The sequence below is a fragment of the Engystomops pustulosus genome, unplaced genomic scaffold (genome assembly GCF_040894005.1).
Source record: "Engystomops pustulosus unplaced genomic scaffold, aEngPut4.maternal MAT_SCAFFOLD_26, whole genome shotgun sequence".
In the NCBI taxonomy this organism is placed as follows: domain Eukaryota; kingdom Metazoa; phylum Chordata; class Amphibia; order Anura; family Leptodactylidae; genus Engystomops; species Engystomops pustulosus.
In genome coordinates, this window is record NW_027284962.1 from 741,163 (window position 1) to 813,251 (window position 72,089).

The window sequence follows — 72,089 nt, forward strand, 5'->3', positions numbered from 1 at the left end:
AGTATATTTAATAATGGGGGGCAGTATATTTAATAATTTATTATGGGGACAGTATATTTAATAATGTATTATGGGGACAGTATATTTAATAATTTATTATGGGGACATTATATTCAATAATTTATTATGGGGGCAGTATATTTAATAATTTATTATGGGGGCAGTATATTTAATAATTTATTATGGGGGACAGTATATTTAATAATGGGGGGCAGTATATTTAATAATGTATTATGGGGGGCAGTATATTTAATAATGGGGGGCAGTATATTTAATAATGTTTTATGGGGGGCAGTATATTTAATAATGTATTATGGGGACAGTATATTTAATAATTTATTATGGGGACAGTATATTCAATAATTTATTATGGGGGCAGTATATTTAATAATGTATTATGGGGGCAGTATATTTAATAATTAATTATGGGGACAGTATATTTAATAATGTATTATGGGGGCAGTATATTTAATAATGTATTATGGGGGACAGTATATTTAATAATGTATTTTGGGGGCAATATATTTAATAATATATTATTGGGGGCAGTATATTTGATAATGTATTATGGGGGGCAGTATATTTAATAATTTATTATGGGGGACAGTATATTTAATAATGTATTATGGGGGCAGTATATTTAATAATTTATTATGGGGGCAGTATATTTAATAATTTATTATGGGGGACAGTATATTTAATAATGGGGGGCAGTATATTTAATAATGTATTATGGGGGGCAGTATATTTAATAATGGGGGGCAGTATATTTAATAATGTTTTATGGGGGGCAGTATATTTAATAATGTATTATGGGGACAGTATATTTAATAATTTATTATGGGGACAGTATATTCAATAATTTATTATGGGGGCAGTATATTTAATAATGTATTATGGGGGCAGTATATTTAATAATTAATTATGGGGGCAGTATATTTAATAATGTATTATGGGGGCAGTATATTTAATAATTAATTATGGGGGCAGTATATTTAATAATGTATTATGGGGGGCAGTATATTTAATAATTTATTATGGGGGCAGTATATTTAATAATTTATTATGGGGGACAGTATATTTAATAATGGGGGGCAGTATATTTAATAATGTATTATGGGGGGCAGTATATTTAATAATGGGGGGCAGTATATTTAATAATGTTTTATGGGGGGCAGTATATTTAATAATGTATTATGGGGACAGTATATTTAATAATTTATTATGGGGACAGTATATTCAATAATTTATTATGGGGGCAGTATATTTAATAATGTATTATGGGGGCAGTATATTTAATAATTAATTATGGGGGCAGTATATTTAATAATGTATTATGGGGGCAGTATATTTAATAATTAATTATGGGGACAGTATATTTAATAATGTATTATGGGGGCAGTATATTTAATAATGTATTATGGGGGGCAGTATATTTAATAATGGGGGGCAGTATATTTAATAATTTATTATGGGGACAGTATATTTAATAATGTATTATGGGGACAGTATATTTAATAATTTATTATGGGGACATTATATTCAATAATTTATTATGGGGGCAGTATATTTAATAATTTATTATGGGGGAAGTATATTTAATAATTTATTATGGGGGACAGTATATTTAATAATGGGGGGCAGTATATTTAATAATGTATTATGGGGGGCAGTATATTTAATAATGGGGGGCAGTATATTTAATAATGTTTTATGGGGGGCAGTATATTTAATAATGTATTATGGGGACAGTATATTTAATAATTTATTATGGGGACAGTATATTCAATAATTTATTATGGGGGCAGTATATTTAATAATGTATTATGGGGGCAGTATATTTAATAATTAATTATGGGGGCAGTATATTTAATAATGTATTATGGGGGCAGTATATTTAATAATTAATTATGGGGGCAGTATATTTAATAATGTATTATGGGGGGCAGTATATTTAATAATGTACTATGGGGACAGTATATTTAATAATTTATTATGGGGACAGTATATTCAATAATTTATTATGGGGGCAGTATATTTAATAATGTATTATGGGGGCAGTATATTTAATAATTAATTATGGGGGCAGTATATTTAATAATGTATTATGGGGGCAGAATATTTAATAATTAATTATGGGGGCAGTATATTTAATAATTTATTATGGGGGCAGTATATTTAATAATGTATTATGGGGGACAGTATATTTAATAATGTATTTTGGGGGCAATATATTTAATAATATATTATTGGGGGCAGTATATTTAATAATGTTTTATGGGGGGCAGTATATTTAATAATGTATTATGGGGACAGTATATTTAATAATTTATTATGGGGACAGTATATTCAATAATTTATTATGGGGGCAGTATATTTAATAATGTATTATGGGGACAGTATATTTAATAATTTATTATGGGGACAGTATATTCAATAATTTATTATGGGGGCAGTATATTTAATAATGTATTATGGGGGCAGTATATTTAATAATTAATTATGGGGGCAGTATATTTAATAATGTATTATGGGGGGCAGTATATTTAATAATTTATTATGGGGGGCAGTATATTTAATAATGGGGGGCAGTATATTTAATAATTTATTATGGGGACAGTATATTTAATAATGTATTATGGGGACAGTATATTTAATAATTTATTATGGGGACATTATATTCAATAATTTATTATGGGGGCAGTATATTTAATAATTTATTATGGGGGCAGTATATTTAATAATTTATTATGGGGGACAGTATATTTAATAATGGGGGGCAGTATATTTAATAATGTATTATGGGGGGCAGTATATTTAATAATGGGGGGCAGTATATTTAATAATGTTTTATGGGGGGCAGTATATTTAATAATGTATTATGGGGACAGTATATTTAATAATTTATTATGGGGACAGTATATTCAATAATTTATTATGGGGGCAGTATATTTAATAATGTATTATGGGGGGCAGTATATTTAATAATGGGGGGCAGTATATTTAATAATGTTTTATGGGGGGCAGTATATTTAATAATGTATTATGGGGACAGTATATTTAATAATTTATTATGGGGACAGTATATTCAATAATTTATTATGGGGGCAGTATATTTAATAATGTATTATGGGGGCAGTATATTTAATAATTAATTATGGGGGCAGTATATTTAATAATGTATTATGGGGGCAGTATATTTAATAATTAATTATGGGGGCAGTATATTTAATAATGTATTATGGGGGGCAGTATATTTAATAATTTATTATGGGGGGCAGTATATTTAATAATGGGGGGCAGTATATTTAATAATTTATTATGGGGACAGTATATTTAATAATGTATTATGGGGACAGTATATTTAATAATTTATTATGGGGACATTATATTCAATAATTTATTATGGGGGCAGTATATTTAATAATTTATTATGGGGGCAGTATATTTAATAATTTATTATGGGGGACAGTATATTTAATAATGGGGGGCAGTATATTTAATAATGTATTATGGGGGGCAGTATATTTAATAATGGGGGGCAGTATATTTAATAATGTTTTATGGGGGGCAGTATATTTAATAATGTATTATGGGGACAGTATATTTAATAATTTATTATGGGGACAGTATATTCAATAATTTATTATGGGGGCAGTATATTTAATAATGTATTATGGGGGCAGTATATTTAATAATTAATTATGGGGACAGTATATTTAATAATGTATTATGGGGGCAGTATATTTAATAATGTATTATGGGGGACAGTATATTTAATAATGTATTTCGGGGGCAATATATTTAATAATATATTATTGGGGGCAGTATATTTGATAATGTATTATGGGGGGCAGTATATTTAATAATTTATTATGGGGGACAGTATATTTAATAATGTATTATGGGGGCAGTATATTTAATAATTTATTATGGGGGCAGTATATTTAATAATTTATTATGGGGGACAGTATATTTAATAATGGGGGGCAGTATATTTAATAATGTATTATGGGGGGCAGTATATTTAATAATGGGGGGCAGTATATTTAATAATGTTTTATGGGGGGGCAGTATATTTAATAATGTATTATGGGGACAGTATATTTAATAATTTATTATGGGGACAGTATATTCAATAATTTATTATGGGGGCAGTATATTTAATAATGTATTATGGGGGCAGTATATTTAATAATTAATTATGGGGGCAGTATATTTAATAATGTATTATGGGGGCAGTATATTTAATAATTAATTATGGGGACAGTATATTTAATAATGTATTATGGGGGCAGTATATTTAATAATGTATTATGGGGGGCAGTATATTTAATAATGGGGGGCAGTATATTTAATAATTTATTATGGGGACAGTATATTTAATAATGTATTATGGGGACAGTATATTTAATAATTTATTATGGGGACATTATATTCAATAATTTATTATGGGGGCAGTATATTTAATAATTTATTATGGGGGCAGTATATTTAATAATTTATTATGGGGGACAGTATATTTAATAATGGGGGGCAGTATATTTAATAATGTATTATGGGGGGCAGTATATTTAATAATGGGGGGCAGTATATTTAATAATGTTTTATGGGGGGCAGTATATTTAATAATGTATTATGGGGACAGTATATTTAATAATTTATTATGGGGACAGTATATTCAATAATTTATTATGGGGGCAGTATATTTAATAATGTATTATGGGGGCAGTATATTTAATAATTAATTATGGGGGCAGTATATTTAATAATGTATTATGGGGACAGTATATTTAATAATTTATTATGGGGGGCAGTATATTTAATAATGTATTATGGGGACAGTATATTTAATAATTTATTATGGGGACAGTATATTCAATAATTTATTATGGGGGCAGTATATTTAATAATGTATTATGGGGACAGTATATTCAATAATTTATTAATGGGGGCAGTATATTTAATAATTTATTATGGGGGCAGTATATTTAATAATGGGGGGCAGTATATTTAATAATGTATTATGGGGGGCAGTATATTTAATAATGGGGGGCAGTATATTTAATAATTTATTATGGGGGACATTATATTTAATAATGTATTATGGGGGCAGTATATTTAATAATTTATTATGGGGGGCAGTATATTTAAAAATTTATTATGGGGGGCAGTATATTTAATAATTTATTATGGGGGGCAGTATATTTAATAATGTACTATGGGGACAGTATATTTAATAATTTATTATGGGGACAGTATATTCAATAATTTATTATGGGGGCAGTATATTTAATAATGTATTATGGGGGCAGTATATTTAATAATTAATTATGGGGGCAGTATATTTAATAATGTATTATGGGGGGCAGTATATTTAATAATGGGGGGCAGTATATTTAATAATGTTTTATGGGGGGCAGTATATTTAATAATGTACTATGGGGACAGTATATTTAATAATTTATTATGGGGACAGTATATTCAATAATTTATTATGGGGGCAGTATATTTAATAATGTATTATGGGGGCAGTATATTTAATAATTAATTATGGGGGCAGTATATTTAATAATGTATTATGGGGGGCAGTATATTTAATAATGGGGGGCAGTATATTTAATAATTTATTATGGGGACAGTATATTTAATAATGTATTATGGGGACAGTATATTTAATAATTTATTATGGGGACATTATATTCAATAATTTATTATGGGGGCAGTATATTTAATAATTTATTATGGGGGCAGTATATTTAATAATTTATTATGGGGGACAGTATATTTAATAATGGGGGGCAGTATATTTAATAATGTATTATGGGGGGCAGTATATTTAATAATGGGGGGCAGTATATTTAATAATGTTTTATGGGGGGCAGTATATTTAATAATGTATTATGGGGACAGTATATTTAATAATTTATTATGGGGACAGTATATTCAATAATTTATTATGGGGGCAGTATATTTAATAATGTATTATGGGGGCAGTATATTTAATAATTAATTATGGGGGCAGTATATTTAATAATGTATTATGGGGGCAGTATATTTAATAATTAATTATGGGGGCAGTATATTTAATAATGTATTATGGGGGGCAGTATATTTAATAATTTATTATGGGGGCAGTATATTTAATAATTTATTATGGGGGACAGTATATTTAATAATGGGGGGCAGTATATTTAATAATGTATTATGGGGGGCAGTATATTTAATAATGGGGGGCAGTATATTTAATAATGTTTTATGGGGGGCAGTATATTTAATAATGTATTATGGGGACAGTATATTTAATAATTTATTATGGGGACAGTATATTCAATAATTTATTATGGGGGCAGTATATTTAATAATGTATTATGGGGGCAGTATATTTAATAATTAATTATGGGGGCAGTATATTTAATAATGTATTATGGGGGCAGTATATTTAATAATTAATTATGGGGACAGTATATTTAATAATGTATTATGGGGGGCAGTATATTTAATAATGGGGGGCAGTATATTTAATAATTTATTATGGGGACAGTATATTTAATAATGTATTATGGGGACAGTATATTTAATAATTTATTATGGGGACATTATATTCAATAATTTATTATGGGGGCAGTATATTTAATAATTTATTATGGGGGCAGTATATTTAATAATTTATTATGGGGGACAGTATATTTAATAATGGGGGGCAGTATATTTAATAATGTATTATGGGGGGCAGTATATTTAATAATGGGGGGCAGTATATTTAATAATGTTTTATGGGGGGCAGTATATTTAATAATGTATTATGGGGACAGTATATTTAATAATTTATTATGGGGACAGTATATTCAATAATTTATTATGGGGGCAGTATATTTAATAATGTATTATGGGGGCAGTATATTTAATAATTAATTATGGGGGCAGTATATTTAATAATGTATTATGGGGACAGTATATTTAATAATTTATTATGGGGGGCAGTATATTTAATAATGTATTATGGGGACAGTATATTTAATAATTTATTATGGGGACAGTATATTCAATAATTTATTATGGGGGCAGTATATTTAATAATGTATTATGGGGACAGTATATTCAATAATTTATTAATGGGGGCAGTATATTTAATAATGGGGGGCAGTATATTTAATAATTTATTATGGGGGACAGTATATTTAATAATGGGGGGCAGTATATTTAATAATGTATTATGGGGGGCAGTATATTTAATAATGGGGGGCAGTATATTTAATAATTTATTATGGGGGACATTATATTTAATAATGTATTATGGGGGCAGTATATTTAATAATTTATTATGGGGGGCAGTATATTTAAAAATTTATTATGGGGGGCAGTATATTTAATAATTTATTATGGGGGGCAGTATATTTAATAATGTACTATGGGGACAGTATATTTAATAATTTATTATGGGGACAGTATATTCAATAATTTATTATGGGGGCAGTATATTTAATAATGTATTATGGGGGCAGTATATTTAATAATTAATTATGGGGGCAGTATATTTAATAATGTATTATGGGGGCAGAATATTTAATAATTAATTATGGGGGCAGTATATTTAATAATTTATTATGGGGGCAGTATATTTAATAATGTATTATGGGGGACAGTATATTTAATAATGTATTTTGGGGGCAATATATTTAATAATATATTATTGGTGGCAGTATATTTGATAATGTATTATGGGGGGCAGTATATTTAATAATTTATTATGGGGGACAGTATATTTAATAATGTATTATGGGGGCAGTATATTTAATAATTTATTATGGGGGCAGTATATTTAATAATTTATTATGGGGGACAGTATATTTAATAATGGGGGGCAGTATATTTAATAATGTATTATGGGGGGCAGTATATTTAATAATGGGGGGCAGTATATTTAATAATGTTTTATGGGGGGCAGTATATTTAATAATGTATTATGGGGACAGTATATTTAATAATTTATTATGGGGACAGTATATTCAATAATTTATTATGGGGGCAGTATATTTAATAATGTATTATGGGGGGCAGTATATTTAATAATGGGGGGCAGTATATTTAATAATGTTTTATGGGGGGCAGTATATTTAATAATGTATTATGGGGACAGTATATTTAATAATTTATTATGGGGACAGTATATTCAATAATTTATTATGGGGGCAGTATATTTAATAATGTATTATGGGGGCAGTATATTTAATAATTAATTATGGGGGCAGTATATTTAATAATGTATTATGGGGGCAGTATATTTAATAATTAATTATGGGGGCAGTATATTTAATAATGTATTATGGGGGGCAGTATATTTAATAATTTATTATGGGGGGCAGTATATTTAATAATGGGGGGCAGTATATTTAATAATTTATTATGGGGACAGTATATTTAATAATGTATTATGGGGACAGTATATTTAATAATTTATTATGGGGACATTATATTCAATAATTTATTATGGGGGCAGTATATTTAATAATTTATTATGGGGGCAGTATATTTAATAATTTATTATGGGGGACAGTATATTTAATAATGGGGGGCAGTATATTTAATAATGTATTATGGGGGGCAGTATATTTAATAATGGGGGGCAGTATATTTAATAATGTATTATGGGGACAGTATATTTAATAATTTATTATGGGGACAGTATATTCAAGAATTTATTATGGGGGCAGTATATTTAATAATGTATTATGGGGGCAGTATATTTAATAATTAATTATGGGGACAGTATCTTTAATAATGTATTATGGGGGCAGTATATTTAATAATGTATTATGGGGGACAGTATATTTAATAATGTATTTTGGGGGCAATATATTTAATAATATATTATTGGGGGCAGTATATTTGATAATGTATTATGGGGGCAGTATATTTAATAATTTATTATGGGGGCAGTATATTTAATAATTTATTATGGGGGACAGTATATTTAATAATGGGGGGCAGTATATTTAATAATGTATTATGGGGGGCAGTATATTTAATAATGGGGGGCAGTATATTTAATAATGTTTTATGGGGGGCAGTATATTTAATAATGTATTATGGGGACAGTATATTTAATAATTTATTATGGGGACAGTATATTCAATAATTTATTATGGGGGCAGTATATTTAATAATGTATTATGGGGGCAGTATATTTAATAATTAATTATGGGGGCAGTATATTTAATAATGTATTATGGGGGCAGTATATTTAATAATTAATTATGGGGGCAGTATATTTAATAATGTATTATGGGGGGCAGTATATTTAATAATTTATTATGGGGGCAGTATATTTAATAATTTATTATGGGGGACAGTATATTTAATAATGGGGGGCAGTATATTTAATAATGTATTATGGGGGGCAGTATATTTAATAATGGGGGGCAGTATATTTAATAATGTTTTATGGGGGGCAGTATATTTAATAATGTATTATGGGGACAGTATATTTAATAATTTATTATGGGGACAGTATATTCAATAATTTATTATGGGGGCAGTATATTTAATAATGTATTATGGGGGCAGTATATTTAATAATTAATTATGGGGGCAGTATATTTAATAATGTATTATGGGGGCAGTATATTTAATAATTAATTATGGGGACAGTATATTTAATAATGTATTATGGGGGCAGTATATTTAATAATGTATTATGGGGGGCAGTATATTTAATAATGGGGGGCAGTATATTTAATAATTTATTATGGGGACAGTATATTTAATAATGTATTATGGGGACAGTATATTTAATAATTTATTATGGGGACATTATATTCAATAATTTATTATGGGGGCAGTATATTTAATAATTTATTATGGGGGCAGTATATTTAATAATTTATTATGGGGGACAGTATATTTAATAATGGGGGGCAGTATATTTAATAATGTATTATGGGGGGCAGTATATTTAATAATGGGGGGCAGTATATTTAATAATGTTTTATGGGGGGCAGTATATTTAATAATGTATTATGGGGACAGTATATTTAATAATTTATTATGGGGACAGTATATTCAAGAATTTATTATGGGGGCAGTATATTTAATAATGTATTATGGGGGCAGTATATTTAATAATTAATTATGGGGACAGTATCTTTAATAATGTATTATGGGGGCAGTATATTTAATAATGTATTATGGGGGACAGTATATTTAATAATGTATTTTGGGGGCAATATATTTAATAATATATTATTGGGGGCAGTATATTTGATAATGTATTATGGGGGGCAGTATATTTAATAATTTATTATGGGGGACAGTATATTTAATAATGTATTATGGGGGCAGTATATTTAATAATTTATTATGGGGGCAGTATATTTAATAATTTATTATGGGGGACAGTATATTTAATAATGGGGGGCAGTATATTTAATAATGTATTATGGGGGGCAGTATATTTAATAATGGGGGGCAGTATATTTAATAATGTTTTATGGGGGGCAGTATATTTAATAATGTATTATGGGGACAGTATATTTAATAATTTATTATGGGGACAGTATATTCAATAATTTATTATGGGGGCAGTATATTTAATAATGTATTATGGGGGCAGTATATTTAATAATTAATTATGGGGGCAGTATATTTAATAATGTATTATGGGGGCAGTATATTTAATAATTAATTATGGGGGCAGTATATTTAATAATGTATTATGGGGGGCAGTATATTTAATAATTTATTATGGGGGCAGTATATTTAATAATTTATTATGGGGGACAGTATATTTAATAATGGGGGGCAGTATATTTAATAATGTATTATGGGGGTCAGTATATTTAATAATGGGGGGCAGTATATTTAATAATGTTTTATGGGGGGCAGTATATTTAATAATGTATTATGGGGACAGTATATTTAATAATTTATTATGGGGACAGTATATTCAATAATTTATTATGGGGGCAGTATATTTAATAATGTATTATGGGGGCAGTATATTTAATAATTAATTATGGGGGCAGTATATTTAATAATGTATTATGGGGGCAGTATATTTAATAATTAATTATGGGGACAGTATATTTAATAATGTATTATGGGGGCAGTATATTTAATAATGTATTATGGGGGGCAGTATATTTAATAATGGGGGGCAGTATATTTAATAATGTTTTATGGGGGGCAGTATATTTAATAATGTATTATGGGGACAGTATATTTAATAATTTATTATGGGGACAGTATATTCAATAATTTATTATGGGGGCAGTATATTTAATAATGTATTATGGGGGCAGTATATTTAATAATTAATTATGGGGGCAGTATATTTAATAATGTATTATGGGGGCAGTATATTTAATAATTAATTATGGGGGCAGTATATTTAATAATGTATTATGGGGGGCAGTATATTTAATAATTTATTATGGGGGCAGTATATTTAATAATTTATTATGGGGGACAGTATATTTAATAATGGGGGGCAGTATATTTAATAATGTATTATGGGGGTCAGTATATTTAATAATGGGGGGCAGTATATTTAATAATGTTTTATGGGGGGCAGTATATTTAATAATGTATTATGGGGACAGTATATTTAATAATTTATTATGGGGACAGTATATTCAATAATTTATTATGGGGGCAGTATATTTAATAATGTATTATGGGGGCAGTATATTTAATAATTAATTATGGGGGCAGTATATTTAATAATGTATTATGGGGGCAGTATATTTAATAATTAATTATGGGGACAGTATATTTAATAATGTATTATGGGGGCAGTATATTTAATAATGTATTATGGGGGGCAGTATATTTAATAATGGGGGGCAGTATATTTAATAATTTATTATGGGGACAGTATATTTAATAATGTATTATGGGGACAGTATATTTAATAATTTATTATGGGGACATTATATTCAATAATTTATTATGGGGGCAGTATATTTAATAATTTATTATGGGGGCAGTATATTTAATAATTTATTATGGGGGACAGTATATTTAATAATGGGGGGCAGTATATTTAATAATGTATTATGGGGGGCAGTATATTTAATAATGGGGGGCAGTATATTTAATAATGTTTTATGGGGGGCAGTATATTTAATAATGTATTATGGGGACAGTATATTTAATAATTTATTATGGGGACAGTATATTCAATAATTTATTATGGGGGCAGTATATTTAATAATGTATTATGGGGGCAGTATATTTAATAATTAATTATGGGGACAGTATATTTAATAATGTATTATGGGGGCAGTATATTTAATAATGTATTATGGGGGACAGTATATTTAATAATGTATTTTGGGGGCAATATATTTAATAATATATTATTGGGGGCAGTATATTTGATAATGTATTATGGGGGGCAGTATATTTAATAATTTATTATGGGGGACAGTATATTTAATAATGTATTATGGGGGCAGTATATTTAATAATTTATTATGGGGGCAGTATATTTAATAATTTATTATGGGGGACAGTATATTTAATAATGGGGGGCAGTATATTTAATAATGTATTATGGGGGGCAGTATATTTAATAATGGGGGGCAGTATATTTAATAATGTTTTATGGGGGGCAGTATATTTAATAATGTATTATGGGGACAGTATATTTAATAATTTATTATGGGGACAGTATATTCAATAATTTATTATGGGGGCAGTATATTTAATAATGTATTATGGGGGCAGTATATTTAATAATTAATTATGGGGGCAGTATATTTAATAATGTATTATGGGGGCAGTATATTTAATAATTAATTATGGGGGCAGTATATTTAATAATGTATTATGGGGGGCAGTATATTTAATAATTTATTATGGGGGCAGTATATTTAATAATTTATTATGGGGGACAGTATATTTAATAATGGGGGGCAGTATATTTAATAATGTATTATGGGGGGCAGTATATTTAATAATGGGGGGCAGTATATTTAATAATGTTTTATGGGGGGCAGTATATTTAATAATGTATTATGGGGACAGTATATTTAATAATTTATTATGGGGACAGTATATTCAATAATTTATTATGGGGGCAGTATATTTAATAATGTATTATGGGGGCAGTATATTTAATAATTAATTATGGGGGCAGTATATTTAATAATGTATTATGGGGGCAGTATATTTAATAATTAATTATGGGGACAGTATATTTAATAATGTATTATGGGGGCAGTATATTTAATAATGTATTATGGGGGGCAGTATATTTAATAATGGGGGGCAGTATATTTAATAATTTATTATGGGGACAGTATATTTAATAATGTATTATGGGGACAGTATATTTAATAATTTATTATGGGGACATTATATTCAATAATTTATTATGGGGGCAGTATATTTAATAATTTATTATGGGGGCAGTATATTTAATAATTTATTATGGGGGACAGTATATTTAATAATGGGGGGCAGTATATTTAATAATGTATTATGGGGGGCAGTATATTTAATAATGGGGGGCAGTATATTTAATAATGTTTTATGGGGGGCAGTATATTTAATAATGTATTATGGGGACAGTATATTTAATAATTTATTATGGGGACAGTATATTCAATAATTTATTATGGGGGCAGTATATTTAATAATGTATTATGGGGGCAGTATATTTAATAATTAATTATGGGGACAGTATATTTAATAATGTATTATGGGGGCAGTATATTTAATAATGTATTATGGGGGACAGTATATTTAATAATGTATTTTGGGGGCAATATATTTAATAATATATTATTGGGGGCAGTATATTTGATAATGTATTATGGGGGGCAGTATATTTAATAATTTATTATGGGGGACAGTATATTTAATAATGTATTATGGGGGCAGTATATTTAATAATTTATTATGGGGGCAGTATATTTAATAATTTATTATGGGGGACAGTATATTTAATAATGGGGGGCAGTATATTTAATAATGTATTATGGGGGGCAGTATATTTAATAATGGGGGGCAGTATATTTAATAATGTTTTATGGGGGGCAGTATATTTAATAATGTATTATGGGGACAGTATATTTAATAATTTATTATGGGGACAGTATATTCAATAATTTATTATGGGGGCAGTATATTTAATAATGTATTATGGGGGCAGTATATTTAATAATTAATTATGGGGGCAGTATATTTAATAATGTATTATGGGGGCAGTATATTTAATAATTAATTATGGGGGCAGTATATTTAATAATGTATTATGGGGGGCAGTATATTTAATAATTTATTATGGGGGCAGTATATTTAATAATTTATTATGGGGGACAGTATATTTAATAATGGGGGGCAGTATATTTAATAATGTATTATGGGGGGCAGTATATTTAATAATGGGGGGCAGTATATTTAATAATGTTTTATGGGGGGCAGTATATTTAATAATGTATTATGGGGACAGTATATTTAATAATTTATTATGGGGACAGTATATTCAATAATTTATTATGGGGGCAGTATATTTAATAATGTATTATGGGGGCAGTATATTTAATAATTAATTATGGGGGCAGTATATTTAATAATGTATTATGGGGGCAGTATATTTAATAATTAATTATGGGGACAGTATATTTAATAATGTATTATGGGGGCAGTATATTTAATAATGTATTATGGGGGGCAGTATATTTAATAATGGGGGGCAGTATATTTAATAATTTATTATGGGGACAGTATATTTAATAATGTATTATGGGGACAGTATATTTAATAATTTATTATGGGGACATTATATTCAATAATTTATTATGGGGGCAGTATATTTAATAATTTATTATGGGGGAAGTATATTTAATAATTTATTATGGGGGACAGTATATTTAATAATGGGGGGCAGTATATTTAATAATGTATTATGGGGGGCAGTATATTTAATAATGGGGGGCAGTATATTTAATAATGTTTTATGGGGGGCAGTATATTTAATAATGTATTATGGGGACAGTATATTTAATAATTTATTATGGGGACAGTATATTCAATAATTTATTATGGGGGCAGTATATTTAATAATGTATTATGGGGGCAGTATATTTAATAATTAATTATGGGGGCAGTATATTTAATAATGTATTATGGGGGCAGTATATTTAATAATTAATTATGGGGGCAGTATATTTAATAATGTATTATGGGGGGCAGTATATTTAATAATGTACTATGGGGACAGTATATTTAATAATTTATTATGGGGACAGTATATTCAATAATTTATTATGGGGGCAGTATATTTAATAATGTATTATGGGGGCAGTATATTTAATAATTAATTATGGGGGCAGTATATTTAATAATGTATTATGGGGGCAGAATATTTAATAATTAATTATGGGGGCAGTATATTTAATAATTTATTATGGGGGCAGTATATTTAATAATGTATTATGGGGGACAGTATATTTAATAATGTATTTTGGGGGCAATATATTTAATAATATATTATTGGGGGCAGTATATTTAATAATGTTTTATGGGGGGCAGTATATTTAATAATGTATTATGGGGACAGTATATTTAATAATTTATTATGGGGACAGTATATTCAATAATTTATTATGGGGGCAGTATATTTAATAATGTATTATGGGGACAGTATATTTAATAATTTATTATGGGGACAGTATATTCAATAATTTATTATGGGGGCAGTATATTTAATAATGTATTATGGGGGCAGTATATTTAATAATTAATTATGGGGGCAGTATATTTAATAATGTATTATGGGGGGCAGTATATTTAATAATTTATTATGGGGGGCAGTATATTTAATAATGGGGGGCAGTATATTTAATAATTTATTATGGGGACAGTATATTTAATAATGTATTATGGGGACAGTATATTTAATAATTTATTATGGGGACATTATATTCAATAATTTATTATGGGGGCAGTATATTTAATAATTTATTATGGGGGCAGTATATTTAATAATTTATTATGGGGGACAGTATATTTAATAATGGGGGGCAGTATATTTAATAATGTATTATGGGGGGCAGTATATTTAATAATGGGGGGCAGTATATTTAATAATGTTTTATGGGGGGCAGTATATTTAATAATGTATTATGGGGACAGTATATTTAATAATTTATTATGGGGACAGTATATTCAATAATTTATTATGGGGGCAGTATATTTAATAATGTATTATGGGGGCAGTATATTTAATAATTAATTATGGGGACAGTATCTTTAATAATGTATTATGGGGGCAGTATATTTAATAATGTATTATGGGGGACAGTATATTTAATAATGTATTTTGGGGGCAATATATTTAATAATATATTATTGGGGGCAGTATATTTGATAATGTATTATGGGGGGCAGTATATTTAATAATTTATTATGGGGGACAGTATATTTAATAATGTATTATGGGGGCAGTATATTTAATAATTTATTATGGGGGCAGTATATTTAATAATTTATTATGGGGGACAGTATATTTAATAATGGGGGGCAGTATATTTAATAATGTATTATGGGGGGCAGTATATTTAATAATGGGGGGCAGTATATTTAATAATGTTTTATGGGGGGCAGTATATTTAATAATGTATTATGGGGGGCAGTATATTTAATAATGGGGGGCAGTATATTTAATAATGTTTTATGGGGGGCAGTATATTTAATAATGTATTATGGGGACAGTATATTTAATAATTTATTATGGGGACAGTATATTCAATAATTTATTATGGGGGCAGTATATTTAATAATGTATTATGGGGGCAGTATATTTAATAATTAATTATGGGGGCAGTATATTTAATAATGTATTATGGGGGCAGTATATTTAATAATTAATTATGGGGGCAGTATATTTAATAATGTATTATGGGGGGCAGTATATTTAATAATTTATTATGGGGGCAGTATATTTAATAATTTATTATGGGGGACAGTATATTTAATAATGGGGGGCAGTATATTTAATAATGTATTATGGGGGGCAGTATATTTAATAATGGGGGGCAGTATATTTAATAATGTTTTATGGGGGGCAGTATATTTAATAATGTATTATGGGGACAGTATATTTAATAATTTATTATGGGGACAGTATATTCAATAATTTATTATGGGGGCAGTATATTTAATAATGTATTATGGGGGCAGTATATTTAATAATTAATTATGGGGGCAGTATATTTAATAATGTATTATGGGGGCAGTATATTTAATAATTAATTATGGGGACAGTATATTTAATAATGTATTATGGGGGCAGTATATTTAATAATGTATTATGGGGGGCAGTATATTTAATAATGGGGGGCAGTATATTTAATAATTTATTATGGGGACAGTATATTTAATAATGTATTATGGGGACAGTATATTTAATAATTTATTATGGGGACATTATATTCAATAATTTATTATGGGGGCAGTATATTTAATAATTTATTATGGGGGCAGTATATTTAATAATTTATTATGGGGGACAGTATATTTAATAATGGGGGGCAGTATATTTAATAATGTTTTATGGGGGGCAGTATATTTAATAATGTATTATGGGGACAGTATATTTAATAATTTATTATGGGGACAGTATATTCAATAATTTATTATGGGGGCAGTATATTTAATAATGTATTATGGGGGCAGTATATTTAATAATTAATTATGGGGACAGTATATTTAATAATGTATTATGGGGGCAGTATATTTAATAATGTATTATGGGGGACAGTATATTTAATAATGTATTTTGGGGGCAATATATTTAATAATATATTATTGGGGGCAGTATATTTGATAATGTATTATGGGGGGCAGTATATTTAATAATTTATTATGGGGGACAGTATATTTAATATTGTATTATGGGGGCAGTATATTTAATAATTTATTATGGGGGCAGTATATTTAATAATTTATTATGGGGGACAGTATATTTAATAATGGGGGGCAGTATATTTAATAATGTATTATGGGGGGCAGTATATTTAATAATGGGGGGCAGTATATTTAATAATGTTTTATGGGGGGCAGTATATTTAATAATGTATTATGGGGACAGTATATTTAATAATTTATTATGGGGACAGTATATTCAATAATTTATTATGGGGGCAGTATATTTAATAATGTATTATGGGGGCAGTATATTTAATAATTAATTATGGGGGCAGTATATTTAATAATGTATTATGGGGGCAGTATATTTAATAATTAATTATGGGGGCAGTATATTTAATAATGTATTATGGGGGGCAGTATATTTAATAATTTATTATGGGGGCAGTATATTTAATAATTTATTATGGGGGACAGTATATTTAATAATGGGGGGCAGTATATTTAATAATGTATTATGGGGGGCAGTATATTTAATAATGGGGGGCAGTATATTTAATAATGTTTTATGGGGGGCAGTATATTTAATAATGTATTATGGGGACAGTATATTTAATAATTTATTATGGGGACAGTATATTCAATAATTTATTATGGGGGCAGTATATTTAATAATGTATTATGGGGGCAGTATATTTAATAATTAATTATGGGGGCAGTATATTTAATAATGTATTATGGGGGCAGTATATTTAATAATTAATTATGGGGACAGTATATTTAATAATGTATTATGGGGGCAGTATATTTAATAATGTATTATGGGGGGCAGTATATTTAATAATGGGGGGCAGTATATTTAATAATTTATTATGGGGACAGTATATTTAATAATGTATTATGGGGACAGTATATTTAATAATTTATTATGGGGACATTATATTCAATAATTTATTATGGGGGCAGTATATTTAATAATTTATTATGGGGGAAGTATATTTAATAATTTATTATGGGGGACAGTATATTTAATAATGGGGGGCAGTATATTTAATAATGTATTATGGGGGGCAGTATATTTAATAATGGGGGGCAGTATATTTAATAATGTTTTATGGGGGGCAGTATATTTAATAATGTATTATGGGGACAGTATATTTAATAATTTATTATGGGGACAGTATATTCAATAATTTATTATGGGGGCAGTATATTTAATAATGTATTATGGGGGCAGTATATTTAATAATTAATTATGGGGGCAGTATATTTAATAATGTATTATGGGGGCAGTATATTTAATAATTAATTATGGGGGCAGTATATTTAATAATGTATTATGGGGGGCAGTATATTTAATAATTTATTATGGGGGCAGTATATTTAATAATTTATTATGGGGGACAGTATATTTAATAATGGGGGGCAGTATATTTAATAATGTATTATGGGGGGCAGTATATTTAATAATGGGGGGCAGTATATTTAATAATGTTTTATGGGGGGCAGTATATTTAATAATGTATTATGGGGACAGTATATTTAATAATTTATTATGGGGACAGTATATTCAATAATTTATTATGGGGGCAGTATATTTAATAATGTATTATGGGGGCAGTATATTTAATAATTAATTATGGGGGCAGTATATTTAATAATGTATTATGGGGGCAGTATATTTAATAATTAATTATGGGGACAGTATATTTAATAATGTATTATGGGGGCAGTATATTTAATAATGTATTATGGGGGGCAGTATATTTAATAATTTATTATGGGGGACAGTATATTTAATAATGTATTATGGGGGCAGTATATTTAATAATTTATTATGGGGGCAGTATATTTAATAATTTATTATGGGGGACAGTATATTTAATAATGGGGGGCAGTATATTTAATAATGTATTATGGGGGGCAGTATATTTAATAATGGGGGGCAGTATATTTAATAATGTTTTATGGGGGGCAGTATATTTAATAATGTATTATGGGGACAGTATATTTAATAATTTATTATGGGGACAGTATATTCAATAATTTATTATGGGGGCAGTATATTTAATAATGTATTATGGGGGCAGTATATTTAATAATTAATTATGGGGGCAGTATATTTAATAATGTATTATGGGGGCAGTATATTTAATAATTAATTATGGGGGCAGTATATTTAATAATGTATTATGGGGGGCAGTATATTTAATAATTTATTATGGGGGCAGTATATTTAATAATTTATTATGGGGGACAGTATATTTAATAATGGGGGGCAGTATATTTAATAATGTATTATGGGGGGCAGTATATTTAATAATGGGGGGCAGTATATTTAATAATGTTTTATGGGGGGCAGTATATTTAATAATGTATTATGGGGACAGTATATTTAATAATTTATTATGGGGACAGTATATTCAATAATTTATTATGGGGGCAGTATATTTAATAATGTATTATGGGGGCAGTATATTTAATAATTAATTATGGGGGCAGTATATTTAATAATGTATTATGGGGGCAGTATATTTAATAATTAATTATGGGGACAGTATATTTAATAATGTATTATGGGGGCAGTATATTTAATAATGTATTATGGGGGGCAGTATATTTAATAATGGGGGGCAGTATATTTAATAATTTATTATGGGGACAGTATATTTAATAATGTATTATGGGGACAGTATATTTAATAATTTATTATGGGGACATTATATTCAATAATTTATTATGGGGGCAGTATATTTAATAATTTATTATGGGGGAAGTATATTTAATAATTTATTATGGGGGACAGTATATTTAATAATGGGGGGCAGTATATTTAATAATGTATTATGGGGGGCAGTATATTTAATAATGGGGGGCAGTATATTTAATAATGTTTTATGGGGGGCAGTATATTTAATAATGTATTATGGGGACAGTATATTTAATAATTTATTATGGGGACAGTATATTCAATAATTTATTATGGGGGCAGTATATTTAATAATGTATTATGGGGGCAGTATATTTAATAATTAATTATGGGGGCAGTATATTTAATAATGTATTATGGGGGCAGTATATTTAATAATTAATTATGGGGGCAGTATATTTAATAATGTATTATGGGGGGCAGTATATTTAATAATGTACTATGGGGACAGTATATTTAATAATTTATTATGGGGACAGTATATTCAATAATTTATTATGGGGGCAGTATATTTAATAATGTATTATGGGGGCAGTATATTTAATAATTAATTATGGGGGCAGTATATTTAATAATGTATTATGGGGGCAGAATATTTAATAATTAATTATGGGGGCAGTATATTTAATAATTTATTATGGGGGCAGTATATTTAATAATGTATTATGGGGGACAGTATATTTAATAATGTATTTTGGGGGCAATATATTTAATAATATATTATTGGGGGCAGTATATTTGATAATGTATTATGGGGGGCAGTATATATAATAATTTATTATGGGGGACAGTATATTTAATAATGTATTATGGGGGCAGTATATTTAATAATTTATTATGGGGGCAGTATATTTAATAATTTATTATGGGGGACAGTATATTTAATAATGGGGGGCAGTATATTTAATAATGTATTATGGGGGGCAGTATATTTAATAATGGGGGGCAGTATATTTAATAATGTTTTATGGGGGGCAGTATATTTAATAATGTATTATGGGGACAGTATATTTAATAATTTATTATGGGGACAGTATATTCAATAATTTATTATGGGGGCAGTATATTTAATAATGTATTATGGGGACAGTATATTTAATAATTTATTATGGGGACAGTATATTCAATAATTTATTATGGGGGCAGTATATTTAATAATGTATTATGGGGGCAGTATATTTAATAATTAATTATGGGGGCAGTATATTTAATAATGTATTATGGGGGGCAGTATATTTAATAATTTATTATGGGGGGCAGTATATTTAATAATGGGGGGCAGTATATTTAATAATTTATTATGGGGACAGTATATTTAATAATGTATTATGGGGACAGTATATTTAATAATTTATTATGGGGACATTATATTCAATAATTTATTATGGGGGCAGTATATTTAATAATTTATTATGGGGGCAGTATATTTAATAATTTATTATGGGGGACAGTATATTTAATAATGGGGGGCAGTATATTTAATAATGTATTATGGGGGGCAGTATATTTAATAATGGGGGGCAGTATATTTAATAATGTTTTATGGGGGGCAGTATATTTAATAATGTATTATGGGGACAGTATATTTAATAATTTATTATGGGGACAGTATATTCAATAATTTATTATGGGGGCAGTATATTTAATAATGTATTATGGGGGCAGTATATTTAATAATTAATTATGGGGACAGTATCTTTAATAATGTATTATGGGGGCAGTATATTTAATAATGTATTATGGGGGACAGTATATTTAATAATGTATTTTGGGGGCAATATATTTAATAATATATTATTGGGGGCAGTATATTTGATAATGTATTATGGGGGGCAGTATATTTAATAATTTATTATGGGGGACAGTATATTTAATAATGTATTATGGGGGCAGTATATTTAATAATTTATTATGGGGGCAGTATATTTAATAATTTATTATGGGGGACAGTATATTTAATAATGGGGGGCAGTATATTTAATAATGTATTATGGGGGGCAGTATATTTAATAATGGGGGGCAGTATATTTAATAATGTTTTATGGGGGGCAGTATATTTAATAATGTATTATGGGGGGCAGTATATTTAATAATGGGGGGCAGTATATTTAATAATGTTTTATGGGGGGCAGTATATTTAATAATGTATTATGGGGACAGTATATTTAATAATTTATTATGGGGACAGTATATTCAATAATTTATTATGGGGGCAGTATATTTAATAATGTATTATGGGGGCAGTATATTTAATAATTAATTATGGGGGCAGTATATTTAATAATGTATTATGGGGGCAGTATATTTAATAATTAATTATGGGGGCAGTATATTTAATAATGTATTATGGGGGGCAGTATATTTAATAATTTATTATGGGGGCAGTATATTTAATAATTTATTATGGGGGACAGTATATTTAATAATGGGGGGCAGTATATTTAATAATGTATTATGGGGGGCAGTATATTTAATAATGGGGGGCAGTATATTTAATAATGTTTTATGGGGGGCAGTATATTTAATAATGTATTATGGGGACAGTATATTTAATAATTTATTATGGGGACAGTATATTCAATAATTTATTATGGGGGCAGTATATTTAATAATGTATTATGGGGGCAGTATATTTAATAATTAATTATGGGGGCAGTATATTTAATAATGTATTATGGGGGCAGTATATTTAATAATTAATTATGGGGACAGTATATTTAATAATGTATTATGGGGGCAGTATATTTAATAATGTATTATGGGGGGCAGTATATTTAATAATGGGGGGCAGTATATTTAATAATTTATTATGGGGACAGTATATTTAATAATGTATTATGGGGACAGTATATTTAATAATTTATTATGGGGACATTATATTCAATAATTTATTATGGGGGCAGTATATTTAATAATTTATTATGGGGGCAGTATATTTAATAATTTATTATGGGGGACAGTATATTTAATAATGGGGGGCAGTATATTTAATAATGTATTATGGGGGGCAGTATATTTAATAATGGGGGGCAGTATATTTAATAATGTTTTATGGGGGGCAGTATATTTAATAATGTATTATGGGGACAGTATATTTAATAATTTATTATGGGGACAGTATATTCAATAATTTATTATGGGGGCAGTATATTTAATAATGTATTATGGGGGCAGTATATTTAATAATTAATTATGGGGACAGTATATTTAATAATGTATTATGGGGGCAGTATATTTAATAATGTATTATGGGGGACAGTATATTTAATAATGTATTTTGGGGGCAATATATTTAATAATATATTATTGGGGGCAGTATATTTGATAATGTATTATGGGGGGCAGTATATTTAATAATTTATTATGGGGGACAGTATATTTAATAATGTATTATGGGGGCAGTATATTTAATAATTTATTATGGGGGCAGTATATTTAATAATTTATTATGGGGGACAGTATATTTAATAATGGGGGGCAGTATATTTAATAATGTATTATGGGGGGCAGTATATTTAATAATGGGGGGCAGTATATTTAATAATGTTTTATGGGGGGCAGTATATTTAATAATGTATTATGGGGACAGTATATTTAATAATTTATTATGGGGACAGTATATTCAATAATTTATTATGGGGGCAGTATATTTAATAATGTATTATGGGGGCAGTATATTTAATAATTAATTATGGGGGCAGTATATTTAATAATGTATTATGGGGGCAGTATATTTAATAATTAATTATGGGGGCAGTATATTTAATAATGTATTATGGGGGGCAGTATATTTAATAATTTATTATGGGGGCAGTATATTTAATAATTTATTATGGGGGACAGTATATTTAATAATGGGGGGCAGTATATTTAATAATGTATTATGGGGGGCAGTATATTTAATAATGGGGGGCAGTATATTTAATAATGTTTTATGGGGGGCAGTATATTTAATAATGTATTATGGGGACAGTATATTTAATAATTTATTATGGGGACAGTATATTCAATAATTTATTATGGGGGCAGTATATTTAATAATGTATTATGGGGGCAGTATATTTAATAATTAATTATGGGGGCAGTATATTTAATAATGTATTATGGGGGCAGTATATTTAATAATTAATTATGGGGACAGTATATTTAATAATGTATTATGGGGGCAGTATATTTAATAATGTATTATGGGGGGCAGTATATTTAATAATGGGGGGCAGTATATTTAATAATTTATTATGGGGACAGTATATTTAATAATGTATTATGGGGACAGTATATTTAATAATTTATTATGGGGACATTATATTCAATAATTTATTATGGGGGCAGTATATTTAATAATTTATTATGGGGGAAGTATATTTAATAATTTATTATGGGGGACAGTATATTTAATAATGGGGGGCAGTATATTTAATAATGTATTATGGGGGGCAGTATATTTAATAATGGGGGGCAGTATATTTAATAATGTTTTATGGGGGGCAGTATATTTAATAATGTATTATGGGGACAGTATATTTAATAATTTATTATGGGGACAGTATATTCAATAATTTATTATGGGGGCAGTATATTTAATAATGTATTATGGGGGCAGTATATTTAATAATTAATTATGGGGGCAGTATATTTAATAATGTATTATGGGGGCAGTATATTTAATAATTAATTATGGGGGCAGTATATTTAATAATGTATTATGGGGGGCAGTATATTTAATAATTTATTATGGGGGCAGTATATTTAATAATTTATTATGGGGGACAGTATATTTAATAATGGGGGGCAGTATATTTAATAATGTATTATGGGGGGCAGTATATTTAATAATGGGGGGCAGTATATTTAATAATGTTTTATGGGGGGCAGTATATTTAATAATGTATTATGGGGACAGTATATTTAATAATTTATTATGGGGACAGTATATTCAATAATTTATTATGGGGGCAGTATATTTAATAATGTATTATGGGGGCAGTATATTTAATAATTAATTATGGGGGCAGTATATTTAATAATGTATTATGGGGGCAGTATATTTAATAATTAATTATGGGGACAGTATATTTAATAATGTATTATGGGGGCAGTATATTTAATAATGTATTATGGGGGGCAGTATATTTAATAATTTATTATGGGGGACAGTATATTTAATAATGGGGGGCAGTATATTTAATAATGTATTATGGGGGGCAGTATATTTAATAATGGGGGGCAGTATATTTAATAATGTTTTATGGGGGGCAGTATATTTAATAATGTATTATGGGGACAGTATATTTAATAATTTATTATGGGGACAGTATATTCAATAATTTATTATGGGGGCAGTATATTTAATAATGTATTATGGGGGCAGTATATTTAATAATTAATTATGGGGGCAGTATATTTAATAATGTATTATGGGGGCAGTATATTTAATAATTAATTATGGGGGCAGTATATTTAATAATGTATTATGGGGGGCAGTATATTTAATAATTTATTATGGGGGCAGTATATTTAATAATTTATTATGGGGGACAGTATATTTAATAATGGGGGGCAGTATATTTAATAATGTATTATGGGGGGCAGTATATTTAATAATGGGGGGCAGTATATTTAATAATGTTTTATGGGGGGCAGTATATTTAATAATGTATTATGGGGACAGTATATTTAATAATTTATTATGGGGACAGTATATTCAATAATTTATTATGGGGGCAGTATATTTAATAATGTATTATGGGGGCAGTATATTTAATAATTAATTATGGGGGCAGTATATTTAATAATGTATTATGGGGGCAGTATATTTAATAATTAATTATGGGGACAGTATATTTAATAATGTATTATGGGGGCAGTATATTTAATAATGTATTATGGGGGGCAGTATATTTAATAATGGGGGGCAGTATATTTAATAATTTATTATGGGGACAGTATATTTAATAATGTATTATGGGGACAGTATATTTAATAATTTATTATGGGGACATTATATTCAATAATTTATTATGGGGGCAGTATATTTAATAATTTATTATGGGGGAAGTATATTTAATAATTTATTATGGGGGACAGTATATTTAATAATGGGGGGCAGTATATTTAATAATGTATTATGGGGGGCAGTATATTTAATAATGGGGGGCAGTATATTTAATAATGTTTTATGGGGGGCAGTATATTTAATAATGTATTATGGGGACAGTATATTTAATAATTTATTATGGGGACAGTATATTCAATAATTTATTATGGGGGCAGTATATTTAATAATGTATTATGGGGGCAGTATATTTAATAATTAATTATGGGGGCAGTATATTTAATAATGTATTATGGGGGCAGTATATTTAATAATTAATTATGGGGGCAGTATATTTAATAATGTATTATGGGGGCAGTATATTTAATAATGTACTATGGGGACAGTATATTTAATAATTTATTATGGGGACAGTATATTCAATAATTTATTATGGGGGCAGTATATTTAATAATGTATTATGGGGGCAGTATATTTAATAATTAATTATGGGGGCAGTATATTTAATAATGTATTATGGGGGCAGAATATTTAATAATTAATTATGGGGGCAGTATATTTAATAATTTATTATGGGGGCAGTATATTTAATAATGTATTATGGGGGACAGTATATTTAATAATGTATTTTGGGGGCAATATATTTAATAATATATTATTGGGGGCAGTATATTTGATAATGTATTATGGGGGGCAGTATATTTAATAATTTATTATGGGGGACAGTATATTTAATAATGTATTATGGGGGCAGTATATTTAATAATTTATTATGGGGGCAGTATATTTAATAATTTATTATGGGGGACAGTATATTTAATAATGGGGGGCAGTATATTTAATAATGTATTATGGGGGGCAGTATATTTAATAATGGGGGGCAGTATATTTAATAATGTTTTATGGGGGGCAGTATATTTAATAATGTATTATGGGGACAGTATATTTAATAATTTATTATGGGGACAGTATATTCAATAATTTATTATGGGGGCAGTATATTTAATAATGTATTATGGGGACAGTATATTTAATAATTTATTATGGGGACAGTATATTCAATAATTTATTATGGGGGCAGTATATTTAATAATGTATTATGGGGGCAGTATATTTAATAATTAATTATGGGGGCAGTATATTTAATAATGTATTATGGGGGGCAGTATATTTAATAATTTATTATGGGGGGCAGTATATTTAATAATGGGGGGCAGTATATTTAATAATTTATTATGGGGACAGTATATTTAATAATGTATTATGGGGACAGTATATTTAATAATTTATTATGGGGACATTATATTCAATAATTTATTATGGGGGCAGTATATTTAATAATTTATTATGGGGGCAGTATATTTAATAATTTATTATGGGGGACAGTATATTTAATAATGGGGGGCAGTATATTTAATAATGTATTATGGGGGGCAGTATATTTAATAATGGGGGGCAGTATATTTAATAATGTTTTATGGGGGGCAGTATATTTAATAATGTATTATGGGGACAGTATATTTAATAATTTATTATGGGGACAGTATATTCAATAATTTATTATGGGGGCAGTATATTTAATAATGTATTATGGGGGCAGTATATTTAATAATTAATTATGGGGACAGTATCTTTAATAATGTATTATGGGGGCAGTATATTTAATAATGTATTATGGGGGACAGTATATTTAATAATGTATTTTGGGGGCAATATATTTAATAATATATTATTGGGGGCAGTATATTTGATAATGTATTATGGGGGGCAGTATATTTAATAATTTATTATGGGGGACAGTATATTTAATAATGTATTATGGGGGCAGTATATTTAATAATTTATTATGGGGGCAGTATATTTAATAATTTATTATGGGGGACAGTATATTTAATAATGGGGGGCAGTATATTTAATAATGTATTATGGGGGGCAGTATATTTAATAATGGGGGGCAGTATATTTAATAATGTTTTATGGGGGGCAGTATATTTAATAATGTATTATGGGGGGCAGTATATTTAATAATTTATTATGGGGGACAGTATATTTAATAATTTATTATGGGGACAGTATATTCAATAATTTATTATGGGGGCAGTATATTTAATAATGTATTATGGGGGCAGTATATTTAATAATTAATTATGGGGGCAGTATATTTAATAATGTATTATGGGGGCAGTATATTTAATAATTAATTATGGGGGCAGTATATTTAATAATGTATTATGGGGGGCAGTATATTTAATAATTTATTATGGGGGCAGTATATTTAATAATTTATTATGGGGGACAGTATATTTAATAATGGGGGGCAGTATATTTAATAATGTTTTATGGGGGGCAGTATATTTAATAATGTATTATGGGGACAGTATATTTAATAATTTATTATGGGGACAGTATATTCAATAATTTATTATGGGGGCAGTATATTTAATAATGTATTATGGGGGCAGTATATTTAATAATTAATTATGGGGGCAGTATATTTAATAATGTATTATGGGGGCAGTATATTTAATAATTAATTATGGGGACAGTATATTTAATAATGTATTATGGGGGCAGTATATTTAATAATGTATTATGGGGGGCAGTATATTTAATAATGGGGGGCAGTATATTTAATAATTTATTATGGGGACAGTATATTTAATAATGTATTATGGGGACAGTATATTTAATAATTTATTATGGGGACATTATATTCAATAATTTATTATGGGGGCAGTATATTTAATAATTTATTATGGGGGCAGTATATTTAATAATTTATTATGGGGGACAGTATATTTAATAATGGGGGGCAGTATATTTAATAATGTATTATGGGGGGCAGTATATTTAATAATGGGGGGCAGTATATTTAATAATGTTTTATGGGGGGCAGTATATTTAATAATGTATTATGGGGACAGTATATTTAATAATTTATTATGGGGACAGTATATTCAATAATTTATTATGGGGGCAGTATATTTAATAATGTATTATGGGGGCAGTATATTTAATAATTAATTATGGGGACAGTATATTTAATAATGTATTATGGGGGCAGTATATTTAATAATGTATTATGGGGGACAGTATATTTAATAATGTATTTTGGGGGCAATATATTTAATAATATATTATTGGGGGCAGTATATTTGATAATGTATTATGGGGGGCAGTATATTTAATAATTTATTATGGGGGACAGTATATTTAATAATGTATTATGGGGGCAGTATATTTAATAATTTATTATGGGGGCAGTATATTTAATAATTTATTATGGGGGACAGTATATTTAATAATGGGGGGCAGTATATTTAATAATGTATTATGGGGGGCAGTATATTTAATAATGGGGGGCAGTATATTTAATAATGTTTTATGGGGGGCAGTATATTTAATAATGTATTATGGGGACAGTATATTTAATAATTTATTATGGGGACAGTATATTCAATAATTTATTATGGGGGCAGTATATTTAATAATGTATTATGGGGGCAGTATATTTAATAATTAATTATGGGGGCAGTATATTTAATAATGTATTATGGGGGCAGTATATTTAATAATTAATTATGGGGGCAGTATATTTAATAATGTATTATGGGGGGCAGTATATTTAATAATTTATTATGGGGGCAGTATATTTAATAATTTATTATGGGGGACAGTATATTTAATAATGGGGGGCAGTATATTTAATAATGTATTATGGGGGGCAGTATATTTAATAATGGGGGGCAGTATATTTAATAATGTTTTATGGGGGGCAGTATATTTAATAATGTATTATGGGGACAGTATATTTAATAATTTATTATGGGGACAGTATATTCAATAATTTATTATGGGGGCAGTATATTTAATAATGTATTATGGGGGCAGTATATTTAATAATTAATTATGGGGGCAGTATATTTAATAATGTATTATGGGGGCAGTATATTTAATAATTAATTATGGGGACAGTATATTTAATAATGTATTATGGGGGCAGTATATTTAATAATGTATTATGGGGGGCAGTATATTTAATAATGGGGGGCAGTATATTTAATAATTTATTATGGGGACAGTATATTTAATAATGTATTATGGGGACAGTATATTTAATAATTTATTATGGGGACATTATATTCAATAATTTATTATGGGGGCAGTATATTTAATAATTTATTATGGGGGAAGTATATTTAATAATTTATTATGGGGGACAGTATATTTAATAATGGGGGGCAGTATATTTAATAATGTATTATGGGGGGCAGTATATTTAATAATGGGGGGCAGTATATTTAATAATGTTTTATGGGGGGCAGTATATTTAATAATGTATTATGGGGACAGTATATTTAATAATTTATTATGGGGACAGTATATTCAATAATTTATTATGGGGGCAGTATATTTAATAATGTATTATGGGGGCAGTATATTTAATAATTAATTATGGGGGCAGTATATTTAATAATGTATTATGGGGGCAGTATATTTAATAATTAATTATGGGGGCAGTATATTTAATAATGTATTATGGGGGGCAGTATATTTAATAATGTACTATGGGGACAGTATATTTAATAATTTATTATGGGGACAGTATATTCAATAATTTATTATGGGGGCAGTATATTTAATAATGTATTATGGGGGCAGTATATTTAATAATTAATTATGGGGGCAGTATATTTAATAATGTATTATGGGGGCAGAATATTTAATAATTAATTATGGGGGCAGTATATTTAATAATTTATTATGGGGGCAGTATATTTAATAATGTATTATGGGGGACAGTATATTTAATAATGTATTTTGGGGGCAATATATTTAATAATATATTATTGGGGGCAGTATATTTGATAATGTATTATGGGGGGCAGTATATTTAATAATTTATTATGGGGGACAGTATATTTAATAATGTATTATGGGGGCAGTATATTTAATAATTTATTATGGGGGCAGTATATTTAATAATTTATTATGGGGGACAGTATATTTAATAATGGGGGGCAGTATATTTAATAATGTATTATGGGGGGCAGTATATTTAATAATGGGGGGCAGTATATTTAATAATGTTTTATGGGGGGCAGTATATTTAATAATGTATTATGGGGACAGTATATTTAATAATTTATTATGGGGACAGTATATTCAATAATTTATTATGGGGGCAGTATATTTAATAATGTATTATGGGGACAGTATATTTAATAATTTATTATGGGGACAGTATATTCAATAATTTATTATGGGGGCAGTATATTTAATAATGTATTATGGGGGCAGTATATTTAATAATTAATTATGGGGGCAGTATATTTAATAATGTATTATGGGGGGCAGTATATTTAATAATTTATTATGGGGGGCAGTATATTTAATAATGGGGGGCAGTATATTTAATAATTTATTATGGGGACAGTATATTTAATAATGTATTATGGGGACAGTATATTTAATAATTTATTATGGGGACATTATATTCAATAATTTATTATGGGGGCAGTATATTTAATAATTTATTATGGGGGCAGTATATTTAATAATTTATTATGGGGGACAGTATATTTAATAATGGGGGGCAGTATATTTAATAATGTATTATGGGGGGCAGTATATTTAATAATGGGGGGCAGTATATTTAATAATGTTTTATGGGGGGCAGTATATTTAATAATGTATTATGGGGACAGTATATTTAATAATTTATTATGGGGACAGTATATTCAATAATTTATTATGGGGGCAGTATATTTAATAATGTATTATGGGGGCAGTATATTTAATAATTAATTATGGGGACAGTATCTTTAATAATGTATTATGGGGGCAGTATATTTAATAATGTATTATGGGGGACAGTATATTTAATAATGTATTTTGGGGGCAATATATTTAATAATATATTATTGGGGGCAGTATATTTGATAATGTATTATGGGGGGCAGTATATTTAATAATTTATTATGGGGGACAGTATATTTAATAATGTATTATGGGGGCAGTATATTTAATAATTTATTATGGGGGCAGTATATTTAATAATTTATTATGGGGGACAGTATATTTAATAATGGGGGGCAGTATATTTAATAATGTATTATGGGGGGCAGTATATTTAATAATGGGGGGCAGTATATTTAATAATGTTTTATGGGGGGCAGTATATTTAATAATGTATTATGGGGGGCAGTATATTTAATAATGGGGGGCAGTATATTTAATAATGTTTTATGGGGGGCAGTATATTTAATAATGTATTATGGGGACAGTATATTTAATAATTTATTATGGGGACAGTATATTCAATAATTTATTATGGGGGCAGTATATTTAATAATGTATTATGGGGGCAGTATATTTAATAATTAATTATGGGGGCAGTATATTTAATAATGTATTATGGGGGCAGTATATTTAATAATTAATTATGGGGGCAGTATATTTAATAATGTATTATGGGGGGCAGTATATTTAATAATTTATTATGGGGGCAGTATATTTAATAATTTATTATGGGGGACAGTATATTTAATAATGGGGGGCAGTATATTTAATAATGTATTATGGGGGGCAGTATATTTAATAATGGGGGGCAGTATATTTAATAATGTTTTATGGGGGGCAGTATATTTAATAATGTATTATGGGGACAGTATATTTAATAATTTATTATGGGGACAGTATATTCAATAATTTATTATGGGGGCAGTATATTTAATAATGTATTATGGGGGCAGTATATTTAATAATTAATTATGGGGGCAGTATATTTAATAATGTATTATGGGGGCAGTATATTTAATAATTAATTATGGGGACAGTATATTTAATAATGTATTATGGGGGCAGTATATTTAATAATGTATTATGGGGGGCAGTATATTTAATAATGGGGGGCAGTATATTTAATAATTTATTATGGGGACAGTATATTTAATAATGTATTATGGGGACAGTATATTTAATAATTTATTATGGGGACATTATATTCAATAATTTATTATGGGGGCAGTATATTTAATAATTTATTATGGGGGCAGTATATTTAATAATTTATTATGGGGGACAGTATATTTAATAATGGGGGGCAGTATATTTAATAATGTATTATGGGGGGCAGTATATTTAATAATGGGGGGCAGTATATTTAATAATGTTTTATGGGGGGCAGTATATTTAATAATGTATTATGGGGACAGTATATTTAATAATTTATTATGGGGACAGTATATTCAATAATTTATTATGGGGGCAGTATATTTAATAATGTATTATGGGGGCAGTATATTTAATAATTAATTATGGGGACAGTATATTTAATAATGTATTATGGGGGCAGTATATTTAATAATGTATTATGGGGGACAGTATATTTAATAATGTATTTTGGGGGCAATATATTTAATAATATATTATTGGGGGCAGTATATTTGATAATGTATTATGGGGGGCAGTATATTTAATAATTTATTATGGGGGACAGTATATTTAATATTGTATTATGGGGGCAGTATATTTAATAATTTATTATGGGGGCAGTATATTTAATAATTTATTATGGGGGACAGTATATTTAATAATGGGGGGCAGTATATTTAATAATGTATTATGGGGGGCAGTATATTTAATAATGGGGGGCAGTATATTTAATAATGTTTTATGGGGGGCAGTATATTTAATAATGTATTATGGGGACAGTATATTTAATAATTTATTATGGGGACAGTATATTCAATAATTTATTATGGGGGCAGTATATTTAATAATGTATTATGGGGGCAGTATATTTAATAATTAATTATGGGGGCAGTATATTTAATAATGTATTATGGGGGCAGTATATTTAATAATTAATTATGGGGGCAGTATATTTAATAATGTATTATGGGGGGCAGTATATTTAATAATTTATTATGGGGGCAGTATATTTAATAATTTATTATGGGGGACAGTATATTTAATAATGGGGGGCAGTATATTTAATAATGTATTATGGGGGGCAGTATATTTAATAATGGGGGGCAGTATATTTAATAATGTTTTATGGGGGGCAGTATATTTAATAATGTATTATGGGGACAGTATATTTAATAATTTATTATGGGGACAGTATATTCAATAATTTATTATGGGGGCAGTATATTTAATAATGTATTATGGGGGCAGTATATTTAATAATTAATTATGGGGGCAGTATATTTAATAATGTATTATGGGGGCAGTATATTTAATAATTAATTATGGGGACAGTATATTTAATAATGTATTATGGGGGCAGTATATTTAATAATGTATTATGGGGGGCAGTATATTTAATAATGGGGGGCAGTATATTTAATAATTTATTATGGGGACAGTATATTTAATAATGTATTATGGGGACAGTATATTTAATAATTTATTATGGGGACATTATATTCAATAATTTATTATGGGGGCAGTATATTTAATAATTTATTATGGGGGAAGTATATTTAATAATTTATTATGGGGGACAGTATATTTAATAATGGGGGGCAGTATATTTAATAATGTATTATGGGGGGCAGTATATTTAATAATGGGGGGCAGTATATTTAATAATGTTTTATGGGGGGCAGTATATTTAATAATGTATTATGGGGACAGTATATTTAATAATTTATTATGGGGACAGTATATTCAATAATTTATTATGGGGGCAGTATATTTAATAATGTATTATGGGGGCAGTATATTTAATAATTAATTATGGGGGCAGTATATTTAATAATGTATTATGGGGGCAGTATATTTAATAATTAATTATGGGGGCAGTATATTTAATAATGTATTATGGGGGGCAGTATATTTAATAATTTATTATGGGGGCAGTATATTTAATAATTTATTATGGGGGACAGTATATTTAATAATGGGGGGCAGTATATTTAATAATGTATTATGGGGGGCAGTATATTTAATAATGGGGGGCAGTATATTTAATAATGTTTTATGGGGGGCAGTATATTTAATAATGTATTATGGGGACAGTATATTTAATAATTTATTATGGGGACAGTATATTCAATAATTTATTATGGGGGCAGTATATTTAATAATGTATTATGGGGGCAGTATATTTAATAATTAATTATGGGGGCAGTATATTTAATAATGTATTATGGGGGCAGTATATTTAATAATTAATTATGGGGACAGTATATTTAATAATGTATTATGGGGGCAGTATATTTAATAATGTATTATGGGGGGCAGTATATTTAATAATTTATTATGGGGGACAGTATATTTAATAATGTATTATGGGGGCAGTATATTTAATAATTTATTATGGGGGCAGTATATTTAATAATTTATTATGGGGGACAGTATATTTAATAATGGGGGGCAGTATATTTAATAATGTATTATGGGGGGCAGTATATTTAATAATGGGGGGCAGTATATTTAATAATGTTTTATGGGGGGCAGTATATTTAATAATGTATTATGGGGACAGTATATTTAATAATTTATTATGGGGACAGTATATTCAATAATTTATTATGGGGGCAGTATATTTAATAATGTATTATGGGGGCAGTATATTTAATAATTAATTATGGGGGCAGTATATTTAATAATGTATTATGGGGGCAGTATATTTAATAATTAATTATGGGGGCAGTATATTTAATAATGTATTATGGGGGGCAGTATATTTAATAATTTATTATGGGGGCAGTATATTTAATAATTTATTATGGGGGACAGTATATTTAATAATGGGGGGCAGTATATTTAATAATGTATTATGGGGGGCAGTATATTTAATAATGGGGGGCAGTATATTTAATAATGTTTTATGGGGGGCAGTATATTTAATAATGTATTATGGGGACAGTATATTTAATAATTTATTATGGGGACAGTATATTCAATAATTTATTATGGGGGCAGTATATTTAATAATGTATTATGGGGGCAGTATATTTAATAATTAATTATGGGGGCAGTATATTTAATAATGTATTATGGGGGCAGTATATTTAATAATTAATTATGGGGACAGTATATTTAATAATGTATTATGGGGGCAGTATATTTAATAATGTATTATGGGGGGCAGTATATTTAATAATGGGGGGCAGTATATTTAATAATTTATTATGGGGACAGTATATTTAATAATGTATTATGGGGACAGTATATTTAATAATTTATTATGGGGACATTATATTCAATAATTTATTATGGGGGCAGTATATTTAATAATTTATTATGGGGGAAGTATATTTAATAATTTATTATGGGGGACAGTATATTTAATAATGGGGGGCAGTATATTTAATAATGTATTATGGGGGGCAGTATATTTAATAATGGGGGGCAGTATATTTAATAATGTTTTATGGGGGGCAGTATATTTAATAATGTATTATGGGGACAGTATATTTAATAATTTATTATGGGGACAGTATATTCAATAATTTATTATGGGGGCAGTATATTTAATAATGTATTATGGGGGCAGTATATTTAATAATTAATTATGGGGGCAGTATATTTAATAATGTATTATGGGGGCAGTATATTTAATAATTAATTATGGGGGCAGTATATTTAATAATGTATTATGGGGGGCAGTATATTTAATAATGTACTATGGGGACAGTATATTTAATAATTTATTATGGGGACAGTATATTCAATAATTTATTATGGGGGCAGTATATTTAATAATGTATTATGGGGGCAGTATATTTAATAATTAATTATGGGGGCAGTATATTTAATAATGTATTATGGGGGCAGAATATTTAATAATTAATTATGGGGGCAGTATATTTAATAATTTATTATGGGGGCAGTATATTTAATAATGTATTATGGGGGACAGTATATTTAATAATGTATTTTGGGGGCAATATATTTAATAATATATTATTGGGGGCAGTATATTTGATAATGTATTATGGGGGGCAGTATATTTAATAATTTATTATGGGGGACAGTATATTTAATAATGTATTATGGGGGCAGTATATTTAATAATTTATTATGGGGGCAGTATATTTAATAATTTATTATGGGGGACAGTATATTTAATAATGGGGGGCAGTATATTTAATAATGTATTATGGGGGGCAGTATATTTAATAATGGGGGGCAGTATATTTAATAATGTTTTATGGGGGGCAGTATATTTAATAATGTATTATGGGGACAGTATATTTAATAATTTATTATGGGGACAGTATATTCAATAATTTATTATGGGGGCAGTATATTTAATAATGTATTATGGGGACAGTATATTTAATAATTTATTATGGGGACAGTATATTCAATAATTTATTATGGGGGCAGTATATTTAATAATGTATTATGGGGGCAGTATATTTAATAATTAATTATGGGGGCAGTATATTTAATAATGTATTATGGGGGGCAGTATATTTAATAATTTATTATGGGGGGCAGTATATTTAATAATGGGGGGCAGTATATTTAATAATTTATTATGGGGACAGTATATTTAATAATGTATTATGGGGACAGTATATTTAATAATTTATTATGGGGACATTATATTCAATAATTTATTATGGGGGCAGTATATTTAATAATTTATTATGGGGGCAGTATATTTAATAATTTATTATGGGGGACAGTATATTTAATAATGGGGGGCAGTATATTTAATAATGTATTATGGGGGGCAGTATATTTAATAATGGGGGGCAGTATATTTAATAATGTTTTATGGGGGGCAGTATATTTAATAATGTATTATGGGGACAGTATATTTAATAATTTATTATGGGGACAGTATATTCAATAATTTATTATGGGGGCAGTATATTTAATAATGTATTATGGGGGCAGTATATTTAATAATTAATTATGGGGACAGTATCTTTAATAATGTATTATGGGGGCAGTATATTTAATAATGTATTATGGGGGACAGTATATTTAATAATGTATTTTGGGGGCAATATATTTAATAATATATTATTGGGGGCAGTATATTTGATAATGTATTATGGGGGGCAGTATATTTAATAATTTATTATGGGGGACAGTATATTTAATAATGTATTATGGGGGCAGTATATTTAATAATTTATTATGGGGGCAGTATATTTAATAATTTATTATGGGGGACAGTATATTTAATAATGGGGGGCAGTATATTTAATAATGTATTATGGGGGGCAGTATATTTAATAATGGGGGGCAGTATATTTAATAATGTTTTATGGGGGGCAGTATATTTAATAATGTATTATGGGGGGCAGTATATTTAATAATGGGGGGCAGTATATTTAATAATGTTTTATGGGGGGCAGTATATTTAATAATGTATTATGGGGACAGTATATTTAATAATTTATTATGGGGACAGTATATTCAATAATTTATTATGGGGGCAGTATATTTAATAATGTATTATGGGGGCAGTATATTTAATAATTAATTATGGGGGCAGTATATTTAATAATGTATTATGGGGGCAGTATATTTAATAATTAATTATGGGGGCAGTATATTTAATAATGTATTATGGGGGGCAGTATATTTAATAATTTATTATGGGGGCAGTATATTTAATAATTTATTATGGGGGACAGTATATTTAATAATGGGGGGCAGTATATTTAATAATGTATTATGGGGGGCAGTATATTTAATAATGGGGGGCAGTATATTTAATAATGTTTTATGGGGGGCAGTATATTTAATAATGTATTATGGGGACAGTATATTTAATAATTTATTATGGGGACAGTATATTCAATAATTTATTATGGGGGCAGTATATTTAATAATGTATTATGGGGGCAGTATATTTAATAATTAATTATGGGGGCAGTATATTTAATAATGTATTATGGGGGCAGTATATTTAATAATTAATTATGGGGACAGTATATTTAATAATGTATTATGGGGGCAGTATATTTAATAATGTATTATGGGGGGCAGTATATTTAATAATGGGGGGCAGTATATTTAATAATTTATTATGGGGACAGTATATTTAATAATGTATTATGGGGACAGTATATTTAATAATTTATTATGGGGACATTATATTCAATAATTTATTATGGGGGCAGTATATTTAATAATTTATTATGGGGGCAGTATATTTAATAATTTATTATGGGGGACAGTATATTTAATAATGGGGGGCAGTATATTTAATAATGTATTATGGGGGGCAGTATATTTAATAATGGGGGGCAGTATATTTAATAATGTTTTATGGGGGGCAGTATATTTAATAATGTATTATGGGGACAGTATATTTAATAATTTATTATGGGGACAGTATATTCAATAATTTATTATGGGGGCAGTATATTTAATAATGTATTATGGGGGCAGTATATTTAATAATTAATTATGGGGACAGTATATTTAATAATGTATTATGGGGGCAGTATATTTAATAATGTATTATGGGGGACAGTATATTTAATAATGTATTTTGGGGGCAATATATTTAATAATATATTATTGGGGGCAGTATATTTGATAATGTATTATGGGGGGCAGTATATTTAATAATTTATTATGGGGGACAGTATATTTAATATTGTATTATGGGGGCAGTATATTTAATAATTTATTATGGGGGCAGTATATTTAATAATTTATTATGGGGGACAGTATATTTAATAATGGGGGGCAGTATATTTAATAATGTATTATGGGGGGCAGTATATTTAATAATGGGGGGCAGTATATTTAATAATGTTTTATGGGGGGCAGTATATTTAATAATGTATTATGGGGACAGTATATTTAATAATTTATTATGGGGACAGTATATTCAATAATTTATTATGGGGGCAGTATATTTAATAATGTATTATGGGGGCAGTATATTTAATAATTAATTATGGGGGCAGTATATTTAATAATGTATTATGGGGGCAGTATATTTAATAATTAATTATGGGGGCAGTATATTTAATAATGTATTATGGGGGGCAGTATATTTAATAATTTATTATGGGGGCAGTATATTTAATAATTTATTATGGGGGACAGTATATTTAATAATGGGGGGCAGTATATTTAATAATGTATTATGGGGGGCAGTATATTTAATAATGGGGGGCAGTATATTTAATAATGTTTTATGGGGGGCAGTATATTTAATAATGTATTATGGGGACAGTATATTTAATAATTTATTATGGGGACAGTATATTCAATAATTTATTATGGGGGCAGTATATTTAATAATGTATTATGGGGGCAGTATATTTAATAATTAATTATGGGGGCAGTATATTTAATAATGTATTATGGGGGCAGTATATTTAATAATTAATTATGGGGACAGTATATTTAATAATGTATTATGGGGGCAGTATATTTAATAATGTATTATGGGGGGCAGTATATTTAATAATGGGGGGCAGTATATTTAATAATTTATTATGGGGACAGTATATTTAATAATGTATTATGGGGACAGTATATTTAATAATTTATTATGGGGACATTATATTCAATAATTTATTATGGGGGCAGTATATTTAATAATTTATTATGGGGGAAGTATATTTAATAATTTATTATGGGGGACAGTATATTTAATAATGGGGGGCAGTATATTTAATAATGTATTATGGGGGGCAGTATATTTAATAATGGGGGGCAGTATATTTAATAATGTTTTATGGGGGGCAGTATATTTAATAATGTATTATGGGGACAGTATATTTAATAATTTATTATGGGGACAGTATATTCAATAATTTATTATGGGGGCAGTATATTTAATAATGTATTATGGGGGCAGTATATTTAATAATTAATTATGGGGGCAGTATATTTAATAATGTATTATGGGGGCAGTATATTTAATAATTAATTATGGGGGCAGTATATTTAATAATGTATTATGGGGGGCAGTATATTTAATAATTTATTATGGGGGCAGTATATTTAATAATTTATTATGGGGGACAGTATATTTAATAATGGGGGGCAGTATATTTAATAATGTATTATGGGGGGCAGTATATTTAATAATGGGGGGCAGTATATTTAATAATGTTTTATGGGGGGCAGTATATTTAATAATGTATTATGGGGACAGTATATTTAATAATTTATTATGGGGACAGTATATTCAATAATTTATTATGGGGGCAGTATATTTAATAATGTATTATGGGGGCAGTATATTTAATAATTAATTATGGGGGCAGTATATTTAATAATGTATTATGGGGGCAGTATATTTAATAATTAATTATGGGGACAGTATATTTAATAATGTATTATGGGGGCAGTATATTTAATAATGTATTATGGGGGGCAGTATATTTAATAATTTATTATGGGGGACAGTATATTTAATAATGTATTATGGGGGCAGTATATTTAATAATTTATTATGGGGGCAGTATATTTAATAATTTATTATGGGGGACAGTATATTTAATAATGGGGGGCAGTATATTTAATAATGTATTATGGGGGGCAGTATATTTAATAATGGGGGGCAGTATATTTAATAATGTTTTATGGGGGGCAGTATATTTAATAATGTATTATGGGGACAGTATATTTAATAATTTATTATGGGGACAGTATATTCAATAATTTATTATGGGGGCAGTATATTTAATAATGTATTATGGGGGCAGTATATTTAATAATTAATTATGGGGGCAGTATATTTAATAATGTATTATGGGGGCAGTATATTTAATAATTAATTATGGGGGCAGTATATTTAATAATGTATTATGGGGGGCAGTATATTTAATAATTTATTATGGGGGCAGTATATTTAATAATTTATTATGGGGGACAGTATATTTAATAATGGGGGGCAGTATATTTAATAATGTATTATGGGGGGCAGTATATTTAATAATGGGGGGCAGTATATTTAATAATGTTTTATGGGGGGCAGTATATTTAATAATGTATTATGGGGACAGTATATTTAATAATTTATTATGGGGACAGTATATTCAATAATTTATTATGGGGGCAGTATATTTAATAATGTATTATGGGGGCAGTATATTTAATAATTAATTATGGGGGCAGTATATTTAATAATGTATTATGGGGGCAGTATATTTAATAATTAATTATGGGGACAGTATATTTAATAATGTATTATGGGGGCAGTATATTTAATAATGTATTATGGGGGGCAGTATATTTAATAATGGGGGGCAGTATATTTAATAATTTATTATGGGGACAGTATATTTAATAATGTATTATGGGGACAGTATATTTAATAATTTATTATGGGGACATTATATTCAATAATTTATTATGGGGGCAGTATATTTAATAATTTATTATGGGGGAAGTATATTTAATAATTTATTATGGGGGACAGTATATTTAATAATGGGGGGCAGTATATTTAATAATGTATTATGGGGGGCAGTATATTTAATAATGGGGGGCAGTATATTTAATAATGTTTTATGGGGGGCAGTATATTTAATAATGTATTATGGGGACAGTATATTTAATAATTTATTATGGGGACAGTATATTCAATAATTTATTATGGGGGCAGTATATTTAATAATGTATTATGGGGGCAGTATATTTAATAATTAATTATGGGGGCAGTATATTTAATAATGTATTATGGGGGCAGTATATTTAATAATTAATTATGGGGGCAGTATATTTAATAATGTATTATGGGGGGCAGTATATTTAATAATGTACTATGGGGACAGTATATTTAATAATTTATTATGGGGACAGTATATTCAATAATTTATTATGGGGGCAGTATATTTAATAATGTATTATGGGGGCAGTATATTTAATAATTAATTATGGGGGCAGTATATTTAATAATGTATTATGGGGGCAGAATATTTAATAATTAATTATGGGGGCAGTATATTTAATAATTTATTATGGGGGCAGTATATTTAATAATGTATTATGGGGGACAGTATATTTAATAATGTATTTTGGGGGCAATATATTTAATAATATATTATTGGGGGCAGTATATTTGATAATGTATTATGGGGGGCAGTATATTTAATAATTTATTATGGGGGACAGTATATTTAATAATGTATTATGGGGGCAGTATATTTAATAATTTATTATGGGGGCAGTATATTTAATAATTTATTATGGGGGACAGTATATTTAATAATGGGGGGCAGTATATTTAATAATGTATTATGGGGGGCAGTATATTTAATAATGGGGGGCAGTATATTTAATAATGTTTTATGGGGGGCAGTATATTTAATAATGTATTATGGGGACAGTATATTTAATAATTTATTATGGGGACAGTATATTCAATAATTTATTATGGGGGCAGTATATTTAATAATGTATTATGGGGACAGTATATTTAATAATTTATTATGGGGACAGTATATTCAATAATTTATTATGGGGGCAGTATATTTAATAATGTATTATGGGGGCAGTATATTTAATAATTAATTATGGGGGCAGTATATTTAATAATGTATTATGGGGGGCAGTATATTTAATAATTTATTATGGGGGGCAGTATATTTAATAATGGGGGGCAGTATATTTAATAATTTATTATGGGGACAGTATATTTAATAATGTATTATGGGGACAGTATATTTAATAATTTATTATGGGGACATTATATTCAATAATTTATTATGGGGGCAGTATATTTAATAATTTATTATGGGGGCAGTATATTTAATAATTTATTATGGGGGACAGTATATTTAATAATGGGGGGCAGTATATTTAATAATGTATTATGGGGGGCAGTATATTTAATAATGGGGGGCAGTATATTTAATAATGTTTTATGGGGGGCAGTATATTTAATAATGTATTATGGGGACAGTATATTTAATAATTTATTATGGGGACAGTATATTCAATAATTTATTATGGGGGCAGTATATTTAATAATGTATTATGGGGGCAGTATATTTAATAATTAATTATGGGGACAGTATCTTTAATAATGTATTATGGGGGCAGTATATTTAATAATGTATTATGGGGGACAGTATATTTAATAATGTATTTTGGGGGCAATATATTTAATAATATATTATTGGGGGCAGTATATTTGATAATGTATTATGGGGGGCAGTATATTTAATAATTTATTATGGGGGACAGTATATTTAATAATGTATTATGGGGGCAGTATATTTAATAATTTATTATGGGGGCAGTATATTTAATAATTTATTATGGGGGACAGTATATTTAATAATGGGGGGCAGTATATTTAATAATGTATTATGGGGGGCAGTATATTTAATAATGGGGGGCAGTATATTTAATAATGTTTTATGGGGGGCAGTATATTTAATAATGTATTATGGGGGGCAGTATATTTAATAATGGGGGGCAGTATATTTAATAATGTTTTATGGGGGGCAGTATATTTAATAATGTATTATGGGGACAGTATATTTAATAATTTATTATGGGGACAGTATATTCAATAATTTATTATGGGGGCAGTATATTTAATAATGTATTATGGGGGCAGTATATTTAATAATTAATTATGGGGGCAGTATATTTAATAATGTATTATGGGGGCAGTATATTTAATAATTAATTATGGGGGCAGTATATTTAATAATGTATTATGGGGGGCAGTATATTTAATAATTTATTATGGGGGCAGTATATTTAATAATTTATTATGGGGGACAGTATATTTAATAATGGGGGGCAGTATATTTAATAATGTATTATGGGGGGCAGTATATTTAATAATGGGGGGCAGTATATTTAATAATGTTTTATGGGGGGCAGTATATTTAATAATGTATTATGGGGACAGTATATTTAATAATTTATTATGGGGACAGTATATTCAATAATTTATTATGGGGGCAGTATATTTAATAATGTATTATGGGGGCAGTATATTTAATAATTAATTATGGGGGCAGTATATTTAATAATGTATTATGGGGGCAGTATATTTAATAATTAATTATGGGGACAGTATATTTAATAATGTATTATGGGGGCAGTATATTTAATAATGTATTATGGGGGGCAGTATATTTAATAATGGGGGGCAGTATATTTAATAATTTATTATGGGGACAGTATATTTAATAATGTATTATGGGGACAGTATATTTAATAATTTATTATGGGGACATTATATTCAATAATTTATTATGGGGGCAGTATATTTAATAATTTATTATGGGGGCAGTATATTTAATAATTTATTATGGGGGACAGTATATTTAATAATGGGGGGCAGTATATTTAATAATGTATTATGGGGGGCAGTATATTTAATAATGGGGGGCAGTATATTTAATAATGTTTTATGGGGGGCAGTATATTTAATAATGTATTATGGGGACAGTATATTTAATAATTTATTATGGGGACAGTATATTCAATAATTTATTATGGGGGCAGTATATTTAATAATGTATTATGGGGGCAGTATATTTAATAATTAATTATGGGGACAGTATATTTAATAATGTATTATGGGGGCAGTATATTTAATAATGTATTATGGGGGACAGTATATTTAATAATGTATTTTGGGGGCAATATATTTAATAATATATTATTGGGGGCAGTATATTTGATAATGTATTATGGGGGGCAGTATATTTAATAATTTATTATGGGGGACAGTATATTTAATAATGTATTATGGGGGCAGTATATTTAATAATTTATTATGGGGGCAGTATATTTAATAATTTATTATGGGGGACAGTATATTTAATAATGGGGGGCAGTATATTTAATAATGTATTATGGGGGGCAGTATATTTAATAATGGGGGGCAGTATATTTAATAATGTTTTATGGGGGGCAGTATATTTAATAATGTATTATGGGGACAGTATATTTAATAATTTATTATGGGGACAGTATATTCAATAATTTATTATGGGGGCAGTATATTTAATAATGTATTATGGGGGCAGTATATTTAATAATTAATTATGGGGGCAGTATATTTAATAATGTATTATGGGGGCAGTATATTTAATAATTAATTATGGGGGCAGTATATTTAATAATGTATTATGGGGGGCAGTATATTTAATAATTTATTATGGGGGCAGTATATTTAATAATTTATTATGGGGGACAGTATATTTAATAATGGGGGGCAGTATATTTAATAATGTATTATGGGGGGCAGTATATTTAATAATGGGGGGCAGTATATTTAATAATGTTTTATGGGGGGCAGTATATTTAATAATGTATTATGGGGACAGTATATTTAATAATTTATTATGGGGACAGTATATTCAATAATTTATTATGGGGGCAGTATATTTAATAATGTATTATGGGGGCAGTATATTTAATAATTAATTATGGGGGCAGTATATTTAATAATGTATTATGGGGGCAGTATATTTAATAATTAATTATGGGGACAGTATATTTAATAATGTATTATGGGGGCAGTATATTTAATAATGTATTATGGGGGGCAGTATATTTAATAATGGGGGGCAGTATATTTAATAATTTATTATGGGGACAGTATATTTAATAATGTATTATGGGGACAGTATATTTAATAATTTATTATGGGGACATTATATTCAATAATTTATTATGGGGGCAGTATATTTAATAATTTATTATGGGGGAAGTATATTTAATAATTTATTATGGGGGACAGTATATTTAATAATGGGGGGCAGTATATTTAATAATGTATTATGGGGGGCAGTATATTTAATAATGGGGGGCAGTATATTTAATAATGTTTTATGGGGGGCAGTATATTTAATAATGTATTATGGGGACAGTATATTTAATAATTTATTATGGGGACAGTATATTCAATAATTTATTATGGGGGCAGTATATTTAATAATGTATTATGGGGGCAGTATATTTAATAATTAATTATGGGGGCAGTATATTTAATAATGTATTATGGGGGCAGTATATTTAATAATTAATTATGGGGGCAGTATATTTAATAATGTATTATGGGGGGCAGTATATTTAATAATTTATTATGGGGGCAGTATATTTAATAATTTATTATGGGGGACAGTATATTTAATAATGGGGGGCAGTATATTTAATAATGTATTATGGGGGGCAGTATATTTAATAATGGGGGGCAGTATATTTAATAATGTTTTATGGGGGGCAGTATATTTAATAATGTATTATGGGGACAGTATATTTAATAATTTATTATGGGGACAGTATATTCAATAATTTATTATGGGGGCAGTATATTTAATAATGTATTATGGGGGCAGTATATTTAATAATTAATTATGGGGGCAGTATATTTAATAATGTATTATGGGGGCAGTATATTTAATAATTAATTATGGGGACAGTATATTTAATAATGTATTATGGGGGCAGTATATTTAATAATGTATTATGGGGGGCAGTATATTTAATAATTTATTATGGGGGACAGTATATTTAATAATGTATTATGGGGGCAGTATATTTAATAATTTATTATGGGGGCAGTATATTTAATAATTTATTATGGGGGACAGTATATTTAATAATGGGGGGCAGTATATTTAATAATGTATTATGGGGGGCAGTATATTTAATAATGGGGGGCAGTATATTTAATAATGTTTTATGGGGGGCAGTATATTTAATAATGTATTATGGGGACAGTATATTTAATAATTTATTATGGGGACAGTATATTCAATAATTTATTATGGGGGCAGTATATTTAATAATGTATTATGGGGGCAGTATATTTAATAATTAATTATGGGGGCAGTATATTTAATAATGTATTATGGGGGCAGTATATTTAATAATTAATTATGGGGGCAGTATATTTAATAATGTATTATGGGGGGCAGTATATTTAATAATTTATTATGGGGGCAGTATATTTAATAATTTATTATGGGGGACAGTATATTTAATAATGGGGGGCAGTATATTTAATAATGTATTATGGGGGGCAGTATATTTAATAATGGGGGGCAGTATATTTAATAATGTTTTATGGGGGGCAGTATATTTAATAATGTATTATGGGGACAGTATATTTAATAATTTATTATGGGGACAGTATATTCAATAATTTATTATGGGGGCAGTATATTTAATAATGTATTATGGGGGCAGTATATTTAATAATTAATTATGGGGGCAGTATATTTAATAATGTATTATGGGGGCAGTATATTTAATAATTAATTATGGGGACAGTATATTTAATAATGTATTATGGGGGCAGTATATTTAATAATGTATTATGGGGGGCAGTATATTTAATAATGGGGGGCAGTATATTTAATAATTTATTATGGGGACAGTATATTTAATAATGTATTATGGGGACAGTATATTTAATAATTTATTATGGGGACATTATATTCAATAATTTATTATGGGGGCAGTATATTTAATAATTTATTATGGGGGAAGTATATTTAATAATTTATTATGGGGGACAGTATATTTAATAATGGGGGGCAGTATATTTAATAATGTATTATGGGGGGCAGTATATTTAATAATGGGGGGCAGTATATTTAATAATGTTTTATGGGGGGCAGTATATTTAATAATGTATTATGGGGACAGTATATTTAATAATTTATTATGGGGACAGTATATTCAATAATTTATTATGGGGGCAGTATATTTAATAATGTATTATGGGGGCAGTATATTTAATAATTAATTATGGGGGCAGTATATTTAATAATGTATTATGGGGGCAGTATATTTAATAATTAATTATGGGGGCAGTATATTTAATAATGTATTATGGGGGCAGTATATTTAATAATGTACTATGGGGACAGTATATTTAATAATTTATTATGGGGACAGTATATTCAATAATTTATTATGGGGGCAGTATATTTAATAATGTATTATGGGGGCAGTATATTTAATAATTAATTATGGGGGCAGTATATTTAATAATGTATTATGGGGGCAGAATATTTAATAATTAATTATGGGGGCAGTATATTTAATAATTTATTATGGGGGCAGTATATTTAATAATGTATTATGGGGGACAGTATATTTAATAATGTATTTTGGGGGCAATATATTTAATAATATATTATTGGGGGCAGTATATTTGATAATGTATTATGGGGGGCAGTATATTTAATAATTTATTATGGGGGACAGTATATTTAATAATGTATTATGGGGGCAGTATATTTAATAATTTATTATGGGGGCAGTATATTTAATAATTTATTATGGGGGACAGTATATTTAATAATGGGGGGCAGTATATTTAATAATGTATTATGGGGGGCAGTATATTTAATAATGGGGGGCAGTATATTTAATAATGTTTTATGGGGGGCAGTATATTTAATAATGTATTATGGGGACAGTATATTTAATAATTTATTATGGGGACAGTATATTCAATAATTTATTATGGGGGCAGTATATTTAATAATGTATTATGGGGACAGTATATTTAATAATTTATTATGGGGACAGTATATTCAATAATTTATTATGGGGGCAGTATATTTAATAATGTATTATGGGGGCAGTATATTTAATAATTAATTATGGGGGCAGTATATTTAATAATATATTATGGGGGGCAGTATATTTAATAATTTATTATGGGGGGCAGTATATTTAATAATGGGGGGCAGTATATTTAATAATTTATTATGGGGACAGTATATTTAATAATGTATTATGGGGACAGTATATTTAATAATTTATTATGGGGACATTATATTCAATAATTTATTATGGGGGCAGTATATTTAATAATTTATTATGGGGGCAGTATATTTAATAATTTATTATGGGGGACAGTATATTTAATAATGGGGGGCAGTATATTTAATAATGTATTATGGGGGGCAGTATATTTAATAATGGGGGGCAGTATATTTAATAATGTTTTATGGGGGGCAGTATATTTAATAATGTATTATGGGGACAGTATATTTAATAATTTATTATGGGGACAGTATATTCAATAATTTATTATGGGGGCAGTATATTTAATAATGTATTATGGGGGCAGTATATTTAATAATTAATTATGGGGACAGTATCTTTAATAATGTATTATGGGGGCAGTATATTTAATAATGTATTATGGGGGACAGTATATTTAATAATGTATTTTGGGGGCAATATATTTAATAATATATTATTGGGGGCAGTATATTTGATAATGTATTATGGGGGGCAGTATATTTAATAATTTATTATGGGGGACAGTATATTTAATAATGTATTATGGGGGCAGTATATTTAATAATTTATTATGGGGGCAGTATATTTAATAATTTATTATGGGGGGCAGTATATTTAATAATGTTTTATGGGGGGCAGTATATTTAATAATGTATTATGGGGACAGTATATTTAATAATTTATTATGGGGACAGTATATTCAATAATTTATTATGGGGGCAGTATATTTAATAATGTATTATGGGGGCAGTATATTTAATAATTAATTATGGGGACAGTATCTTTAATAATGTATTATGGGGGCAGTATATTTAATAATGTATTATGGGGGACAGTATATTTAATAATGTATTTTGGGGGCAATATATTTAATAATATATTATTGGGGGCAGTATATTTGATAATGTATTATGGGGGGCAGTATATTTAATAATTTATTATGGGGGACAGTATATTTAATAATGTATTATGGGGGCAGTATATTTAATAATTTATTATGGGGGCAGTATATTTAATAATTTATTATGGGGGACAGTATATTTAATAATGGGGGGCAGTATATTTAATAATGTATTATGGGGGGCAGTATATTTAATAATGGGGGGCAGTATATTTAATAATGTTTTATGGGGGGCAGTATATTTAATAATGTATTATGGGGGGCAGTATATTTAATAATTTATTATGGGGGACAGTATATTTAATAATTTATTATGGGGACAGTATATTCAATAATTTATTATGGGGGCAGTATATTTAATAATGTATTATGGGGGCAGTATATTTAATAATTAATTATGGGGGCAGTATATTTAATAATGTATTATGGGGGCAGTATATTTAATAATTAATTATGGGGGCAGTATATTTAATAATGTATTATGGGGGGCAGTATATTTAATAATTTATTATGGGGGCAGTATATTTAATAATTTATTATGGGGGACAGTATATTTAATAATGGGGGGCAGTATATTTAATAATGTTTTATGGGGGGCAGTATATTTAATAATGTATTATGGGGACAGTATATTTAATAATTTATTATGGGGACAGTATATTCAATAATTTATTATGGGGGCAGTATATTTAATAATGTATTATGGGGGCAGTATATTTAATAATTAATTATGGGGGCAGTATATTTAATAATGTATTATGGGGGCAGTATATTTAATAATTAATTATGGGGACAGTATATTTAATAATGTATTATGGGGGCAGTATATTTAATAATGTATTATGGGGGGCAGTATATTTAATAATGGGGGGCAGTATATTTAATAATTTATTATGGGGACAGTATATTTAATAATGTATTATGGGGACAGTATATTTAATAATTTATTATGGGGACATTATATTCAATAATTTATTATGGGGGCAGTATATTTAATAATTTATTATGGGGGCAGTATATTTAATAATTTATTATGGGGGACAGTATATTTAATAATGGGGGGCAGTATATTTAATAATGTATTATGGGGGGCAGTATATTTAATAATGGGGGGCAGTATATTTAATAATGTTTTATGGGGGGCAGTATATTTAATAATGTATTATGGGGACAGTATATTTAATAATTTATTATGGGGACAGTATATTCAATAATTTATTATGGGGGCAGTATATTTAATAATGTATTATGGGGGCAGTATATTTAATAATTAATTATGGGGACAGTATATTTAATAATGTATTATGGGGGCAGTATATTTAATAATGTATTATGGGGGACAGTATATTTAATAATGTATTTTGGGGGCAATATATTTAATAATATATTATTGGGGGCAGTATATTTGATAATGTATTATGGGGGGCAGTATATTTAATAATTTATTATGGGGGACAGTATATTTAATAATGTATTATGGGGGCAGTATATTTAATAATTTATTATGGGGGCAGTATATTTAATAATTTATTATGGGGGACAGTATATTTAATAATGGGGGGCAGTATATTTAATAATGTATTATGGGGGGCAGTATATTTAATAATGGGGGGCAGTATATTTAATAATGTTTTATGGGGGGCAGTATATTTAATAATGTATTATGGGGACAGTATATTTAATAATTTATTATGGGGACAGTATATTCAATAATTTATTATGGGGGCAGTATATTTAATAATGTATTATGGGGGCAGTATATTTAATAATTAATTATGGGGGCAGTATATTTAATAATGTATTATGGGGGCAGTATATTTAATAATTAATTATGGGGGCAGTATATTTAATAATGTATTATGGGGGGCAGTATATTTAATAATTTATTATGGGGGCAGTATATTTAATAATTTATTATGGGGGACAGTATATTTAATAATGGGGGGCAGTATATTTAATAATGTATTATGGGGGGCAGTATATTTAATAATGGGGGGCAGTATATTTAATAATGTTTTATGGGGGGCAGTATATTTAATAATGTATTATGGGGACAGTATATTTAATAATTTATTATGGGGACAGTATATTCAATAATTTATTATGGGGGCAGTATATTTAATAATGTATTATGGGGGCAGTATATTTAATAATTAATTATGGGGGCAGTATATTTAATAATGTATTATGGGGGCAGTATATTTAATAATTAATTATGGGGACAGTATATTTAATAATGTATTATGGGGGCAGTATATTTAATAATGTATTATGGGGGGCAGTATATTTAATAATGGGGGGCAGTATATTTAATAATTTATTATGGGGACAGTATATTTAATAATGTATTATGGGGACAGTATATTTAATAATTTATTATGGGGACATTATATTCAATAATTTATTATGGGGGCAGTATATTTAATAATTTATTATGGGGGCAGTATATTTAATAATTTATTATGGGGGACAGTATATTTAATAATGGGGGGCAGTATATTTAATAATGTATTATGGGGGGCAGTATATTTAATAATGGGGGGCAGTATATTTAATAATGTTTTATGGGGGGCAGTATATTTAATAATGTATTATGGGGACAGTATATTTAATAATTTATTATGGGGACAGTATATTCAATAATTTATTATGGGGGCAGTATATTTAATAATGTATTATGGGGGGCAGTATATTTAATAATGTATTATGGGGACAGTATATTTAATAATGTATTATGGGGGACAGTATATTTAATAATGTATTATGTGGGACAGTATATTTAATAATGTATTATGGGGGCAGTATATTTAATAATTTATTATGGGGGCAGTAAATTTAATAATTTATTATGGGGGGCAGTATATTTAATAATGTATTATGGGGGCAGTATATTTAATAATTTATTATGGGGGACAGTATATTTAATAATTTATTATGGGGGACAGTATATTTAATAATTTATTATGGGGACAGTATATTTAATAATGTATTATGGGGGGCAGTATATTTAATAATGTATTATGGGGGACAGTATATTTAATAATGTATTTTGGGGGCAATATATTTAAAAATATATTATTGGGGGCAGTATATTTAATAATGTAATATGGGGGGAAGTATATTTAATAATTTATTATGGGGGACAGTATATTTAATAATGTATTATGGGGGGCAGTATATTTAATAATGTATTATGGGGGACAGTATATTTAATAATGTATTTTGGGGGCAATATATTTAAAAATATATTATTGGGGGCAGTATATTTAATAATGAATTATGGGGGGCAGTATATTTAATAATTTATTATGGGGGACAGTATATTTAATAATGTATTATGGGGGCAGTATATTTAATAATTTATTATGGGGGCAGTATATTTAATAATTTATTATGGGGGACAGTATATTTAATAATGGGGGGCAGTATATTTAATAATGTATTATGGGGGGCAGTATATTTAATAATGGGGGGCAGTATATTTACTAATGTTTTATGGGGGGCAGTATATTTAATAATGTATTATGGGGACAGTATATTTAATAATTTATTATGGGGACAGTATATTCAATAATTTATTATGGGGGCAGTATATTTAATAATGTATTATGGGGGCAGTATATTTAATAATTAATTATGGGGGCAGTATATTTAATAATGTATTATGGGGGGCAGTATATTTAATAATTTATTATGGGGGACAGTATATTTAATAATGTATTATGGGGGCAGTATATTTAATAATTTATTATGGGGGGCAGTATATTTAATAATTTATTATGGGGGCAGTATATTTAATAATGGGGGGCAGTATATTTAATAATTTATTATGGGGGACAGTATATTTAATAATGGGGGGCAGTATATTTAATAATGTATTATGGGGGGCAGTATATTTAATAATGGGGGGCAGTATATTTAATAATGTTTTATGGGGGGCAGTATATTTAATAATGTATTATGGGGACAGTATATTTAATAATTAATTATGGGGGCAGTATATTTAATAATGTATTATGGGGGCAGAATATTTAATAATTAATTATGGGGGCAGTATATTTAATAATTTATTATGGGGGCAGTATATTTAATAATGTATTATGGGGGACAGTATATTTAATAATGTATTTTGGGGGCAATATATTTAATAATATATTATTGGGGGCAGTATATTTGATAATGTATTATGGGGGGCAGTATATTTAATAATTTATTATGGGGGACAGTATATTTAATAATGTATTATGGGGGCAGTATATTTAATAATTTATTATGGGGGCAGTATATTTAATAATTTATTATGGGGGACAGTATATTTAATAATGGGGGGCAGTATATTTAATAATGTATTATGGGGGGCAGTATATTTAATAATGGGGGGCAGTATATTTAATAATGTTTTATGGGGGGCAGTATATTTAATAATGTATTATGGGGACAGTATATTTAATAATTTATTATGGGGACAGTATATTCAATAATTTATTATGGGGGCAGTATATTTAATAATGTATTATGGGGGCAGTATATTTAATAATTAATTATGGGGGCAGTATATTTAATAATGTATTATGGGGGGCAGTATATTTAATAATTTATTATGGGGGACATTATATTTAATAATGTATTATGGGGGCAGTATATTTAATAATTTATTATGGGGGGCAGTATATTTAAAAATTTATTATGGGGGGCAGTATATTTAATAATTTATTATGGGGGGCAGTATATTTAATAATGTACTATGGGGACAGTATATTTAATAATTTATTATGGGGACAGTATATTCAATAATTTATTATGGGGGCAGTATATTTAATAATGTATTATGGGGGCAGTATATTTAATAATTAATTATGGGGGCAGTATATTTAATAATGTATTATGGGGGCAGAATATTTAATAATTAATTATGGGGGCAGTATATTTAATAATTTATTATGGGGGCAGTATATTTAATAATGTATTATGGGGGACAGTATATTTAATAATGTATTTTGGGGGCAATATATTTAATAATATATTATTGGGGGCAGTATATTTGATAATGTATTATGGGGGGCAGTATATTTAATAATTTATTATGGGGGACAGTATATTTAATAATGTATTATGGGGGCAGTATATTTAATAATTAATTATGGGGGCAGTATATTTAATAATGTATTATGGGGGCAGTATATTTAATAATTAATTATGGGGACAGTATATTTAATAATGTATTATGGGGGCAGTATATTTAATAATGTATTATGGGGGGCAGTATATTTAATAATGGGGGGCAGTATATTTAATAATTTATTATGGGGACAGTATATTTAATAATGTATTATGGGGACAGTATATTTAATAATTTATTATGGGGACATTATATTCAATAATTTATTATGGGGGCAGTATATTTAATAATTTATTATGGGGGCAGTATATTTAATAATTTATTATGGGGGACAGTATATTTAATAATGGGGGGCAGTATATTTAATAATGTATTATGGGGGGCAGTATATTTAATAATGGGGGGCAGTATATTTAATAATGTTTTATGGGGGGCAGTATATTTAATAATGTATTATGGGGACAGTATATTTAATAATTTATTATGGGGACAGTATATTCAATAATTTATTATGGGGGCAGTATATTTAATAATGTATTATGGGGGCAGTATATTTAATAATTAATTATGGGGACAGTATATTTAATAATGTATTATGGGGGCAGTATATTTAATAATGTATTATGGGGGACAGTATATTTAATAATGTATTTCGGGGGCAATATATTTAATAATATATTATTGGGGGCAGTATATTTGATAATGTATTATGGGGGGCAGTATATTTAATAATTTATTATGGGGGACAGTATATTTAATAATGTATTATGGGGGCAGTATATTTAATAATTTATTATGGGGGCAGTATATTTAATAATTTATTATGGGGGACAGTATATTTAATAATGGGGGGCAGTATATTTAATAATGTATTATGGGGGGCAGTATATTTAATAATGGGGGGCAGTATATTTAATAATGTTTTATGGGGGGGCAGTATATTTAATAATGTATTATGGGGACAGTATATTTAATAATTTATTATGGGGACAGTATATTCAATAATTTATTATGGGGGCAGTATATTTAATAATGTATTATGGGGGCAGTATATTTAATAATTAATTATGGGGGCAGTATATTTAATAATGTATTATGGGGGCAGTATATTTAATAATTAATTATGGGGACAGTATATTTAATAATGTATTATGGGGGCAGTATATTTAATAATGTATTATGGGGGGCAGTATATTTAATAATGGGGGGCAGTATATTTAATAATTTATTATGGGGACAGTATATTTAATAATGTATTATGGGGACAGTATATTTAATAATTTATTATGGGGACATTATATTCAATAATTTATTATGGGGGCAGTATATTTAATAATTTATTATGGGGGCAGTATATTTAATAATTTATTATGGGGGACAGTATATTTAATAATGGGGGGCAGTATATTTAATAATGTATTATGGGGGGCAGTATATTTAATAATGGGGGGCAGTATATTTAATAATGTTTTATGGGGGGCAGTATATTTAATAATGTATTATGGGGACAGTATATTTAATAATTTATTATGGGGACAGTATATTCAATAATTTATTATGGGGGCAGTATATTTAATAATGTATTATGGGGGCAGTATATTTAATAATTAATTATGGGGGCAGTATATTTAATAATGTATTATGGGGACAGTATATTTAATAATTTATTATGGGGGGCAGTATATTTAATAATGTATTATGGGGACAGTATATTTAATAATTTATTATGGGGACAGTATATTCAATAATTTATTATGGGGGCAGTATATTTAATAATGTATTATGGGGACAGTATATTCAATAATTTATTAATGGGGGCAGTATATTTAATAATTTATTATGGGGGCAGTATATTTAATAATGGGGGGCAGTATATTTAATAATTTATTATGGGGGACAGTATATTTAATAATGGGGGGCAGTATATTTAATAATGTATTATGGGGGGCAGTATATTTAATAATGGGGGGCAGTATATTTAATAATTTATTATGGGGGACATTATATTTAATAATGTATTATGGGGGCAGTATATTTAATAATTTATTATGGGGGGCAGTATATTTAAAAATTTATTATGGGGGGCAGTATATTTAATAATTTATTATGGGGGGCAGTATATTTAATAATGTACTATGGGGACAGTATATTTAATAATTTATTATGGGGACAGTATATTCAATAATTTATTATGGGGGCAGTATATTTAATAATGTATTATGGGGGCAGTATATTTAATAATTAATTATGGGGGCAGTATATTTAATAATGTATTATGGGGGGCAGTATATTTAATAATGGGGGGCAGTATATTTAATAATGTTTTATGGGGGGCAGTATATTTAATAATGTACTATGGGGACAGTATATTTAATAATTTATTATGGGGACAGTATATTCAATAATTTATTATGGGGGCAGTATATTTAATAATGTATTATGGGGGCAGTATATTTAATAATTAATTATGGGGGCAGTATATTTAATAATGTATTATGGGGGGCAGTATATTTAATAATGGGGGGCAGTATATTTAATAATTTATTATGGGGACAGTATATTTAATAATGTATTATGGGGACAGTATATTTAATAATTTATTATGGGGACATTATATTCAATAATTTATTATGGGGGCAGTATATTTAATAATTTATTATGGGGGCAGTATATTTAATAATTTATTATGGGGGACAGTATATTTAATAATGGGGGGCAGTATATTTAATAATGTATTATGGGGGGCAGTATATTTAATAATGGGGGGCAGTATATTTAATAATGTTTTATGGGGGGCAGTATATTTAATAATGTATTATGGGGACAGTATATTTAATAATTTATTATGGGGACAGTATATTCAATAATTTATTATGGGGGCAGTATATTTAATAATGTATTATGGGGGCAGTATATTTAATAATTAATTATGGGGGCAGTATATTTAATAATGTATTATGGGGGCAGTATATTTAATAATTAATTATGGGGGCAGTATATTTAATAATGTATTATGGGGGGCAGTATATTTAATAATTTATTATGGGGGCAGTATATTTAATAATTTATTATGGGGGACAGTATATTTAATAATGGGGGGCAGTATATTTAATAATGTATTATGGGGGGCAGTATATTTAATAATGGGGGGCAGTATATTTAATAATGTTTTATGGGGGGCAGTATATTTAATAATGTATTATGGGGACAGTATATTTAATAATTTATTATGGGGACAGTATATTCAATAATTTATTATGGGGGCAGTATATTTAATAATGTATTATGGGGGCAGTATATTTAATAATTAATTATGGGGGCAGTATATTTAATAATGTATTATGGGGGCAGTATATTTAATAATTAATTATGGGGACAGTATATTTAATAATGTATTATGGGGGGCAGTATATTTAATAATGGGGGGCAGTATATTTAATAATTTATTATGGGGACAGTATATTTAATAATGTATTATGGGGACAGTATATTTAATAATTTATTATGGGGACATTATATTCAATAATTTATTATGGGGGCAGTATATTTAATAATTTATTATGGGGGCAGTATATTTAATAATTTATTATGGGGGACAGTATATTTAATAATGGGGGGCAGTATATTTAATAATGTATTATGGGGGGCAGTATATTTAATAATGGGGGGCAGTATATTTAATAATGTTTTATGGGGGGCAGTATATTTAATAATGTATTATGGGGACAGTATATTTAATAATTTATTATGGGGACAGTATATTCAATAATTTATTATGGGGGCAGTATATTTAATAATGTATTATGGGGGCAGTATATTTAATAATTAATTATGGGGACAGTATATTTAATAATGTATTATGGGGGCAGTATATTTAATAATGTATTATGGGGGACAGTATATTTAATAATGTATTTCGGGGGCAATATATTTAATAATATATTATTGGGGGCAGTATATTTGATAATGTATTATGGGGGGCAGTATATTTAATAATTTATTATGGGGGACAGTATATTTAATAATGTATTATGGGGGCAGTATATTTAATAATTTATTATGGGGGCAGTATATTTAATAATTTATTATGGGGGACAGTATATTTAATAATGGGGGGCAGTATATTTAATAATGTATTATGGGGGGCAGTATATTTAATAATGGGGGGCAGTATATTTAATAATGTTTTATGGGGGGGCAGTATATTTAATAATGTATTATGGGGACAGTATATTTAATAATTTATTATGGGGACAGTATATTCAATAATTTATTATGGGGGCAGTATATTTAATAATGTATTATGGGGGCAGTATATTTAATAATTAATTATGGGGGCAGTATATTTAATAATGTATTATGGGGGCAGTATATTTAATAATTAATTATGGGGACAGTATATTTAATAATGTATTATGGGGGCAGTATATTTAATAATGTATTATGGGGGGCAGTATATTTAATAATGGGGGGCAGTATATTTAATAATTTATTATGGGGACAGTATATTTAATAATGTATTATGGGGACAGTATATTTAATAATTTATTATGGGGACATTATATTCAATAATTTATTATGGGGGCAGTATATTTAATAATTTATTATGGGGGCAGTATATTTAATAATTTATTATGGGGGACAGTATATTTAATAATGGGGGGCAGTATATTTAATAATGTATTATGGGGGGCAGTATATTTAATAATGGGGGGCAGTATATTTAATAATGTTTTATGGGGGGCAGTATATTTAATAATGTATTATGGGGACAGTATATTTAATAATTTATTATGGGGACAGTATATTCAATAATTTATTATGGGGGCAGTATATTTAATAATGTATTATGGGGGCAGTATATTTAATAATTAATTATGGGGGCAGTATATTTAATAATGTATTATGGGGACAGTATATTTAATAATTTATTATGGGGGGCAGTATATTTAATAATGTATTATGGGGACAGTATATTTAATAATTTATTATGGGGACAGTATATTCAATAATTTATTATGGGGGCAGTATATTTAATAATGTATTATGGGGACAGTATATTCAATAATTTATTAATGGGGGCAGTATATTTAATAATTTATTATGGGGGCAGTATATTTAATAATGGGGGGCAGTATATTTAATAATTTATTATGGGGGACAGTATATTTAATAATGGGGGGCAGTATATTTAATAATGTATTATGGGGGGCAGTATATTTAATAATGGGGGGCAGTATATTTAATAATTTATTATGGGGGACATTATATTTAATAATGTATTATGGGGGCAGTATATTTAATAATTTATTATGGGGGGCAGTATATTTAAAAATTTATTATGGGGGGCAGTATATTTAATAATTTATTATGGGGGGCAGTATATTTAATAATGTACTATGGGGACAGTATATTTAATAATTTATTATGGGGACAGTATATTCAATAATTTATTATGGGGGCAGTATATTTAATAATGTATTATGGGGGCAGTATATTTAATAATTAATTATGGGGGCAGTATATTTAATAATGTATTATGGGGGGCAGTATATTTAATAATGGGGGGCAGTATATTTAATAATGTTTTATGGGGGGCAGTATATTTAATAATGTACTATGGGGACAGTATATTTAATAATTTATTATGGGGACAGTATATTCAATAATTTATTATGGGGGCAGTATATTTAATAATGTATTATGGGGGCAGTATATTTAATAATTAATTATGGGGGCAGTATATTTAATAATGTATTATGGGGGGCAGTATATTTAATAATGGGGGGCAGTATATTTAATAATTTATTATGGGGACAGTATATTTAATAATGTATTATGGGGACAGTATATTTAATAATTTATTATGGGGACATTATATTCAATAATTTATTATGGGGGCAGTATATTTAATAATTTATTATGGGGGCAGTATATTTAATAATGTATTATGGGGGACAGTATATTTAATAATGTATTTTGGGGGCAATATATTTAATAATATATTATTGGGGGCAGTATATTTGATAATGTATTATGGGGGGCAGTATATTTAATAATTTATTATGGGGGACAGTATATTTAATAATGTATTATGGGGGCAGTATATTTAATAATTTATTATGGGGGCAGTATATTTAATAATTTATTATGGGGGACAGTATATTTAATAATGGGGGGCAGTATATTTAATAATGTATTATGGGGGGCAGTATATTTAATAATGGGGGGCAGTATATTTAATAATGTTTTATGGGGGGCAGTATATTTAATAATGTATTATGGGGACAGTATATTTAATAATTTATTATGGGGACAGTATATTCAATAATTTATTATGGGGGCAGTATATTTAATAATGTATTATGGGGACAGTATATTTAATAATTTATTATGGGGACAGTATATTCAATAATTTATTATGGGGGCAGTATATTTAATAATGTATTATGGGGGCAGTATATTTAATAATTAATTATGGGGGCAGTATATTTAATAATGTATTATGGGGGGCAGTATATTTAATAATTTATTATGGGGGGCAGTATATTTAATAATGGGGGGCAGTATATTTAATAATTTATTATGGGGACAGTATATTTAATAATGTATTATGGGGACAGTATATTTAATAATTTATTATGGGGACATTATATTCAATAATTTATTATGGGGGCAGTATATTTAATAATTTATTATGGGGGCAGTATATTTAATAATTTATTATGGGGGACAGTATATTTAATAATGGGGGGCAGTATATTTAATAATGTATTATGGGGGGCAGTATATTTAATAATGGGGGGCAGTATATTTAATAATGTTTTATGGGGGGCAGTATATTTAATAATGTATTATGGGGACAGTATATTTAATAATTTATTATGGGGACAGTATATTCAATAATTTATTATGGGGGCAGTATATTTAATAATGTATTATGGGGGCAGTATATTTAATAATTAATTATGGGGACAGTATCTTTAATAATGTATTATGGGGGCAGTATATTTAATAATGTATTATGGGGGACAGTATATTTAATAATGTATTTTGGGGGCAATATATTTAATAATATATTATTGGGGGCAGTATATTTGATAATGTATTATGGGGGGCAGTATATTTAATAATTTATTATGGGGGACAGTATATTTAATAATGTATTATGGGGGCAGTATATTTAATAATTTATTATGGGGGCAGTATATTTAATAATTTATTATGGGGGACAGTATATTTAATAATGGGGGGCAGTATATTTAATAATGTATTATGGGGGGCAGTATATTTAATAATGGGGGGCAGTATATTTAATAATGTTTTATGGGGGGCAGTATATTTAATAATGTATTATGGGGGGCAGTATATTTAATAATTTATTATGGGGGACAGTATATTTAATAATTTATTATGGGGACAGTATATTCAATAATTTATTATGGGGGCAGTATATTTAATAATGTATTATGGGGGCAGTATATTTAATAATTAATTATGGGGGCAGTATATTTAATAATGTATTATGGGGGCAGTATATTTAATAATTAATTATGGGGGCAGTATATTTAATAATGTATTATGGGGGGCAGTATATTTAATAATTTATTATGGGGGCAGTATATTTAATAATTTATTATGGGGGACAGTATATTTAATAATGGGGGGCAGTATATTTAATAATGTTTTATGGGGGGCAGTATATTTAATAATGTATTATGGGGACAGTATATTTAATAATTTATTATGGGGACAGTATATTCAATAATTTATTATGGGGGCAGTATATTTAATAATGTATTATGGGGGCAGTATATTTAATAATTAATTATGGGGGCAGTATATTTAATAATGTATTATGGGGGCAGTATATTTAATAATTAATTATGGGGACAGTATATTTAATAATGTATTATGGGGGCAGTATATTTAATAATGTATTATGGGGGGCAGTATATTTAATAATGGGGGGCAGTATATTTAATAATTTATTATGGGGACAGTATATTTAATAATGTATTATGGGGACAGTATATTTAATAATTTATTATGGGGACATTATATTCAATAATTTATTATGGGGGCAGTATATTTAATAATTTATTATGGGGGCAGTATATTTAATAATTTATTATGGGGGACAGTATATTTAATAATGGGGGGCAGTATATTTAATAATGTATTATGGGGGGCAGTATATTTAATAATGGGGGGCAGTATATTTAATAATGTTTTATGGGGGGCAGTATATTTAATAATGTATTATGGGGACAGTATATTTAATAATTTATTATGGGGACAGTATATTCAATAATTTATTATGGGGGCAGTATATTTAATAATGTATTATGGGGGCAGTATATTTAATAATTAATTATGGGGACAGTATATTTAATAATGTATTATGGGGGCAGTATATTTAATAATGTATTATGGGGGACAGTATATTTAATAATGTATTTTGGGGGCAATATATTTAATAATATATTATTGGGGGCAGTATATTTGATAATGTATTATGGGGGGCAGTATATTTAATAATTTATTATGGGGGACAGTATATTTAATAATGTATTATGGGGGCAGTATATTTAATAATTTATTATGGGGGCAGTATATTTAATAATTTATTATGGGGGACAGTATATTTAATAATGGGGGGCAGTATATTTAATAATGTATTATGGGGGGCAGTATATTTAATAATGGGGGGCAGTATATTTAATAATGTTTTATGGGGGGCAGTATATTTAATAATGTATTATGGGGACAGTATATTTAATAATTTATTATGGGGACAGTATATTCAATAATTTATTATGGGGGCAGTATATTTAATAATGTATTATGGGGGCAGTATATTTAATAATTAATTATGGGGGCAGTATATTTAATAATGTATTATGGGGGCAGTATATTTAATAATTAATTATGGGGGCAGTATATTTAATAATGTATTATGGGGGGCAGTATATTTAATAATTTATTATGGGGGCAGTATATTTAATAATTTATTATGGGGGACAGTATATTTAATAATGGGGGGCAGTATATTTAATAATGTATTATGGGGGGCAGTATATTTAATAATGGGGGGCAGTATATTTAATAATGTTTTATGGGGGGCAGTATATTTAATAATGTATTATGGGGACAGTATATTTAATAATTTATTATGGGGACAGTATATTCAATAATTTATTATGGGGGCAGTATATTTAATAATGTATTATGGGGGCAGTATATTTAATAATTAATTATGGGGGCAGTATATTTAATAATGTATTATGGGGGCAGTATATTTAATAATTAATTATGGGGACAGTATATTTAATAATGTATTATGGGGGCAGTATATTTAATAATGTATTATGGGGGGCAGTATATTTAATAATGGGGGGCAGTATATTTAATAATTTATTATGGGGACAGTATATTTAATAATGTATTATGGGGACAGTATATTTAATAATTTATTATGGGGACATTATATTCAATAATTTATTATGGGGGCAGTATATTTAATAATTTATTATGGGGGCAGTATATTTAATAATTTATTATGGGGGACAGTATATTTAATAATGGGGGGCAGTATATTTAATAATGTATTATGGGGGGCAGTATATTTAATAATGGGGGGCAGTATATTTAATAATGTTTTATGGGGGGCAGTATATTTAATAATGTATTATGGGGACAGTATATTTAATAATTTATTATGGGGACAGTATATTCAATAATTTATTATGGGGGCAGTATATTTAATAATGTATTATGGGGGGCAGTATATTTAATAATGTATTATGGGGACAGTATATTTAATAATGTATTATGGGGGACAGTATATTTAATAATGTATTATGTGGGACAGTATATTTAATAATGTATTATGGGGGCAGTATATTTAATAATTTATTATGGGGGCAGTAAATTTAATAATTTATTATGGGGGGCAGTATATTTAATAATGTATTATGGGGGCAGTATATTTAATAATTTATTATGGGGGACAGTATATTTAATAATTTATTATGGGGGACAGTATATTTAATAATTTATTATGGGGACAGTATATTTAATAATGTATTATGGGGGGCAGTATATTTAATAATGTATTATGGGGGACAGTATATTTAATAATGTATTTTGGGGGCAATATATTTAAAAATATATTATTGGGGGCAGTATATTTAATAATGTAATATGGGGGGAAGTATATTTAATAATTTATTATGGGGGACAGTATATTTAATAATGTATTATGGGGGGCAGTATATTTAATAATGTATTATGGGGGACAGTATATTTAATAATGTATTTTGGGGGCAATATATTTAAAAATATATTATTGGGGGCAGTATATTTAATAATGAATTATGGGGGGCAGTATATTTAATAATTTATTATGGGGGACAGTATATTTAATAATGTATTATGGGGGCAGTATATTTAATAATTTATTATGGGGGCAGTATATTTAATAATTTATTATGGGGGACAGTATATTTAATAATGGGGGGCAGTATATTTAATAATGTATTATGGGGGGCAGTATATTTAATAATGGGGGGCAGTATATTTACTAATGTTTTATGGGGGGCAGTATATTTAATAATGTATTATGGGGACAGTATATTTAATAATTTATTATGGGGACAGTATATTCAATAATTTATTATGGGGGCAGTATATTTAATAATGTATTATGGGGGCAGTATATTTAATAATTAATTATGGGGGCAGTATATTTAATAATGTATTATGGGGGGCAGTATATTTAATAATTTATTATGGGGGACAGTATATTTAATAATGTATTATGGGGGCAGTATATTTAATAATTTATTATGGGGGGCAGTATATTTAATAATTTATTATGGGGGCAGTATATTTAATAATGGGGGGCAGTATATTTAATAATTTATTATGGGGGACAGTATATTTAATAATGGGGGGCAGTATATTTAATAATGTATTATGGGGGGCAGTATATTTAATAATGGGGGGCAGTATATTTAATAATGTTTTATGGGGGGCAGTATATTTAATAATGTATTATGGGGACAGTATATTTAATAATTAATTATGGGGGCAGTATATTTAATAATGTATTATGGGGGCAGAATATTTAATAATTAATTATGGGGGCAGTATATTTAATAATTTATTATGGGGGCAGTATATTTAATAATGTATTATGGGGGACAGTATATTTAATAATGTATTTTGGGGGCAATATATTTAATAATATATTATTGGGGGCAGTATATTTGATAATGTATTATGGGGGGCAGTATATTTAATAATTTATTATGGGGGACAGTATATTTAATAATGTATTATGGGGGCAGTATATTTAATAATTAATTATGGGGGCAGTATATTTAATAATGTATTATGGGGGCAGTATATTTAATAATTAATTATGGGGACAGTATATTTAATAATGTATTATGGGGGCAGTATATTTAATAATGTATTATGGGGGGCAGTATATTTAATAATGGGGGGCAGTATATTTAATAATTTATTATGGGGACAGTATATTTAATAATGTATTATGGGGACAGTATATTTAATAATTTATTATGGGGACATTATATTCAATAATTTATTATGGGGGCAGTATATTTAATAATTTATTATGGGGGCAGTATATTTAATAATTTATTATGGGGGACAGTATATTTAATAATGGGGGGCAGTATATTTAATAATGTATTATGGGGGGCAGTATATTTAATAATGGGGGGCAGTATATTTAATAATGTTTTATGGGGGGCAGTATATTTAATAATGTATTATGGGGACAGTATATTTAATAATTTATTATGGGGACAGTATATTCAATAATTTATTATGGGGGCAGTATATTTAATAATGTATTATGGGGGCAGTATATTTAATAATTAATTATGGGGGCAGTATATTTAATAATGTATTATGGGGGCAGTATATTTAATAATTAATTATGGGGGCAGTATATTTAATAATGTTTTATGGGGGGCAGTATATTTAATAATTTATTATGGGGGCAGTATATTTAATAATTTATTATGGGGGACAGTATATTTAATAATGGGGGGCAGTATATTTAATAATGTATTATGGGGGGCAGTATATTTAATAATGGGGGGCAGTATATTTAATAATGTTTTATGGGGGGCAGTATATTTAATAATGTATTATGGGGACAGTATATTTAATAATTTATTATGGGGACAGTATATTCAATAATTTATTATGGGGGCAGTATATTTAATAATGTATTATGGGGGCAGTATATTTAATAATTAATTATGGGGGCAGTATATTTAATAATGTATTATGGGGGCAGTATATTTAATAATTAATTATGGGGACAGTATATTTAATAATGTATTATGGGGGCAGTATATTTAATAATGTATTATGGGGGGCAGTATATTTAATAATGGGGGGCAGTATATTTAATAATTTATTATGGGGACAGTATATTTAATAATGTATTATGGGGACAGTATATTTAATAATTTATTATGGGGACATTATATTCAATAATTTATTATGGGGGCAGTATATTTAATAATTTATTATGGGGGAAGTATATTTAATAATTTATTATGGGGGACAGTATATTTAATAATGGGGGGCAGTATATTTAATAATGTATTATGGGGGGCAGTATATTTAATAATGGGGGGCAGTATATTTAATAATGTTTTATGGGGGGCAGTATATTTAATAATGTATTATGGGGACAGTATATTTAATAATTTATTATGGGGACAGTATATTCAATAATTTATTATGGGGGCAGTATATTTAATAATGTATTATGGGGGCAGTATATTTAATAATTAATTATGGGGGCAGTATATTTAATAATGTATTATGGGGGCAGTATATTTAATAATTAATTATGGGGACAGTATATTTAATAATGTATTATGGGGGCAGTATATTTAATAATGTATTATGGGGGGCAGTATATTTAATAATGGGGGGCAGTATATTTAATAATTTATTATGGGGACAGTATATTTAATAATGTATTATGGGGACAGTATATTTAATAATTTATTATGGGGACATTATATTCAATAATTTATTATGGGGGCAGTATATTTAATAATTTATTATGGGGGCAGTATATTTAATAATTTATTATGGGGGACAGTATATTTAATAATGGGGGGCAGTATATTTAATAATGTATTATGGGGGGCAGTATATTTAATAATGGGGGGCAGTATATTTAATAATGTTTTATGGGGGGCAGTATATTTAATAATGTATTATGGGGACAGTATATTTAATAATTTATTATGGGGACAGTATATTCAATAATTTATTATGGGGGCAGTATATTTAATAATGTATTATGGGGGCAGTATATTTAATAATTAATTATGGGGACAGTATATTTAATAATGTATTATGGGGGCAGTATATTTAATAATGTATTATGGGGGACAGTATATTTAATAATGTATTTTGGGGGCAATATATTTAATAATATATTATTGGGGGCAGTATATTTGATAATGTATTATGGGGGGCAGTATATTTAATAATGTATTATGGGGACAGTATATTTAATAATTTATTATGGGGACAGTATATTCAATAATTTATTATGGGGGCAGTATATTTAATAATGTATTATGGGGGCAGTATATTTAATAATTAATTATGGGGGCAGTATATTTAATAATGTATTATGGGGGCAGTATATTTAATAATGTATTATGGGGGGCAGTATATTTAATAATGGGGGGCAGTATATTTAATAATTTATTATGGGGACAGTATATTTAATAATGTATTATGGGGACAGTATATTTAATAATTTATTATGGGGACATTATATTCAATAATTTATTATGGGGGCAGTATATTTAATAATTTATTATGGGGGCAGTATATTTAATAATTTATTATGGGGGACAGTATATTTAATAATGGGGGGCAGTATATTTAATAATGTATTATGGGGGGCAGTATATTTAATAATGGGGGGCAGTATATTTAATAATGTTTTATGGGGGGCAGTATATTTAATAATGTATTATGGGGACAGTATATTTAATAATTTATTATGGGGACAGTATATTCAATAATTTATTATGGGGGCAGTATATTTAATAATGTATTATGGGGGCAGTATATTTAATAATTAATTATGGGGACAGTATATTTAATAATGTATTATGGGGGCAGTATATTTAATAATGTATTATGGGGGACAGTATATTTAATAATGTATTTTGGGGGCAATATATTTAATAATATATTATTGGGGGCAGTATATTTGATAATGTATTATGGGGGGCAGTATATTTAATAATGTATTATGGGGGGCAGTATATTTAATAATGGGGGGCAGTATATTTAATAATGTTTTATGGGGGGCAGTATATTTAATAATGTATTATGGGGACAGTATATTTAATAATTTATTATGGGGACAGTATATTCAATAATTTATTATGGGGGCAGTATATTTAATAATGTATTATGGGGGCAGTATATTTAATAATTAATTATGGGGGCAGTATATTTAATAATGTATTATGGGGGGCAGTATATTTAATAATTTATTATGGGGGGCAGTATATTTAATAATGGGGGGCAGTATATTTAATAATTTATTATGGGGACAGTATATTTAATAATGTATTATGGGGACAGTATATTTAATAATTTATTATGGGGACATTATATTCAATAATTTATTATGGGGGCAGTATATTTAATAATTTATTATGGGGGCAGTATATTTAATAATTTATTATGGGGGACAGTATATTTAATAATGGGGGGCAGTATATTTAATAATGTATTATGGGGGGCAGTATATTTAATAATGGGGGGCAGTATATTTAATAATGTTTTATGGGGGGCAGTATATTTAATAATGTATTATGGGGACAGTATATTTAATAATTTATTATGGGGACAGTATATTCAATAATTTATTATGGGGGCAGTATATTTAATAATGTATTATGGGGGCAGTATATTTAATAATTAATTATGGGGACAGTATCTTTAATAATGTATTATGGGGGCAGTATATTTAATAATGTATTATGGGGGACAGTATATTTAATAATGTATTTTGGGGGCAATATATTTAATAATATATTATTGGGGGCAGTATATTTGATAATGTATTATGGGGGGCAGTATATTTAATAATTTATTATGGGGGACAGTATATTTAATAATGTATTATGGGGGCAGTATATTTAATAATTTATTATGGGGGCAGTATATTTAATAATTTATTATGGGGGACAGTATATTTAATAATGGGGGGCAGTATATTTAATAATGTATTATGGGGGGCAGTATATTTAATAATGGGGGGCAGTATATTTAATAATGTTTTATGGGGGGCAGTATATTTAATAATGTATTATGGGGGGCAGTATATTTAATAATTTATTATGGGGGACAGTATATTTAATAATTTATTATGGGGACAGTATATTCAATAATTTATTATGGGGGCAGTATATTTAATAATGTATTATGGGGGCAGTATATTTAATAATTAATTATGGGGGCAGTATATTTAATAATGTATTATGGGGGCAGTATATTTAATAATTAATTATGGGGGCAGTATATTTAATAATGTATTATGGGGGGCAGTATATTTAATAATTTATTATGGGGGCAGTATATTTAATAATTTATTATGGGGGACAGTATATTTAATAATGGGGGGCAGTATATTTAA